General features: G+C 44.3%; 1 long non-coding RNA gene across 1 annotated transcript; it reads right to left on the bottom strand.

The window, feature by feature from the left end:
- Window positions 1–24,742: 24,742 nt before the first annotated feature.
- On the bottom strand, window positions 24,743–62,526 carry LOC114812064. Its single transcript, XR_003759738.1, has 2 exons — window positions 62,471–62,526; window positions 24,743–24,927 (listed from the first exon to the last, which is right to left on the bottom strand). It is a non-coding gene; the product is annotated as an uncharacterized LOC114812064 (long non-coding RNA).
- Between the last annotated feature and the right edge of the window lie 9,563 nt (window positions 62,527–72,089).

Below are 72,089 nucleotides of genomic sequence, written 5' to 3'. Positions count from 1 at the left end.
CCAAGCCCGGGCTCTTTCCACTGAGCCACATGAATGTTCAATAGTGATTGATGGATTGATTGAGTTAATGAGTAGCCAAGGGGTTAGATGACATGGAGGTGCTGAAATGGCAGTAGGAGTGAGGAGGGGAATAGAGAGGGGAAATGAGATTAATCAAAGAAGACTTCCTGGAGGAGGTTTTATTTCAGAAGAGATTGGAAGAATGGGGAAAGCAGTAGTTTGCCTAATATGAAGGGGGGAGGGAGTTCCGGACAGAAGGAAAAGAGTGAGCAAGAGATGAGGGACAAGAATCAGATACAGTTAGAACGAAGGACTCCTCCAAAAAGCCTTCCCTGCCTAAGCCCTCCTCTCCTATTCTCCCACTCCCTTCTGTGCCACTTTTACTTGCTCCTTCATTCATCCTCTCTCCCATCCCCACAGCTCATATGTATCTATCTGTATATGTCTGCAGTTTATTTATCTATTTACATATTTACATTAATGTCTGTCTCCCCTTCTAAACTGTGAGCTCACTGTGGGCAGGAATGTGTCTATTATATTGTGCTTTCCCAAGCATTCAGTACAGTGCTTTGCACACAGTAAGCGCTCAATAAATACAACTGAATGAATTACAAACTCCCCATTGTTCCAAGAAAACAGTCCTTCCCTACAAATTTCATGTCTTCTATTTTTTCCTTGTTCAGTTTACTTCCCTGAATGGTCCACTTCTGATGGTCACGGTCAAGGACCTGGCCACTGGCCTTGTGGCCACTTTGGCCTTTCATGCTGGCATCACTTTGCATTTCAAGACAATTGGTCAAAGAGGTGGGTGAAAGGTGTTATCCCTATGCAAGATGATACAAGGTGGGATTGGTGTGAATTGCTTCTCAAGACCTTTGCCACGGACAGACTTCTAGTGAAATAACGCTTGGAAGGCAGAGAGAGAGAGAATATCTGCAAAGATATTGGCTGTATTTCCCCAAAGCACTCCTGCTCCATCCATCCAACTTTGCCCAAGCAAAAGGGGAAAAAATATATATCAGAACATGAAGATAATTACTTATGACTTGTGTTTAAGACACAAAAGTGTCCATTGCCTCATTCAATTACCCATTTTATGTGCAGTTATATGCTATATTTGCAATTATTTAACTACTTGAGAAAGTGCAAATAAAAAAGGAATGATGGTTTCTTCCTTTTTTTTTTTCCTTTTTCTCAAGGCTCTGTGGTACTTTAAAAGTCCATAAAAGTCAAGGCAAACTGGTCTGGAAACTTCAGATTCTATCCCCATTTGAGATGGTAAGGAAATAAATCCCATGTTCTTCCTTTATGGATGCAGTCACTTGCTCACTTTTGCAGATAAACGGACCTGTGCATCTCCCAACCCAAGTTTGTGGCCTCATTAAATCTGATTTCATTGTTTAGCCTAATCTAGCTGATGTTTGTGGCCATTCTAATGATCTGATGATGTCTTGCTAGGCTGTGTCTAGGACTCAAGTTTTGGGAACAAAAGAATCTGCCCTAATCCTGGGATAATTAGAATGAGAGAAAAAAATCTATCTTAGCCCTGAAATACAATTTTAGAAAGTAGAAACCATCTTTTATTTGGCTGATAAATCAAGACCTCAAAGACATCTGAAATAAGATTCTGACATTCGGGTATGAAAAAAGTCAGCACGACTTTATGACTCAACATCACCTCAAGGTATTAGAATTCACCGCAACCTCTGGAAGTGAAGTCTCCCAAACATTGTGGAATCGAAGGGTAAACTAAGACGTTTGCATCTGATGCCATATTATACTGTTTCAAGTCCAATCTAGGAATGTAATGTTATTCAGGAATTTAGCCAGTTCTAGAGCCTTGAATCCCTTCGAAATTGAAATGTACCAGTTGTCATCACTTTGGAATTAACCTGATATAATCATGGCTCCTAATGTAATGGTCTGGTGCCAACTTTAAAGTCAGTTTAATCAGGGCCAGCCTGATGTCTCTAGGCTTCCCATTACATTAGCCACTTACCGCTTCCTTCAAGGTATTACTGGATTTCCATTAAATATTGTACTCCATTCTCACCACCGCCAACTTTATGCCATTCGAATAGAGTAATGGGAGCGTTTAGGTTTGGTGAGTCAAATGGGGGTTGGGCACACTGCCTGGCGTCAAGTAGTGCTCAACAAAATCATGTTCTGGTTGTTGATAATGATTAGTCAATAAAAGTCATTGTGCACCTCCTGATTGCAAGACCCTGTATTAAACACTGGAGAGAGTTCAACAGAAGCAAAAACAAATCTTCCCTGCCCTCAAGGAGCTGACAATCTAATGGTTAACCTGAATGGTGACAGTACTTTCCGACCAGAAAAGCCTGATTAGAACTGAGTTGAGAAATGAGCCCTTCACTTTTTCTCTTGAAAAAAAATCTCTGAAAAGGAAAAGTCAGAAGTATCCACTAAAGGCCTGGAACTCCCTCCCCCTCCATGATTATGAAAGTCCAACACTCTACTATCAGAGCCTTGTTAAAATCACATCTCCTCCACGAGACCTTCCCTGATTAAGGCCTCTTCTCCCCTACACCCTCTCCTTTCTGAGTTGCCTATGCACTTAGGTCTGTACCCTTTAAGTACTTGATATTCACACCACTCCCTTCCCCTCAGCATTTACGTACGTATCCAATTCATTGATATTAATGTCTGTCTCCCCTCTAGAATGTAAACTCCTTGGGGGCACGGAATGTGTCTACCAACTCCATTGTATTGCACTCTCCCAAGTGCTTAGTACAATATATGGTAAGTGTTCAATAAATGCCACTGATTGCTTGAATATTGGACCCTGGCATGGACTATGAATGGCTTTGATTTTAATGTTTCTCCCCTGTTAGATTGTAAATTCCTTGAATTTACCAAGTCTATTGTATTTGTACTTTCCCAAGAGCAGGGTTCAGAGTTCTGTACACAGTAAACACCTAATAAACAAGCTCCTTGAGGACAGGGATCATGTCCACCAACTGTATTATACTCTCCCAATCAGTACAGTGCTCTCCACACAGTATTTGCTCAATAAATAAGCCTGTTGTGGGCAAGGGTCACATCTACCCACTGCACTCTCCCAAGCATTTAGTGACCTGGGAAAGTCATTTCGTTGTGCCTCAGTTACCTCATCTGTCAAATGGGGATTGAGACTGTGCGCCCCAGTGGGTCTGGGACTATGACCAACTCAATCTGTTCATATCCGCCCCAGCATTTAGTACGGTGCCTGGCACACAGTAAGCGTTTAAATACCATCTGTTATTACTATTATTAGAGTGGTCCATATGCAGTAACTGTTTAATAAATAAGCTCATAGGGAGCAGGGATCTAGTCGACCAACTCTATTGTAATGCTCTCTCCCAGCCATTCAGTACAGGGGTCTGCTCAGGCTAAGTGCTTTGTAATACTTTTAGTTGACTGACTTGCAGTACTAAGGAAGTCATTCCACTGACTAGGAACCACAGGCCTCAGGCAGAAGTTTTAAACAGATATAACTAATTAGTTAGATTCCCACCTGAAATGAATGTCTGTAGGCAAAATCCAATCATGGAATGTTTAGCCACAACATCCCATTCAAGGCAGCATCTAAATATCAAAAGAATGTTCATGTAACAACCTAATAATAATTTATCCCCAAATCTGTTCTTCGTCATCATTTACTGTACATCTCTTGTGGATGAGGGAGCTCGGAACGTACTGGTAGTTTTTAGTATGTTTGGTGCTTATCCCTCATCATATCCCTTGTTTAAAATCTATTAGCCTAGATGATGAGCTTGGCTTATATTTTATGTACCTAGTTCTGTGTTATTTTTCTGCATTTATAACTGGCCCCTGGTGTTTAGTTCTCCCTTAATGATTTAGTTATGCAAGATGCTCCTCCAATTTATTAGAGTGGAGTTAGTGGAACAGACCATGCATATTAAATATGATGGCTTTACTACTGTTGGTAAAATCATCAAGGAAGAAAGAAGGGCCTTTACCCTGGACCAGATGCTACATTTGGAAAGACGATTGTCCCCATCCCCAGCTTGGCATCTCACATCTCCGATTCCCCTATGAAGATAAGCGGTGCAGACATTCGGACAAATTCCAGCCATGACTGATTGGCACCTTAGTCATTTGGAAAAAAATTTTCCTTGAGGTTTCCATTGGGAAACATGGATCTTTGGATCCCTGCGATACATCAATAACATCAAGGATCTTCTCCCTCACAAGAGGAAACGCCAGGCTGCTGTTCTGTTTGTATTTGGGAGTTTCTGTCCGTGTCCCTCGGAAAATCTCGAGACCAGACTTTCTGTAGCACAGAAGGGTGCTTCCAGCCCAGGTTAAGTCGTAAGTCCTTCCTGGATAGTCAATCAATGGTATTTAATAAGCCCTTACTGTGTCCAGAAAACTGTAATATATGAATGAGAGAGTACCATCTTTGGGATCTGCCAGGATGCTGGAGACGATCTGAAGAACCAAAAAATGTGATGGGAGGTCCTGCGGGGAGGAAGCTAGGTAGGTTAAAATAGAAGCAGCATGGCCTAGGGGATAGAGCACGGGCCTGGGAGTCAGAAGGACCTGAGTTCTAATCCCAGCTCTGCCACATGGCTGCTGTGTGATCTTGGACAAGTCACTTCACTTCTCTAGGCCTCAGTTATCTCATCTGCAAAAGGGGGACGAAGGTTGTGAGCCCCATGTGAGACAGGGGCTGTGACCAACGCGATTAGCTTGTATCTACCGTAGCATTTAGTACAGTGCCTGGCACATAGTAAGCACTTAACAAATACCATAACAAATACAAGAGAAGGGACCAGCTGGGATATTGGGTAGGAAAAAAGAAAGGAGTAGCTTGTCAATTAACACACATAGAGGAAGGAGACTCACAGAAAGAGAACGGGCTTGGGAGTCAGAGGTCGTGGGTTCTAATCCTGGCTCTGCCACTTGTCACCTGTGTGACTTTGGGCAAGTCACTTAACTTCTCTGGGCCTCAGTTACCTCATCTGTAATACAGGGATTAAAACTGTGAGCTCCACATGGGACAATTTGATTACCTTGTATCTACCCCAGGGCTTAGAACTGTGTTTGGCACATAGTAAGTGCTTAACAAATACTATTATTATTATAGTTTTGGGAAATGAAGGAACAATAATAATAATAATGTTTTTTTCAATCAAGTGTATATTTATGGACCAGTAATTAGATAATCCTATGGGGCACAGAGTCTAAGAAAACAGATACTTTATCTTCATTTTGGATTAGGAAGTACAATTTTTAGTGATTAAGATACCTGTTCAATGCATACTATGTGCCAAGCACTGTAATAATCTCTGGGGTAGATACAAAACAATCAGATTGGACACAGTCCCTGTCCCACATGGGACTCACAGTCTAAACAGGAGGGAGTAGGATTTAATCCCCATTTTGCAGATGAGGAAATGGAGGCATAGAGCATTTAAGTGATTTGTCCAAGGTGATGCAGCAGGCAAATGGCAGAGTGGAGCCTAGAACCTGACTCCCCTCCCTGGGCTTCTTTCTCTAATTGGTACATTGTGGCTAAAGCACTTACTACAATGCTCTGCACACAGTAAGTGCTCAGGAAACACCGTTGATTATTGGAGTCTATTCATTTTGCATCACAAGACCTGGAGGGGTTCATGTGTCATACACACACATACGCACCATCTGAGCATGCTCGAGGAAATCCTTTCGTTGAGTGGCACCTCTCCTGATGATTTCCCTTGGTCAGGTAGAATCCATCAGTCACTGGTATTTATTGAGCACAGAACACCATACTAAGTGCTTGGGAGAAATACAAAACAATAAGAATGGTAGACACATTCCCTACCCACAATGAGCTAAGCAGAGAGGCTGACAGCAATTAATGGCATTTATAGAAGAGCTTTTTTGTGCAGAGGACTGTCTTGAATGTGTAGGGGAAATGACAGGAAAAGAACAGGATCCCTTCCCTCAAGGAGCTTACAGTCAAATGGAGGAGTGGGTGATTAAATCATTTACAGTTAGGAAGAGAGGGACACAACAGATTTTAACAAGAAAATGGAAAGTTGGGTAAATGAATGAAGAAGTGCATATATAGTAGACTACTAAACTATGTCCCCTCTCAGGCTCACACCTGGAGAGTTTTCAGTACTCTATCAATCTCAACTATGGGAGGGAGAGTCAAGCAGAGTTCTATCCATTCCATTCCTAGCTTGGGCAGTGGCTAGAGAGTGGAAAGCAATCTGCCTCAAGTCCAAATTCCCCTGTGCTGGGCAGCAGTGACATGGGAGAGAGTCGAGGGCAAAGACTCAATTTTACTGCGTGGAAGGAGGCAATTTTAAACCACTTCTGTATTTTTCCCAAGAAAACTCCATGGATCCACTACCAGAACCATTGCAGATGGAGGTGGGGTGTTCTGGGATCGATGTGCCCATGGTGTCGCTATGGGTCGGAGATGACTTGACAGCATAAAGATGAGTTGATGTGAACATACTTTGATTTATTTATATTAATGTCTGCCTCCCCAGCTAGACTGTAAGCTCACTGTGTACAGGGAATGTGTCTGTTATATTGCATTCTCCCAAGCGCTCGATACAGTGCTGTGCACACAGTAATCGCTTAATAAATATGATTGACTGGCTGACTGATATGTTCAAATTTGCTGCAGGGAAATGCAAAATTGTTGAGGGGAGAGTTGGGGGAAGAAAATAGATCAAGGAAAGACTCGAACTGGGGACAAATGCTGGATTCTTTCAGCTTCCCATCTGCTCCTACAGGCTCCTGTTTCCCCATTAACCTGCTGCGTAATTGCTTTATGCTTCCCCAAGCGCTTAGTACAGTGTGCAGAGCACAGAGAAAGCACTCAAAAAATGCAACATAGTTCAATTAGTCACCGAACTAGGCCCTTCCATTTTTCTCTCTGGGAAACTTCATTCCTTTAACATTTTGCACCATTTATATTCAGCTGCAACTCAATTTTTCAATTACACCTGTGTCACCGAGATCAGTCTTGGCCTTCTGTTGTTCTCAGATCCAATAGGAGTCTGGGCAAGCCTAGAGCTTCATTTGAATTCTACTGCATTGGTTATCATTCTACGAAAGCCAAGCATTTCCCCAGTTTCCAACCCCTTTAAATTGTGTTTGATTCTTGGAAAGTGATCCCCGAGATGTTAATCATCCTGACCTCTACCTTGTTCCAGTAGGTGAGGCTATCTGATGACTACTTGAAACAAAAAGTGACATTCTGTAAAGCAGAGGTTTTCCCACTGCCCCAGGAAGACTGTGCTCTTCTAGCTAAGCCAAGGGATAGTGACACTATTTACTGAGCGTTATGAGCTAAGAGCTCATAGGGCACAAGAGGATCAAATCATAAACTATACTGTTTTATTTGGAACTCACAATATAAGATGAGGGTTGGGGAGGGAGCCTACATTAACAGCCCCATATTATAGCCAAGATAACTGAGGTCCAGAGGCTTGTCCAAGGTCACACAGCAGGTCAGTTGCTAAGAGGACATCAGAAGCCAGGTCTCCCGACTTCCAACCTCATGCTCTTTCCACCAATCCACACAGTCTAATCCCCAAGCAGTTTGGCTCAGGTAATAATTGTGGTATTTCTTAAGCACTTACTATATGCACTTAACGGTAGTGAGAAGCAGCGTGGCTCAGTGGAAAGAGCACGGGCTTTGGAGTCAGGGCTCATGAGTTCGAATCCCAGCTCTGCCACTTGTCGGCTGTGTGACTGTGGGCAAGTCACTTAACTTCTCTGTGCCTCAGTTCCCTCATCTGTAAAATGGGGATTAAGACTGTGAGCCCCACATGGGACAAGCTGATTCCCCTATGTCTACCCCAGCGCTTAGAACAGTGCTCGGCACATAGTAAGCGCTTAACAAATACCAACATTATTATTATTATTATTATTATTAAGTACTGGCTGGGACTACAGGCTAATTGGGTTAGACACAGTCCCTGTCCCTCAAGGAGCTCACAGTCCTAATCCACATTTTACAGATGAGGGAACCGAGAACCAGAGAAGTGAAGGGATTTGCCCAAGGTCACACAGCAAACAAGTGGCAGAGCCTAGAATAGAACCCATGTCCTTCTGACTCCCAGGCCCATGCTCTATCAGCTAGGTCATGCTGTTACCTAGACCTGCTTGGACCCTCTAGTAACATTAATTGTGGTATTTGTTAAGAGCCTACTATGTGCCAAGCACTGAACATATGCTGTAGGAGACTCAAGATAAGAAAGACACAGTCCCTGTCCCACATAAAAATTGTGGTATTTGTTAAGCTCTTACTATGTGCTAAAGCACTGTTCTAAGCGCTGGGGGATACAAGGTGATCAGGTTGTCCCACGTGGGGCTCACAGTTTTTTAATCCCCATTTGACAGATGAGGTAACTGAGGCACAGAGAAGTTAAGTGACCACATGAAACTCACAGTCTCCTAAGAGGGAGAACAGTTATTGCATCCCCATTGTACAGAGGAAGAAACTGAGGCACAGAGAAGTTAAGTGACTTGACCAAGCTCCAACAGCAGATAATGGTCCTCTGACTCCCAGACCCATGATCTTTCCACTAAGCCACACTGTTTCTTTGTATGGGTCAGAAATGCTGGATGAAAAGCTTCAGTCACATGGCTCCTTGGGCAGCATTTTGATATTTCCCATTTTCAGCTTGGGAAGAGCTGAGAGGTGCAGAGGGGCATGATAAGGAACAAAATAATGAGAAAATAAGAAAAAGGATTTGCCAAACTCTTTTGATCCTCAAAGTGATGTTCCCTTTTTAGCAGTAGGAAACAAAAGAGGGATAAGAGGCCCGGCTCTTCCTCCCATTCCAGACACTCCTGGTCTCCAGAATACTCCTGAGTCTTGGTGCTTTTATTATGGTATTTGTTAAGCTCTCACTGAGGATCAAACACTGTTTTAAGTGCTGGGGTAACTACAAGTTAATTAGGTCAGAGTCTCTGTCCTGCATGGAGCTCATCTTTGACTCGTCTCTCTCGTTCACCCCACACATCCTATCCGTTACCGAGACCTGCCGGTTTCACCTTTACAATATCGCCAAGATCCGCCCTTTCCTCTCCACCCAAACGGCTACCTTACTGCTACGGGCTGTCGTTATATCCCGGCTAGACTACTGTGTCAGCCTTCTCTCTGATCTCCCTTCCTCCTCTCTCGCCCCGCTCCAGTCTATTCTTCACTCCTCTGCCCGGCTCATCTTCCTGCAGAAACGATCTGGGCATGTCACTCCCCTTCTTAAACACCTCCAGTGGTTGCCTATCAACCTCCACTCCCAACAAAAACTCCTCACTCTAGGCTTCAGGGCTCTCCATCACCTTGCCCCTTCCTACCTCTCCTCCCTTCTCTCTTTCTCCCGCCCACCCCGCACGCTCCGCTCCTCTGCCGCCCACCTCCTCGGCGTCCCTCGGTCTCACCTATCCCGCCGTGGACCCCTGGGCCACGTCCTCCTGCGGTCCTGGAACGCCCTCCCTCCTCACCTCAGACAATCTAATTCTCTTCCTCTCTTCAAATACCTACTTAAAACTCACCTCCTCCAAGAGGCCTTCCCAGACTGAGCTCCCCCCCTTTTCCCTCTGCTTCCTCTACCCCCCCTTCACCTTTCCGCAGCTAAACCCTCTTCTCCCCCTTCCCTCTCCTCCTCCCCCTCTCCCATTCCACCCCCTCCCCCTCAGCACTGTACTCCTCCTCTGGACTGTATATATCTTTACCACCCTATTTATTTTGTTTATTTTGTTTAATGAGATGTACATCACCCTGATTCTATCTAGTTGCCATTGTTTTTATGAGATGTTCTTCCCCTTGACTCTATTTATCGCCATTGTTCTTGTCTGCCTGTCTCCCCCGACTAAACTGTAAGCCCGTCAAACGGCAGGGACTGTCTCTATCTGTTGCCGACTTCATTCCAAGCGCTGAGTACAGTGGTCTGCACATAGTAAGTGCTCAATAAATACTATTGAATGAATGAATGAGCTCCCAGTCTAAGTAGGAGGGAAAACAGGTATTCAAATCTCCATTTTACAGTTGAGGAAACTGAAGCACAGAGAATTTAAGTGACTTGCCCAAGGTCACACAGCAAGCACTCGGCAGAGCCGGTATCAGAACCCAGGTTGTCTGACTTCCAGGCCCAGGCTCTTTCCACTAAACCATTTCATCCTGTGTCTCCCATAGGTCCCTCCCACGCACCTACCCTACTGAATATACACTTCTATCCCTAAGCATGGCCTAGTGGAAAGGGCATGAAACTGGGAGTCAGAGGACCTGGGTTCTAATCCCAGATTTTCCAATGGGTTGCTGTGTGACCCTGGGCAAATCACTTAACTTCTCTATCTCTCTGTTGCCTCCATCCCTTCTCCCTCAGACTGTGAGCTGGATGTGGGACAAGGACTGTGCCCAACGTGATTAGTATGCATCTATCCCAGCACTTAGGACAGTCCTTGACACATAGTAAGCCCTTTATAAATATTATTATTATTAATAATAATTACCCTTATCTCTATCCTTAACTGCCTATAGCTTATCTCTCTTAGCATTGCAGCATTCCTCCTTGAGAACTGAGATTTACCTCTTCTATTGTGTTATATACTTTTAAGCACTTCATATTCATTCATTCAATCATATTTATTGAGCACTTACTGGGTGCAGAGCACTGTACTAAGCATTTGGAAAGTACCACTCAGCATCAAAGAGAGACAATTCCTGCCCACAATGGACTTACAGTCTAGAAGGGGGGAGACAGACATCAAAACAAACATGCATCAAAAGCATCAATATGAATAAATGGAATTAGAGATACATATACACATCAAAACAAGTAAACAGGCATCAATAGAAATAAATAGAATTATAGATATGTACATATATACGCAAGTGCTGTGGACCTGGGGGCGGGGGGTGTAAAGCAAAGGGAGCGAGTTGGGGTGATGGGATTGGGGGGAGCTGAGGAAAAGGGGGATTTAGTCTGGGAGGCCTCTTGGAGGAGACGAGCCTTCAGGAGGACTTTGCAAAGGGGGAAGGCTGATTGTTTGGCAGATTTGAGGAGGGAGGGCATTCCAGGCCAGAGGTAGGACCTGGGCCAGGGGTCGACAGTGGACGGCAAGAACGAGGCACAGTGAGAAGGTTAGCACCAAAAGAGCAGTGTGTGTGAGCTGGGATGTAGAAGGAGAGAAGGGAAGTGAGATTAGTACAGAGCTCTGCCCACAGTAAGTGCTCAGTGAGCAGGAGGTAGCAGAACACTGTGGGAGACCAGGAAAGGTGGGATGGATGTGGTGGGAGCCAGGGGAGCTGGCGTGGAGAAAGTGGGAACTCAGTTGTGGCAGGGGGAGACAAAGGGAGATGGCAGAGTGTAGGGGGAGGTGGCAGAGGGTTTGGAGAGAAACAAGGGGAAGGCCTGACCTTGCTTGATTCCCTGGCCCCATCCTCATGGCTACAAATGAAAGGAACCCTTAAAGGACTTAGTGAAGGGTGTGTCGTCCAACCATCAACAATAATGGTGGTATTTGTTAAGCACTCACTATGTGCCAAGCACTGTTCTAAGCGCTGGGGTAGATACAAGGTCATCAAGATGTCCCATGTGGGGCTCACAGTCATAATCCCCATTTTACAGATAAGGTAACTGAGGCACAGAGAAGTCAAGTGACTAGCCCAGAGTCACAGAGTAAAAAAATGACAGAGCTGGGATTAGAATCTAATCTAGTCCAGACTCCACCACTTGGGCACTTGGGTTGTTTATTTGCTCTCTCAGGGTCTTACTTTGTCATTTGTCCCCCAATTAGACTGTAAGCCCATCAATGGGCAGGGATTGTCTCTACCTGTTGCCAAATTGTACATTCCAAGTGCTTAGTACAGTGCTCTGCACATAGTAAGCCCTCAATAAATACTATTGAATGAATGAAGTGGCTTGCCCAAAGTCACACAGCTGACAAATGGTGGAGTCGGGATTAGAACCCACGACCTCTGACTCCCAAGCCCAGGCTCTTTCCACTAAGCCATGCTGCTTCTCTCAATCAATGGTATTTGTTGAGCACTTACTATTTGCAGAGCACTGTACTAAGCACTTGGGAGCATATAACAGAATTAGTAGGGAGAAGCAGAGTAGGAGAACACAGAGAAGCAGCATGGCGTAGTGGACAGAGCACGGACCTGGGAGTCAGAATGTCAAGGGTTCTATTCCCGCCTCTGCCACTTGTCTGCTGTGTGACCTTGGGCAAGTCATTTTACTTCTCTGTGCCTCAGTTACTTCATCTGTAAAACGGGGATTGAGACTGAGCCCCATGTGAGACAGGGACTGTGTCCAGCCCAGTTTGCTTGTAACCACCCCAGAACTTAGTACAGTGCCTGCCACATAGTAAGCACTTAGCAGATACATAATAATGATAGTAATTATTATTATCAGGCATATTCCCTCCGACCCCCCAATCTTTAAGGAAGTCACAAAATAGCAGGTTCACTGTCCACAAAGCAGTATTTCTTCTGTAGAACCATTTAAGGTAATCAGATACCACACAGAGCTCACAGTGTAAGAAGTAGCTAGAGCAGAGGCACATCCCTATGTTACAGATGAGGAAACCGAGGATTAGAGAGGGCAAATGACTTTGGTATTACTGGGAAGAGGTGAAATTGTCAAATCCAAGAGCTACTGCCCAATTTGGCAACTGTATGAAGGAGATTTGGTATTTATCAGTATAAATACTTCTATTAAGATGTGTGATCTATTGGAAATAGCACAGTTCTATACTTAACAAACCTTGTGTGTGACCTTGGGCAAATGATTAACCTCACTATGCCTCAGTTTCCTCAACTGTCAAATGGGAAGACTATCACCTGCCTCTCCCTACCTTATCAGCATGTTGTGAGAATATAATGAAATCACTGATTGGAAAATACTTCGAGATAATAAAAGCATATGTTCAAGGTAAAAGAGATTGTTTCAGAGTGAGTAATGGGATATTGAAAATGGCTTGAATGTAGAACTCAAAACCTAGAGGATGTGCTCTATAAATTAAGCGCAAATGTGGAAGGCTGAAACAAGTGATAATACACTCCAAAAGCAGACAGAAAAGGAAAACGACTGAAGTCCTAGAATAATGAGTTCAAGGATAGAAATGAAAACTCATTTTTGGAGAAACGATGGGGGTGAATGGGTCAGTGATGAAATTAAGAAAAATTGGGAAAGTCTGAATGAATGACAGGATGGATGAACTATGTTGGATGAATACTGTTATACTGAGTTCCCTGCTCTATCCATAACACCCCATTCTTATCGCTCCCTCTTAGCTGCTCCAAAGTGCTCAAAGGCTATCATGGCTGGTCACTCCAAATCGACACCACATTTGACTGCAATCAGAGATGATCAATTCTCCAAATCTAAAATATCACCCTGCCTTTTTCAAATTCTCAGGTTGTTATATTGAAATCATTAGAAATCATAATTTCATTCCAAATGATAATTCTTACCCCTTTCTATTAGGCTATAGTGGTAAATTTGTTACAATGACTTCACATGGTAGGTCATTCCAAGTGATGGAAAAGAAGTGGCTCATTTACCTGCAGTCAGCCAGGCTTCATAATAGCTTCAAGGATGGCATCCTCCTTCAAAAGCAACAGACTCTAGACTGAATTCATCATGGGTAGGGAATATGTCTGCTTATTAATAACTATAATGATGGCGTTTGTTAAGCGCTTACTATGTGCCAAGCACTGTTCTAAGCACTGAGGGAGATACAAGGTAATCAGGTTGTCCCATATGGGGCTCAGTTTTAATCCCCATTTTACAGACAAGGTAACTGTGGCACAGAGAAGTTAAGTGACTTGCCAAAAGTCACACAGCTGACAAGTGGCGGATCCAGGATTAGAACCCACAATCTCTGACTCCCAAGCCTGTGCTCTTTCCACTAAGTCGCCCTGTATTGTACTCTACCAAGTGCTTCATACAGTGCTCTGCACACCGTAAGCACTCAAATATGATTGAAAGAATGAACAGCAGAGCCTCCGTCCAGGCACGAAAACCACTGGGTTTGAGAACCAGGATGAAGGACGTGATAATAGTGGTTGGCTGCTTTCTGGAAACACTCGAAGGAATATCTATGCAGCTTCCTCCAGCCCTCATTGGTATCATGATATTTGTTAAGTGCTTACTGTGTGTTAAACACTGTTTTAAGAGCTGGGGAGGATTAAAGTTAATCAGGGAGGACACAGTCCCTGTCCTTCATGCGGTTCCCAGGTTAAGTAGGGGAGAGAAAACAGACATCGATTCATTCATCTTGCCTCCCTCCGCACCACCTCACCTCACTGTTTTCCTTCTACAGTGTAGCTCACACTCTTTGCTCCTCTAATGCCAACCTACTCACCATACGCTGATCTTGTCTATCTCACTGCTGACCACTCGCCCACATCCTACAATACCTTCCTATGTCTTATCCGACAGATGATCATTCCCCCCCGCCACCTTCAAAGACTTAAAGAAAGCACATCTTCTTCAAGAGGCCTCCCCTGATTAAGTCTTCATTTCCTCTTCTCCCACTCCCTTGTATGTCACCCTTATACTTGGATTTGCCACCTTTATTCACCACAGCACTTATGCCCATATCCATAATTTCTTAATATTATCTATATCCCACTCTAGACTGTAAGCTTGTTGTGGAAAGGGAACAAGCCTCCCAAATCTTACATTGTACTCTCCCAAGCAGTTAGTACAGGGCTCTGCACACAGTAAGTACTCAGTAAATATGATTGATTCCCCATTTTACGGATGGAGGAAACAGTCACAGAGAAGTTCATTGACTTGCTCAAGATCACTTATTCATTCAATAGTATTTATTGAGTGCTTACTGTGTGCAGAGCACTGTACTAAGCGCTTGGAACGTACAATTCGGCAACAGATAGAAACAATCCCTGCCCATTGACGAGCTTACTGTCTAACTGGGGGAGAGAGATGGACAAAAACAAGACAACTTAATTGCAATAAATAGAATCAAGGGGGTGTACACCTCATTAACAAAATAAATAGGGTAATAAAATAAATAGTGTAATAAAAATATATATACATATGAGCACAGTGCTGAGGGGAGGGGAAGGGAGAGGGGGAGGAGCAGAGGGAAATGGGGCAAAAGGGGCTTAGCTGAGGGGAGGAGAAGGGGGGTAGAAAGGCAACAGAGGGAGCAGAGGGAAAAGGGGAAGCTCAGTCTGCGAAGGCCTCTGGAAGGAGGTGAGCTCTCAGTAGGGCTTTGAAGAGCTGTGGTCTAGGAGGAGAAGGGACAAGTTGTGTGCTTTTTTTTTCCAAACATGATTCGTTAGATGTTCTTTAACTTGGTGGGATAATAAATCAGTGGTAATTACTGAGAACGTACTGTTTACAGAACACTGTACTAAGCACTTTGGAAATTTCAGCGATGATAATGATGGTATTTGTTAAGCACTACGTGGCAAACAGTGGAGTAGATACAATATTCTCAGGTTGGCCACAGTCCCTGTTTCTCGTGGGACTCACAGTCTCAATCCCCATTTTATAGATGAGGAAACTGATTCACAGAGAGGTGAAGTGACTTGCCCAAGATCACACAGCAGACAAGTGGCAGTAATAAGTGTCCACTATGCCACACAGCTTTTCAGTACAACAGAGTTGGCTGATGGGATCCCTGCCGATAAGGAGCTTACAGTCTAGAGGGTAGGCTTGGGTGAGCAATAATTCCATGTTCTCTTGACACCCTCCCCCAAGATTGTGTTAACTCAATGATCATGACTCCATTCAGATATCCTCTTACCAGACCAAAGGTTTCTAACTCAACCGATCAATTAATTGTATTTATAGAGTGCTTAATGTGCAGAGAACTGTACTAAGCCCTTGGAAGAGTACAATACAAGAGAGTTAGCAGGTAAGTCCCCTGCCCACAGTTAGTTTGCAGTTTAAATCCTTCTAGTCTCTCTCCCATGCAGAGGCTTCTCCATCCCTCTATCTTGGTTGTGCTGGCCTGCAAGTTCTACCCACCAATCTCTCTGTTCAGCAACCCCATCCAACTCCCTCCCTTACATCCCCCTCGACAGTCTCTGCAGCTGCCCCCCATCCATTCTGTCCCATCCCACCCCAAAAAACTGATTTTTCCTTTCCAGGACATAACCAAATGGCCCATGATTCTACATGTTGGATTTGACTTTGTTTTTCTGCTCCACATTCTCCCAAGAACTAAGCAAGATTTCTGAAGAATAAAATGAAATAAAGGGAATTTGCTTAGAAAACACTGTATAATCACATTTTTATCTGGTTGGTATGAAATTATCCACCTCATCTGGGCTTGGTGTTATATAAAAGTGCTGATTTATGTTTCATGAGATTTTCAAGGCAGGGGAACAAATACTTTTTTGCATAAGAATTGCAGATTTTTCATTCCAGACGGATGATTTGCAGGTGAAAATGTTGGGCTTGGGGAAAACACAAGTAGCGATGAAGGATTTGGAGAGAGAGAGACGTGCGGGGGAAGATGTTAAAGGGCTGAGGCAATGAGGGTGATGAGGAGGGGGTTGGTGGAGCAGACATGCTGCCTGGCTTTGCTCCAGAGTCTACAGAAAGGAAGATCACATCCCTCCCTTCCTTCAAAACTCCTCCAAGAGCCTTCCTCCTCCACGAATCCTCCCACATTAACACACCCAATTTAAGAAAACCAGCATGGTGTAGTACATAGAACACAGGCTTGGGAGTCCAAAGGTCATGGGTAATAATAAGGTCACGGGTTGAGAAACAGCATGACTTCATGGAAAGAGCACGGGCTTGGGAGTCCAAGGTCGTGGGGTCTAATCCCGACTCAGCCACTTGTCAGCTGTGTGACTGGGCAAGTCATTTACTTCTTAGTGCCTCAGTTACTTCATCTGTAAAATGGGGATTAAGGCTGTGAGCCCCATGTGGAACAACCTGATAACCTTGAATCTTCCCCAGCACTTAGAATAGTGCTTGGCACATAGTAAGCACTTAACAAATATCATCATTATTATTATTATTATAGAGAAGCAGCATGGCTCAGTGGAAAGAGCCTGGGCTTGGGAGTCAGAGGTCGTGAGTTTGAATCCCGGCTCTGCCACTTGTCAGCTGTTGGACTGTGGGCAAGTCACTTCACTTCTCTGTGCCTCAGTTACCTCATCTCTAAAATGAGGATGAAATGTGAGCCTCATGTGGGACAACCTGATTCCCCTGTATCTACCCCAGCGCTTAGAACAGTGCTCTGCACATAGTAAGTGCTTAACAAATACCAATATTATTATTATTATTATTATAATACTGGTTCTTCCACTTGCCTGCTGTGTAAAATGGGGATTGAGACTGTGAGCCCCACATGGGACAGGGACTGTATCCAATTTGATTTGCTTGTATGCACCCTAGCGCTTAGACCAGTGCCTGGAACATAGTAAGAGCTTAATAAATGCCATTATTGTTATCATCCCAAGTACTTAGTACAGTGATCTGCAAACAGTAAGCACTCAAATAGCATCAACTGTTGCTCTGCAAACAGAAAGTGCTCAAATATAATAGATTGAAATCTAACTGTAAACTCAAAGGTTACCATCCAGTAGATTGTAATTACCGAGGGAAGGATCACACCTACTAATTTTTTTAATAACATTGTTAAGCATTTACAATGTGTCAAGCACTGTTCTAAGGATTGAGGTAGGTACACGCTAATTAGGCCAAATACAGTCCCTGTCCACATGGAGCTCATGGTCTAATTAGAAGAACAGGTTATTGAATTCCCATTTTGCAGTTGATCTATGGTATTCTCTCAAGCACTTAGAACAGTGCTCTGCACACAGTAAGCTCTCAATAAATAGTATTTATCAACTGATTGTAATTCCATGAACTTTCCCACACAAAATGCTCTCTATAAATACCAAGAATGTGTGGTTGAGTCATTCCAAATCCAAAGAACAGGTCAGGTTCTATGCATTTGCCAGAATTTTCCAGGTAAAGATTATATCCAACCAGAGGTAGGACCCCAAAGCTGCAGTATTTTGGGTCTAAGGGGATAGAAGAAAAGCTAAAGATAAATCAATGGTATTTATTGAGCACTTACTATGTGCAGAGCACTGTACCAAACACCGGGGAGAGTACAACAGAATTAGCCGACATGTTCCCTGCTTATAACAAGCTCATAGTCTAGAGGGAGACAGACATTAATATGACTAAATAATTTATAGTATATAATCTAAAGATATGTACCTAACTGCTGTGGGGTTGGGGTAAGTATCAGATGTCTTCCACAGCAGGTTTTCGTTCACTTACACATTGTCCCAGAACCCTGGAGGGTACAGATTCAGCTATCCATATAGGAGACCCAGAGAGCATCTTGGTCAAGTAGCAAGAGCAAGACAGTGGTCTGCCAAGATCTTCCCCGGAATATGGACCCTGGAAGAGGTGCCACAAAGCTGAATATCACAGTGAGTAGTGATGAGGACAGTTCTAATTCTGCCTCTGCCACGTGTCTGCTGTGTGACCTTGGACAAGTCATTTCATTTATCTGCCTCAGTGACCTCATCTGTAAAATGAGGATCAAGACTGTGAGCCCCATATGGGGCAGGGACTGTGTCTAACCTAATTACCTTATATCTGCCCCAGTGCTTAGTACATAGTAAGTGCTTAAATACAACAATTATTATTATGTCACATTGAGACTCTCCTGCACGGTACTTTTAAGTCACGTGTTCTGTTGTGCCAGCTTCTGTGCGCTCTCTTGTAATCCTCCTTTCAGCAGATGTTTGGGTATCCTGCTGTTTTCCCTTCTCCTCAAGGCTGGTGAACCAGGACCTCGTTGTAGCTGTTGATCTCGTCCTGCCATCTGATGGAAGTAAGGTCCTTACTAAAGCATCTGACAGTATCAACAGGCCAGTGCTCGGCCCACACCTAAGCAAATTTGGCTGTCCCGAGGGGAAGACAAAGATTAGGCCAATCCACATAAGTATACTTTAATCGGGCCACATACTGGACTTCTGAGCCACCAGTGCCTGTGTGGGGAAGATTCATGATCAGTAGCAGCATCTTTGAAAGCAAAGAGTTTTATTTGGTTATAGTGTTTCCTCTCCCGGATATAAACACTTTGGGGGCAGGCAATGTGGCTTCTTCCTGAATATTTCTACAGAGCATCCTGGACAATACCTTATCCTTTTAGGAATTCCATCAGCTCTGCCGTCTAACACACTGTGTAGATCCTATCATGGGGCCATAATAAGGGTAGAGGAAAAAAGGTCACAAATTGGAGGAGAGCAAGTTCTACCGGAAAGAACGTGTGAGGAGGCTCAAGCAGTAGTCCCATCTCTACCTCTGGCCAAATGGGTGATCTTGGGCAAGTCACTCAACCTCTCTGACATTGTTTCCTCATCTATGAAATAGGGATAGCACTTGCTCTCATCACCTATTTTTAAAAGTGGGGGCCAGACGAAGGACAGGGACTCCGTCTGAACCTAATATCTGTGATTAGCACAAAATAAGAACCAAACATTTGACAAATCAGATAATCCACTTTCCCCAATCAAGGATTTTTTTTTTACTTAGCAATATCAGCACTGGGAATTAAATCGAAAAAAAAAAAACCTGAGAATTTGAGGGAGGGAGAAGGGGGGAGATTGGTGTGAAATGAGTTATTTTCCTTTTTTTTTTTTTTTTTTAAAAAGAGTTTGACTATATTTTTATTATTTCTGGTTCACGGGGCTGGACATAACATCCTTTCTTAAATAAAGAGAAAACGGGCATGAAAAATAGTGGTAATACAAATGGGGACAAATGGACAGTGGAAGAAAAATTGTTCTTACAAAAGTGTCAGCACCAACCGCGGTAGTTAGGGGAGGCAGAAGAATAGTTTCTAGAGGGAAAAAAAAAAATCACTTTGAAAATTGCACCAAAACCAGGGTTTGTCACGGGAGAAGACTAGCTTGGCTTCCAACAGAGGAAGTTTCTGTCTTGTTCTTTATTTCCTAGATCCTCTCTCCCACTACTGATGGATTTTGATTTTTCCATAGATGCTTTTATTCTACCAACCTTCTACATTTCGTCTCTGCTCCGGTTCCATGTATCTTTAATTCTTATGTTCTTTGTAGCCTGACCTAGATTGGGAATGGTATTTATTGAGTACCCATTGAGGATAATGTACTAGGCACTATTTTAATGTCAACTGTTTAGTGCTTACTATGTGCCAGACATTCCTCTTAGTGCTGGGGTAGATAGTATTTAACTAGGTTGGACACAGTCTCTGTCCCATAGGAGGCTCACAGCTTAAGCAGGAAGGAGAACACTTGGGAGACCATAACAGAAGGCAGAGCATGTGTTCCCCCCACTCGAGGAGCTTATAGTCTAATCGGGGAGACAGACAACATGACTTAGAAATAATGCAGCAGGAGAACGAATGTCACAGTTCTGTCATTCAGAAAGCAGAGGCCAGGGAACAGTACGGGAGAAAGGGGGAGGCCTATCCAAAGGGGAGGGAGAGTGGTTCTTTTCCTGATTTTTCTGCAGAGAAAAGTGCTTGCGGGGGTGGGGGTGTAGTCGGACTGGAAAAATTCAGCGACCAAGAGTTGTTGGGAGACTGATGGTGGCAGCCGCCTCGTCTGGTGTCTGGCAACCAGAGGCAAAGAAAACGAGACAGATCATTGGAGTGGGAGATATGAGCAAAGCTCAGTGTGGGAGGAGGCTGCAATGTGGCAGGAGGGGAGTTTGGAACAAGAGGAAAAAAGGCAAGTCCCAGCATAGATTCACACAGTTTGGAAGAGGAAGGTTTATTGGTGGAAGCTGGAACCATAATAACATTATTCATTGTGGTTTTCATTAGGAGCTTATAATGTCCAAACTGCAGCAAAGTTAATACAATCATTCATCCTGTCCCTCCTGGATTATTGCATCACCCTCCTCGATGACACACAGTAAGCACTCAAACACGATTAAATGACCCAGCCTCCTCTCTCCCCCCACTCAATCCATACTTCACTCTGCTGCCCGGAATCTTTTTCTACAAAAACGTTCAGGACTTGTTTCCCCACTTTTCAAAACACTCCAGTGGTTGCCCATCCACCTTCACATCAAACAAAAACTCCTCACCATTGATGTTAAAGCACTCAATCACCTCGCCCTCTCTTACTTCACCTCTATAGTCTACTACAACCCAGCCTGCATACTTCCTTCCTATAATGCTAACCCTCCTGATCCTTAATCTCTTCTATCTTTCCACCAACCCCATGCCCACATTCTACCTCTGGCCTGGACTGCCCTCCCTCTTCAAATCCAACAGATAATTAAATTTCCCCCCCTTCAAAGCTTTATTGAGGGCACATCTCCTCCAAGAGACCTTCTCTGACTAAGCCCCCAACTCTTTCCTTTTCTTCTACTCCTTTAAGCATCACACTGACTTGCTCCATTGTAAATTCCCCCCTCCCAGCCCCACACCACTTATTTACACATCTGTAATTTATTTATATTAATGTCTGTCTCCCTTCCTCAAGAAGCAGTGTGATTTAGCAGATAAAGCACAGGCTTGGGAGTCAGAAGGACCTGGGTTCTAATCCCACTCCCCTATATGTCTGCTGTGTGACCTTGGACAAGTTACAACTTCTGTGCCTCAGTTACCTCATCTGTAAAATGGGGATAGGAGTGTGAGCTCTATGTGGGACAGAGACTGTGTCCAAACTAAATAACGTCAATCTACTTCAGTGCTTAGAAAAGTGTTTGACATATAGTAAGCACTTAACAAGTACTATTATTATTAGGCTGTAAACTCTATGAGGGCAGGGAATGTGAATGTGTCTGTTTATTGTTGTCGAGTATTTTCTCAAGTGCTTAGTACAGTGTTCTACACATAATAAGCGCTCAATTAATAATAATGATAATAATGGTATCTGTTAAACACTCACCATGTGCCACGCACTGTTCTAAGCACTGGGGTAGATACAAGGTTATCAGCTTAATCCCCATTTTACAGATGAGGTGACTGAGGCACAGTGAAGTTAAGTGACTTGCCCAGGGTCACACAGCTAACAAGCAGCAGAGTTAAGATTAGAACCCATGGCCTCTGACTCCCAAGCCTATGTTCTTGCTACTAAGCCACGCTGCTTCTTTATTAAATGAATAAATTGTGCCAAGTGTTATGTTAGATACAAGCAAATCATAACAAAGTCCCTATCTCAGCCAGGACTCAAAAATCTTAGAGGAATGGAAAGGAAGTATCTTATCCTGATTTTATAACTGAGGTTCAGAGGGGCTTGGTGACTTTCCAAGGGAGTGGAAGCTGCCCCTTCTAATTCCCACCTCTATGCTCCTTTGTGAGGTGTCAACCATCAGTGGCATTTACAGAGCACTTACTCTGTGCAGGACCCAGAACAAAGAGAGGCCAGAGAGGTAGAAGAAAAACCAGAAGACGAATGTCTTGGTGGAGACATCCAATACAGTATTCTGCATTCAGAAGGTGCTGGGTTTAGTGCTCTGCACACATTAGGGACTCGATTAATACAAATGATTCACTGCTGATCATTTCAGGAGGTGGTGTGGTCCTGAAAAAGGGAAAAAAGGAAGTGGCAAACTCATTGAGTAGGCCCATGCCAGTTTGTATTGCCTTTGAACAAAATAATAAAGCATACGACAAACTGGGCTGCTGAAATCCACTTTATCATCTTGCAGCTGAAGACTTCAGCTCTTCCTCATGAAGCCGTTCTTCCTCTCTAGCTCCGGCCAGGTTACCACTGACGTGGTTCCCTCACACCGAGCCCTGCCCCTTCCAAAGGCTACGGAGGCTGGTGCTGCTGGGGCCGACCAGAGCAATTTCAGCAAGGGGTCAACTTCTTCGCAATTCCTCTCAGTCCAAGGAGATGGGGATGTCTGAGGGGAAATGACATATACCCCTAGCTGGAAGTTCCTGTCCAAAACTCAAAACTTACTGCAAAATTTGTACACCATCTGTGATGACTAGATTAGCAGCTCCTTGTGATCCCTTCTGTGTCCTCTCCTGATCATTTAGGAAAGTACCTTATACTGAATAGTTGCCCACTGAATGAATCCCTTTGACTTAGTGACCCAACTCGGCCATTCTTTCCTTTTCCCCTTCCCAGTGCCTCTTTGACAAATTGGGCTTTTGGGGTTTGGAAAGAAACATAATTGGCTCAAACAATAAGCAATCTGGGGCACATGCTGGAAACCTGCAACTCAGCTCAAACACTGGTATTTATTGAGAGCAAAGCACTGTACTAAGTGCTTAGCAGATTAATAATAATGGTACTCTCCCAAGTGGTTAGTTCAGTGTTTTGCACACAGTAAGTGCTCAATAAATATGACTGAATGAAGAAATGGAATTTGTCAAGCACTGAGGTAGATACAAGATAATCAGGTATTGAAATCCCCATTTTGCAGATGAGGAAACAGGCACAGAAAAGTTAAGTAGCTTGCCCATGGTCGCACAACAGGTAAGTGAAAGAGCCAGAATTAGAACCCATTTCCTCTGACTCCCAGGCCCATGCTCTTCCCACTAGACCACAAAATTACCTAATCACCAAGCAAAATTACCAGGGAAATTCCAGTGAAGGGAAAGCTGGCTACCCTAGTTGGACAGTAGAAATACATCAAGGTAATACTAGCGACTAAAACTTAGTTAACGACTCTGGGTAACATCGGCAAACACACGATGTCCGACATTCAGAAACTAATCCCTCATTGTTCCTATGCAAAAATTGGCTCTGACTCACAGTACCTTGGCTTATCCAGGCTGGTCAGGAGCCACATGTCTTATGTCCGAGGGCAGCTTGTATTTAGGAACTAGCACAGCAGGAGAGCCAAGGTAGCCTAGAGAAAGAGGAGCGAGGAGGTTGACTAGCTGTCACATGGCTTGCCCACAGTGTGTTGACGACTGCCTGATTTGAGGGAGGGCCAGGCAGGGAGGAGTGCAGTGATTTTGCTCTGTAGAATTTCAAAAGGGAAAAGATATTCTATCAAGCATTTATCTCTTGGGTAATCAAATATGTTTTATGGATTCTGATTTTCTCAGTCCTTGTTTCCAATTTTCTAATATGCGTGGGCCCGTATTCCCTGGTGGGTTAGTCCTTCTGACAGAGTTTTTTAGCTGCTGAATTTAATCTCATTTTGCTAGCCACAGGAAACAGACTTCTACTTTATTTTTTTCCCCCCAGAAGTCTGAAGAAATAGAATCAAACAAACAAGGGCATTGCAGGAGGCTTCCCACTACAGCCTTTGTGCAGCTCTTAATACTTGGAATAGGTCTGAAAAAGTATTTACATATTACATGTTTTATTTTGCATTGTTCCCTGTCTGTTTTGCAGACAGCAAGCTGTTCATCCCTTTCCTCCTGTGCCACAAAAGAGGTTTTGGAAGTATGCCAGTATTCTCCCCCTCCCTTGTATGGTTGTGTTTCCCGTATGGATCTGTAGCTTATTTAATTGGTAGACCTGTAAGCAAATGTTCACGTCGTTCTGCTGGGGAGAGCAACTCAAGAGGAGGCTATAGGGCTCGGCACACAGCAAGTCCTTAATAAATATGATTGAATGAATACTTTTCTCAGCCCTGAATTGCCCAGGCTCACTTACTAAAAATGATGGTATTTGTTAAGAGCTTACTATGTGTCAAGCACTAAATCCTGGGTTACACCATTTAATCAGGTTGGACAGTCTCTGTCCCACACAGGGTTCACAACCTAAAAAAAAGGGTAGAGACTGAGCACTTTGCTTGTTCCACAGCATTGAAAAAAATCAAGAATCCAGATGTTTTTGAAATCCAAATGAAGGGTGACCATTCATCCAGCTTTATACAAGACTGCCCAGCTTTGAACTGGTCCTCCCACATCCAGTTTAAATTAAGCAGCAGACTTCTTTACAGCTGGCATTTCAGCATCCGGTTGCCCCTCCACCTTGAGTCCTGTCTCCAAGTTGTGTAGTTCAGAGCCCATCCCCATGGGAACCTGGGAAAGAAAGAGGGGGTGGGTAGAGGATATGGGGGTGCTTCCAGAACGGTGCTCTAGGATCCATACGATTTCCATACGATGGCATGAATGATATCATCCATTCTTGGGTGTATCAGAGATGGCCTCAAGGACAACCCAGTGTCCCACATTCTAAGTGCCAGCAGTATTTATTGGCCAACAACCACATCTTCAGAATACCCTTCCGGTAAACTTTGGATCCCCAAAACATCAAGGAGCCCTTCCTCCTTCAACCAAGACCCCGTTGAGAAACAGCATGGACTAGTGGAAAGAGCATGGGCCTGGGAGGCAGAGGACCCGTGTTCTAATCCCAGCTCTGCTAATTGAGTGCTGTGACCTTGGGCAAGTCATTTCACTTCTCTTTGCCTAGGTTTCCTCCACCACAAAATGGGGATTAAATAAGTGTTCTACCTCCTAAGATATGAGCCCCATTCAGGACAGGAACTGTGTCCAACCTAATTAACCCATACCTACACAGTATTTAAAAAAGTGCTCGACACATAGCAATTGCTTAAATACCTTAAAAAAAGAGTTGTGTCTTGCAAGGATGCTTCGCTAGATGATGATGTTTTGCCACTCAGGAATTTATTGCCAAAGTGATTGAGCATTTTTCCACATGCCAAGATTTGGGGGGATAAAATAACTTACAAGCAGAGGTCAGGTCAAAAATGACAAGATAATATGGAGGTTTCCACCAAATGATGTAAAGTAACTTGACAGGCATATTGATCTCTGGTAGATTGATCTTGGTGGTTCAGGATCAGAACGAAACTGCAAAGCTGATCCACTTATTTACTGCCGGAAACTCAGTGCAGTATCAGAAGACATTGAATTCATGTTATGCTTTCCCCTCCACAACCAAATTACTCAATCTGGGGAGTGGGTCTCAGGGAAAACAAGCAGACAGTCTCCTCGACTAAAGAAAATGTCACCCTTCAAGATAGTTAAGTGGGATTTAATTGAAACTGAGGTTCTGCCATGAGTTAGGATATGCGTAAGACCTCTAAGAAAAACATCCCTACCCACTAGAAGCTTCTTATATCAGGATCATCATCAGGAGCATTTACTGAGCCCCTCATGCTTCAATTGTAATAATAAGAATAATAATATTTACTAAGGGTCTGTGTGCAGAGCACTGTACTGAATGGTGGGGAAAAAGTATGAAAGAGAGTTAGACAGGGTCCCTGGGACTCAAGGCCTTCAACCTAAAAGTGAAGGGGAAAAAGGAGACTAGTGAGCTTGGATGATTCTCACATCTCTCTCTCAAGTCCTCACCTCTCTCTTTACCTGCAGTCTTGCATTTTGTCCTCCCTTCAGGATAGCTCTACTTAGCAGAGTATAATGTAATGGAGTTGGTAGGCATGTTTCCTGCCCACAAGGAGCTTACAGTCTAGAGGAGGAGACAGATGTTAAAATCAGTTAGATATGTACCAATCATATCTATTGAGTAATTACTGTGTGAGGAATACTACTCTCGGCACTTGGGAGAGTACAACAGTTGATAGAATCATTCGCTGCTCACAGTGAGCTTACAGTCTAGAGGGAGAGTGTTCTGGGATGAATATTGGGTATAAACCCAAGTGATGCAGAAGGGAGAGGGTGTAAGGGAAGACGAGAGTAAAACTGGGAAAAGCCACATGGGAAAGATTTGATTTTTTAAAGTCCTGAATGTGGGAAAAGTGATCATCTATTGGATAGGAAGGGGAAGGGAGTTCCAGGTCTAACCAAGTTTCTGGACGAGGGGTCAGCAGCGAGATAGCTGAGTGACTAGGTTGGCCTTAGAGGAGCAAAGTGCACATGTTGGGTTGTATTAGATCAACACGATAAGGTAAGAGGTGGATTCTGATTAAGGGCCTTAAAGCCAATAGTAAGGATTTTCTGTTTGATGTGGAGATAGATGGTCAACCACTAGAGGTTTTTGAAAAGTGGGAAGGCAAACAACTTTTTTTTTTAAAATGATCTTGGCAGCAGAGTGAAGTATGGACTAGAGTGGGGAGAGATAGGAGGAAGAGAGGTCAAGGAGGAGGCTAAGGTAATAGTGAAGACAGAATATTGTAAGTGCTTGGATCAGTGTGGTAGTGGTTTGGATAGAGGGAAAAGGGCAGAATTCAGCAATGTTGTAAAGGTATATATGACAAAATTTGGTGGAGATTCAATCGCATCTCTTCCTTCCTTCAAGACATCTCTACTCGGATGTCCTCCTGTCACCTCAAACTCATTTTGCCCAAAACAGAGCTCCTTGTCTCTCCACCCAAATCCTTTCCTCCCCCGACTTTCCCCATCACTGTAGACAGCGGCACCATCCTTCCCGTCTCACAAGGCTATCACCTTGCCGTTATACTTGTCTTCTGCCATTCAAACCACAAATCAAATCTGTCAGTAAATCCTGTTAGTCCCACCTTCACAGCATCGCTAAAATCCACCTTTTCCTCTCCAACCAAACTGCTACCCTCTTAATATAATCACTCATCCTACCAGGCCTGGAGTACTGCATTAGGCTCCTTGCTGACCTCCCAGTCTCCTCTTTCTCCCCACTCCACTCCATACTTCACTCCACTGCCCAGATCACTTTTCTACAAAAGCATTCAAGATGTCACCCACTCCTCAAAAAACTCCAGTGGTCTCCCATCCACCTACACATTATGCAAAAACTCCTCTTCATTGGCTTTAAAGCAGTCCACCACCTTGCCCCCTTCACTTCACAAGAACTGGACAAGACTGAACAGGCTAGGGAAAGACATTCATTAGACTGTAAGCTTCTCAAAGGCAGGGGGGAGTCTCTCCTTTTGATTTTACCTCCCCAAATGTCTAGTGCTGTGCTCTGCATACGCAGATGATCAATAGTTTCTCAGAATGAATGAATACATAGGTCTTGCCCTACATCGTCTTAGAATTCCATGGGGGAACAGACACAGATTGTCAAATATTCAAGAGGTCTAAGACAAAGAGCAGAAATAACAGTGCTCTGCACATAGTAGGCGCTTAATACCGACATTAATTATGGTATTCGTTAAGCATGTACTCTGTACTAAGCACTGCACTAAACACTAGGGGAGATCAAATATAAGCATATTAGACGATGTCCCTGTCCCACATGGAACTCGTGTCTAAAAATGGGATAATATATTTACCATTTTATAGATGAGGAAAGTGAAACCCAGAGAAGTTAGTAACCTGCCCAAGGTCACACCACAGGTAAGTGGCAGGGTTGGCTTTAAAACTAGGACCCTTGACTCCCGGGCCCATGCTCTTTCCACTAGGCCACACTGTTTCTCCAGCATGAGATAAAAAGAGATAAAAGACAGTTGTCTGTCTTATACGGTAGAGTCATCTCTGACCCATAGTGATTCCATGGACACATCTCTCTCATGATGCCCCACCTCCATCTGCATTGGTTCTGGTAGTGTATCCAAAAAGTTTGTCAATCAGTAAACCGGTAACAAACGATCAGAGGAACCCAGGAGCTGATGGGATGTCATGAACAGGAAGTTGGAGGATTAATCAGGGTGGAGGAGGCTTCATTTCATCAATAACTCTGGACTCCAATAATCCCCCTTTTTCCTCCATTGTGGAAAGAACAAACCTGAAGATTTTAGGCTTTAGCATGGTTGGAGCTCGGGTTGAATAAATGGGGGTGTCAGCAGGAAACTGAAATGAAACTTTCTCAGACCTTTCAACCTTGAGCTGCTCCCTCCGTTTCTTCTCTGTCCTCCAGAGAAATAATAGGTTCTGTTTGCAGCCAAGCTGTGTACGATTGTTTCTCCAAAATTCCTTGCCCCAGGAGTGTTATCTCTGATTACTGAAAAATTGTTCCTACATCGGGTTACATCGTCAAAACAAAGGAGGCTGAATTTTCTGCAGCTACAAACATGCTGGTTGCCTGTTTAACTACAGGGCACATGGGGTGTAGCTGGGAGCTGAGAATGTAGGTCCTCGGAGAAGTGGAAAACAGCTCAACCTGGTGGGAATGCTGAGGATGGGGGAAGGCAAAACAAGACAGATATATATCTATATCAATGTCTATATGCATATAAATATATGGATATTTATATATCTATATCAGTAAAGATATATATTTACACATATATATGTACATTTTGGCTAACTGCTGCTACCAGGCCAGGAAGAGAATAGCAAAATGTTATTACAGTCATGTGTGTGGTGCCAGAAGATGATAATAATGATGATGATAATAATAATAAAAACACAATAATAATATTTTTAAGCACTTTTTAAGTGTCAAGCACTGTACTAAGCCCTGGGATAGACACAAGATAATCAGGTCAGACCCACCCTGTCCCATTTGGAACTCACAGAAGTAGGAGAGAGAACAGATATTAATCAGTGGCATTCATTGATTGCTTACTGTTTTCAGAGCACTATACTAGGTGCTTGGAAAATATAAATATGATAGAGTTGGTAAAAGCCATCCCCGTCCACAAGGAGCTTACATTATTCAGCACGATATAAAAATTCCTTTTTGACATATGAGACCACTTAGGCACAGACAGGTTCAGTGACTTTCCAAGGTCCAAAGCAGAAAAGTGGCAGAGCTGGGACTAGCACTCCTCTGACTCCCAGGACCAGATCAAGGTTATCTTATCTTATCTCTGACATGAGCCAGCAGCAGCATTGGGTGATGTCAGAGCCAATGAAGGGGTGAGGAGTTCTCTGCATCAAACAGTAACTCCTCAACATTGGCTTTAAAGCACTCAATTAACTCATCCCCTATCTTACCTCTCTCATTTTCTACTACAACCCAGCCCACACACTTAGTTTCTCATATGCCAACCTACTCATTCTACCTTGATCTTGTCTATCTCACTCCCGACCCAGACCCCTTGCCCAATTTCTGTCAGGCCTGGAATTCCCTCACTTTTTATATCCAACAGAAGATCATCCTTCACACTATAATTATAAATATATATAGTATTTGTTGAGTACTTACTATGTCCCAGGCACTGTACTAAGCACTATACTAACTTTCAAAGCCTTATTAAAAGTATATGTCCTTCAAGAGGCCTTCCCCAGCAAAGCCCACATTTCCCTTTCTCCCACTCTCTTCTGTGCTGCCAGTGCACTTGGATTTGCATGCTTTCTTCAACCCAGGTCTGCAGAACATCTGTACTTATAAATTTATGTGACCTTGGGCAAGTCATTTCACTATGCCTCAGTTATCTCACCTGTAAAATGGGGATTATTACTTTGAGCCCCAAAGGGACTATGTCCAACTTGATTGGCTTGTATCTACCCTAGCACTTAGTGCAATGCCCAGGACATAGCACTTACACACACACACACACACACACACACACACGCACCAAAAAAAAAGGAGCATTGAGCAGATAAAAGGGAGTTAAGACCTGAGAGAATGGAAAGTTGATCAGGGTAAGGGGAAGCCCTGGAGAAGATGTGATTTCATTCATTCATTAGTATTTACTGAGCACATACTATGTGCAGAGCACTGTACTAAGCACTTGAAATGTACAATTCGGCCACAGTTAGAGACAATCCCTGCCCAGTAACGGGCTCACAGTCTAAACAGGGGAGACAGCAAAGCAAAATAAAAAAAAAACAATATCATCAAGATAAATAGAATCAAGGGGATGTACACCTCATTAACAAAATAAATAGAGTAATAATATATACAAATAATATATACAAATGAGCTCAGTGCTGAGGAGAGAGGAAGGGGGAAGAGCTGGCAGGGGAAGGGAAAGGAGGGGGGAGAAGAGGGAAAGGGGGAGGGCTCAGTCTGGGAAGGCCTCTTGGAGGAGGTGAGCTCTCAGTAGGGCTTTGAGAAGGGGGAGAGAATTAGTTTAGCTTACATGAGGAGGGAGGGCATTCCAGGACAGTGGTAGGATGTGGGCCAGGGGTCAACGGCGGGATAGGCGTCAACAGGGGACAGTGAGGAGGTGAGCAGCAGAGGAGGGAAGTGTATGGGGTGGGCAGTAGAGAGAAAGGAGGCGAGGTAGGAGGGGGCAAGGTGATGGAGAGCTTTGAAGCTAAGAGTGAGGAGCTTTTGTTTCATGTAAAGGTTGATAGGCAACCACTGGATAGAAACACTGTGAAATGGCAGATTAGAGCAAAGAGGGAGTTCCGGGTAGAAGGGATATCATGGGCAAGCAGTTGGAGGTGTGAGAAAGCAGCAGTGAAGAGTCAAAAGAGGGGTGCAGGAGGAGAAGAGAGTGGGTAAGAGCTGATAGAGGACCTTGAAGCCCATGGTCAGGAGTTCATAATGCAGAGAGGAATGTGTAACCAATGGATGGTTTTAAGGAGTGGGGAGAGGTACGCAGAGTGACATTTTAGAAGACTCATCCAGGCAGCTGTGTGAAGTATGGACTGGAGTCAAGGATGCTAGTGAGGAGGTTGATGCAGTTATCTAGCTTGGATATGACAGGTGTCTAAGTGTATTGGTCATTTGGAAGGAGCTAGAGGATGTGATCATGGAAAATTTGTGGAGGAAAAAGTGACAGAACTCAGGGATAGACAGAATTGGGGGTTGAAAAAGATGGAAGAGTCGAACTCAATGCCATGGTAAGTATAGTCACACCTTGAAGGAACAATTAGATCACCCACCAGTGTGAAGGACTATATAGTCCAAGGCAGAGGAGAGGATGACAATTACACAGTCAACTCGGAAGAACCCTAATACAACTCATACAGACCCAGGGAATCCACTCCAATCCAGAACAACAACAACAACAACAACACAAAAAATAATCAAGAAAATTGAGCTAAACTCCACTTCATATAAGCTGTGATAAGATGGTTTCAAGGTGCTCTTTCAGAGAATGCTAGAACCTGGCTGGAAGGCTGGCAGCAAATTTGCCAGGAAGGGCACTTCCCTCACTCTCTCATCCCCACTTAGAAGAAACCTCCCCTCATCCCACCCCCCGCTTTGGTTAAGTGGTGGGTATCCATCTTTCATCATATATATGACCATCCCTCATTTAACCTCTTCTTTTAGTGCTCTTTAGCAACCGCACAAATGCCAAGGATGCTTTTCTTTCAATTAACACTTCAAAGTTGACCTTGGCTAAAGCACTGCCCTTCCTTTGAAGACTTATCACATCTCCAAGAGGCTTTCCAGGACTAAACCTTCCTTTCCCTTACTCCTTCTCACTTCTGCATCGTCCTTACAGTTCTAGCCTTTATTAACCTCACACTCGGCCCTACAATACAGAAATATCTGTCACATTCCAATTTTCTCTCCCCCACTAGTCTGTAAGCTTCTTGTAGGCAGGGAACATGTTTACCAACTTTGTTATATTGTACTCTCCCAAGCACTTAATACAGTGTTCTGCTCCCAGTAAATGCTCAGTAACTACAGTTGATTGACTTTTAACTAGGTTGAATAGAGGGATCAAAACCCATATCAATTCAGTATTACTCTACAACAGATCTATATAGCAGATCGGATAGCACTCATCTAGTACGTTAGCAGAATGTGGTGTTTTGCTAAACTGGTGAAAGGCAACAACATTGAAAATTAAGCACTACATTTACAGACACACAAAAAAAATCAAATTCAAAATCTTTCATTACTGATACATATTTAAATGGCAATCTGATCATGTAGCTATTATTATTGTGCTTTCTAAAAATCACTTGTTTTTAAAACATCTGATTTTATTTGGATGATGGAAAACACTCGAAGCCACTTTATTTTTGGTGGGAAATGACTACATTTAGCCCTCTTTCATTTAACACTATTTTTGGGGAGCCAATTTAAGGTGCATTGTATAGTTATCCATTTTGTTGTAAGAAGATGCTACTGATGGTGAAATTCACCAGCAGGTGTCTCTCTGAATGAAAAAGGTGATGGAAGGCCCTTATCCTCCAACAAATCATGCCCAGTCTTTCTTATATTGTCATGCTTATTAATTGGAGCACCTGGCTCTATTTTCCCATTTTTGGCTTCTTCTCTTACAGTGTTTACAAAGCTTTCACTTTAAAAATAAAGTTGCTCCTTTCCTGCCTTCAGCACACCATTCTGGTCTACCAGCAGCCATTAACTCCCAGCTTTCAGCTGAGATATAGCATTGCCTGCAGCTTCGTGAAACTGCAACCTTAAGAGGTTTCCTCCATCCTCCTTGGAAGATCGTATCGACTACCCAGCCAGGCCGTGATAGTTGTTAACAAGTCTTTCCACGTCACAGATGGGTCCTAGGCTCTTCTGAAGAGCTGCTGTGGGAGCAAGTAATTTCATTTTGTGATGCAAACTGTTGCACTTCACTGGATTAAGACCCTCATGGTATTTCCCAGAAACCGGCTTCCTCTCTAACGCAAATTTTCACCCACGTGGTGGCGGGCAACAAGGAAAGTGACCCTCGCCTTAACTTTGAACAGATCTATTGGATCCTGGGAGAGTTCAGCTTTGACCCCCTCAAACCCAAGTGGAACTAAGACCCCCTCACTAGCACTAAAAAAATAATAATAGTTACAATAAAAGGGCAGACTGAAATTCGATAGACTAACAGACCAGCGTCAGCAGCAGCATAATTTAGAAATTATTCTACCCACCCCCCAACCCCAACCTCCCAGTTTATTTTGCAGACTGGAATTGATCTGTCTAATCTCTTATCTGTAGCTATGAAATTGTATTTCCCTCTTAATAGGCCTACAAATGTTATAGATGAATAGTTCAATAGCAGGGTAAAGTTGGAAAATGGCAAGCATACTAAAAAGGGACATTAGATTTGTGCACTCATGGTCCAAGAAACCAATACTCCTTGCTGCCTAGAATTTCAATCAGGATTTTCTCCTTCTTTGGCTTTGGGAGATGAGTAGGCTCTGGATGAACCAGTCATGGTAGCCCTCAGAGTTCTAGCCAGTCATTCTAGAAACTGGAACTTAATTTATATCCAGTCTCAGGGCTGGTTGGTGTATATGTTAAACGTTGTACATTTCCATGCATCTTGCCCCACATTAGCACATAAACGTCATCCCAAGCACTTAGTATGTGTTCCACCAAGAGTGAGCGCTCAATAAACACCATTATTGATAAAGAGGGAATCTGTCCTTTGCTTCCATTGTTTCTTCCATCCACACAGTACTGAGCACTGCACTCAATAACTTCTAGATCAAACAATCTCAATATAACCATTACTACTAGAAAGGTTGAAATCCTGATGATCTTACCCAGAAAGGAGTAAGCATATGAAATTGATTCCCCCAGAAATATGGGCCAGCAGGAAACATTAGTAAGTTCAAGAGGTGAGAATAGATTTGGAGACAAGACAATCCGGAGGATTACTAGAGGGAAAGTACATTCCCAACATTCCAAGCCATGCCAAGCTTTCATCATTTCAATATTGACAGCCATCTTCTGCATATAGATCTGCTTATTCAGTTAGTTGCTCATCTATTCTACCTTTCCATCCTTTTGTTATTGCCATCTTTATCCTCCTTCCTCCTGCTTACTCTCTCTGCAAGTACTTTTTGCCTGCCTGTCTCCCCTAGTAGAATGTAAACTCCTGGAGGAATGAGGTTGTATCTTTTCTTCTGGTGCCCTCACCCAAATTAGCATAGTATTCCACACACATTAGGTGCTCAATCAATGCATTCAGCTTTCCCACAATGTCACCACTATTCTTGCAGACATTGTATTATGGAAAAACTCATGTTGTACTGGCATTTTGAATGGTCCAGAACAAGTAGGCAGAGTGAATTATCCTAACATTGTCTCAAATCATCTACCCAAAGACCCTTTTTATGAAGATGTTTCCTTAATAACCTAATGATGATCAAATAATAATAATAATAATGGTGGTAAGTTCAGTGCTTATGTGTTAGGCACTGGACTAAACGCTGGGGTAGATATTTATTCAAGTAATTCAATCTTATTTATTGAACGCTTACTGTGTGCCAAGCACTGTACTAATTGCTTGAGAGAATACAATAAAACAGACATTCCTGCCCACAACAATCTTACAGTCTAGATGGGGAGACAGACATTGATATAAATAAGTAGATATAAGGTAATTGGGTTGGAAACCCAGGGACTGTCCCACATAGGGCTCACAGTCTTAATCCCCATTTTACAGATGAGGTAACTGAGGCACAGAAAAATAGAGTCATTTGCCCAATGTCACATAGCAAACTAGTGGCAGAGCTGTAACTAGAACCCAGATCCTTCTGAGTCCTAGGCCTGTGCTCTAGCCACTATCCAAAATATGTAGTAAAATAAATACAGTCTGTAAGCACTGAGTAGAATTGACTGATGGATTGAATGTAGAGAGAAAAAGTTAGTGGTATTTGACAGTCCATCCCTAACCATGAAGTTGGGTGTCCAGGAGGGTTACCAGCATATGGCTCCTCCAAAAACTGCACTGTACTAGGCACTTGGTACCCATATGTTAGGATGAAATAGCTTAAGAATTGAATTAATGAACATATAAATACAAAAATACTTATATATACGCTTTCTTCCAAAATATACTCCTTTCCAAAAAAAAAAATCAGTCAATAATACAACCACCACCATGTCCCAAAAGCACACATTCACCAGATCATCACTGACTCCTCACTGTCATTCAACTCTCATATTTAATCTATTGCTAAGACCTGCAGGTTCTTGTATAACACTTTCCAGATCTAACCCAACCTGTAGGCAGCCACTTTGCTACAGGATCTGGTTCAAATATTAATATAAGTACTGGCTAGACTATTACATGAGTCTCCTTGCTAGTCTCCCTGCCTCTAGCCTCTCCCTTCATGTCTATACTACATAATGCTGCACATATCATTGTCCTGAAATGTCATTCAGCACCTCTCTCTCCATTCCTCAAAAGTCCCCACTGGTACCATGTCCCTCCACACTATCCAAAAATTCCTCACAATTGGCTAGAGTGTTAATTCCTTGAGGGCAGGGATCATGTCCACCAACCATATTGTACTCTCTCAAGGCCTTAATACAGTGCTCTTCACAAAGTAAGTACTCAATAAATACTGTTTCATTTGACTGATTCAAGATTCTTCACCAACTCACACCACCTTACTTATCTACTGTGCATTTGGCACACAAAGTGCTAAGTAAATCCCATCTGCTCTCTTCATCTACTATCCCCCAACTTGCTCTTTTCAACCCACCCAAGCCAGCCTTCTACCTGTACCTCACTCCCAACTTCTCTACTATGCCCCCTTACTCTAGCTACTCCTGTAGCTTGGAACACCTCCCTGATAATTTTTTTCTCTTTAAGAAACATGGTGGTTGGTGGTTTTCTTTTCCCCCCTGCTTTACAATCTTTGTTTTAGGGAAGACCTGATTAAACTCCTACATTTTCCATTAGAGTGATATCCACTGTTTTCTCCTCCTTTCTGCCCCCTATGCCTCCTGTCTCTCCCCACTCCAGTCTATACTTCACTCTGCAGCCTGAATCATTTTTCAACAAAACCTTTTTGTCCATATTTCCTCACTCCTCAAGGGCCTCCAGGCATTTCCCATCCAGCTCTGCTTGAAGCAAAAACTCCTTACTATGAATGTTAAAGCAGTCAATCCCTTTACCCCCTCCTATCTTACCTCCCTGATTTCCTACTACAACCCAGCCCTCACACTTTGCTCCTCTAATGCCAACCTACTCACTGTACCTCAGCCTCATCTATCTCACCCCCAACCTCTCACACCCTGTATCTGGCTTGGAATGTCCTCCCTCTTCATATCTGACAGACAATTATTCTCCCCACCTTCAAAAGCACCTTACATTTTAAAAGCATATCTCCTCTAAGAGGCCTTCCTTGACTAGGCCCTAATTTCCTCTTCTGAACCATTCTTCCACTTGAATTTACACCCTTTATTCACCCCTCCCTCAACCCCACAGGACTTATGTACATACCCATAAATTTATATTAATGCCTGTCTTCCTCTCTAGACTGTAAGCTCATTCTAGGCAGGGAGTGCGTCTTCCAGCTGTTATATGGTGCTCTCCCAAATGCTTAGTACAGTGCTCTGGGCAAAGTAAATGCTCAGTAAACATCACTGATTGAACCCACAGTATGTACCTGCCTCTGGGCAATCAGGCCGCTCTTCTTCAAAAGCCCATTAATTCAGATCATGTTGCTTTCTAAACAGACAGCTCTGTCTTGGTTGGTTTAACAATATCTAGCAGCGAACTATCCATCAGCTTCTAGCAGCCATGTGATCATTTTAAGGGAAGCCTTTGGGCAACAAAGCAGGTGCCAGGCTCTCATTTTCTGGCCCGATTGACAGGAAAGGGCCACCTAATAATTATTTGGTATCTGGTGAACTCTTTCTCTGTGTCAGGCACTGTACTAAGTGCTGGACCTGATATTTAGGACCATTCAAGCCCGTTGGTTGGGCCACAAGGCCATCATGACTAGGTGCAAGGGGCAGTCAGAATGGCAGGTGACTGGTTGATACAATATCCTCACCTACTGGGTCTATTTCTGGCTCATCTGAGAGGCATCCAGCTGGCACCAGCTCTTGATTCTTAAATGCTAGAGCTTTGTCCCATTTGCTGGTTAGTTACTTTGCATTATATGCTGTGACTTGGGGACCCAGGAGAGAAGTCAGTCATCTTGCAGAAGCTGCTGCTCTCCCTAGCAGAGGGAGTGTCCAGTTCACAACCTTGAGGTCTCTCAGGGGGAGAACATCTCCTCCAGGCTGCAAATACCGATGCCCAAGATAAAGGAGGAAGTTTCTCTCTCTCTCTCTCTCACACATACACACACACACTCTCTATAGCATTTGTAAGGTATTTACTATGTGTCAAGCATTGTTCTAAGTACTGATAATCATATTGGACACAGTCCATGTCCCACATGAGTCTCACAGGCTTAATCCCCATTTTACAGCTGAGGCGACTGAGGCACAGAGTAGTCGTGACTTGCCCAATGTCACCCAGCAGATAAGTGGTGGACCCAGCAATAGAATACAGATCCTTATTTATTAAATAGTGTCCGGCCATTCATTCAATAAATACCTATGGTACTTATTAAGCACTTAGTGCTCTAGATGGTAAACTCTCCGTGGGCAAAGAATATGTCTATCAACTCTGTTATACTGTATTCTCCCAAGTCTTAAATGCAGTGCTTTGCACATATTAAGGGCTCAATAAATGTGACCGATTCTTCTTTATGGCATTTGTTAAACACTCAATCTGCCAGGCACTCTACTAAAACACTCAAGTAGATAAAAGAAAATCAAATTTAACACAGTCCTGTCCCACATGGGACTCACAGTTTCAATCACCATTTTACAGGTGAAGTAACTGAGGCACAGAGAAGTGAAGTCACTTGCCCAAGGTCACCCCGCAGACAAGTGGCAGAGTTGACATTAGAACCCAATCCTTCTGATTCCCAGTCCCGTGCTCTTTACGCAAGACCATGTTGCTTCTTGTGTGCCAAACACTCTTCTCAGCACTAGGGTAGACATGATAATCATGTTGGACATAGTCCATTTCCCACATAGGGCTCACAGTCTAAATTAGAGGGAGGAGGTTTTAATCCCCATTTTACAGATGAGGAAACTGAGGCAGGGAGAAGTTAAATAAGCTTGCTGCAGGCAGGGAATGTGTCTATTATACTGTTGTATTGTACTCTCCCAAGTACTTAGTACAGTGCCCTGCATACAATAAGCACTCAATAAATACAATAGGTTGATCAATTAAATGACTTGCCCAAGGTCTCACAGCAGAGAAGTGGCAGAGCTGGGATTAGAACCTAGGTCCCCTGACTCCCAGGTCCATGGTAAATCCATTAGTCCATGCTGCCTCTCAGTGGGATTCAATGAGTTCCTGAAGTGAGAGCTTGGGAGAAGCAAGAAACTCAGTCTCCACTCTCTATCCAGGGAGGCAGATGAACAAGCTGTTTACAGATGGTTGAAGCTGGAGGAAAAACAAGGATGCAACAGGTAGTAACAAGAGTAGGGAAAGATGAATAAATAAGTAGTAACAACAATTAATACAAGGCTGACCTAAATGCAAGAGCACAGGCTTGGGACTTTAAGGATCTGGGTTCTCTCCTGGCTTGCCACTTGCCTTCTGTGTGACCTTGGGAAAGTCACTTAACTTCTCCATGCTTTATATTCCTCAACTTCAAAATGGGATTTAACACCTGTCCTCCCTGTTAAGTAGACTGAAAGATCCAAGTGGGATGGGAACTGTATCCAACCTGATTATCTTGTATTTATCCCAGAGTCTAGTACAATGCTAGTAAGCATCTAGTAAATGGTTAACAAATATCAGTTATTATAGATGCAGTGAAGGTAATATCCCAGCACCAAGACTACAGGAGCTCCTGGACTCAGGGTCGTCTCATCAATCCGGTTTTTCAAAGAGGGACAGAATCCCATCTGGAGGACTGGGAAGGTCCAGAGGCTGATCTCTCTGTGTCTGATCAAGGCCGCTCTTAACCTTCATCCTAATTGCTAAGGAGATACTGCTGGATTGATGTGGCTTGGGGTAGAGGCGTGTACCTGTGAAAAGCTTCCTGGAGGAACTGAGGTTTCAAAAGGACTTGTAGTTCACTGAGATGGGGAAGGTTGAGTTAGCAGATATGGGGTTTGGAGGAGAGTTTTAGTGAGGGGATGGGGGAAGGAAACAGCATAAGCAAGGGGACAGAGGCATGTGAATCCAAAACAAGGATGGGAAAAGAGTGCAAGGTGAAGTGTGGAGAATGAAAACAGAAGAGTAGGGAGCTGGGGGAGAGCCATGAAGACACAATTCCCAAGTTTAAGATTTAACTGATACTCTTCTTTCCCCTCTATTTCCCTAACATTCAAATCAGTCTCTGGTGCAGCAAGCCATTTTCAACCACATTCAATCTATGGTTCGAAAGGAAAAAGCCTTAATAGAGACATACATCTTCCATTTGCCCCTTCACATGCCTAGTACAGTGTTGTACACACAGAAGACAATCCATAAGGATGATGACGACAACAGTGGTAATGATGATATATGAAGCATTGGGAAGAAGGAATGGAGAGCAGCTACCCAGTTTTCCTGGCCACTGGTGCTCAACAGAAATCAGATGCCCCATTCGGCAATGTCATTATAGACTGCCCATCTGGACATCTGTCCACTCAACTATATGCCCAGCCTGTTTTGAACATTGTCCCCAGCTGACCAGTTTACCCATTGCAAGCAAAATGTTGTCCTGGGTGCCCATTCCAAGCAGAATGTCAGTTAATTTTATTTACTGAGTGCAAAACACTCTACTAAGCACTTGTGAGAGTACAACAATAGACAATCCCTGCCCAAATTGAGTTTAGAGTCTAGAGGGAGAGACAAACATTAAATATAAATAAATTACAGATGTGTGCAAAAGTGCCGAGGGGCTGGAACTGAGGAGATGAATAAAAGGAGCAAGTCAGGACGACGCAAAAGCGAGTGGGTAGGAGAAAAAAGGGGCTCAGTCTGGGAAGGTGTCTTAGAGGAGATGTGCCTTCAATAAGGCTTTGAAGAGTGGAAGAGTAATTGTCAGTTATGAGGAGGGAGGGCATTCCAGGTCAGAGACAGGATGTGGGCGAGAGGTTGGTGGCAAAATAGATGAAATTGAGGTACCTTGAGAAGGTTGGCATTAGAGGAACGAAGTGTTCTGGCTGGATTGTAGTAGGAGAGTAGCAAATGCTGTCCTGAGAACTGCATATGGTACAATGGAAGACAGAGACCTTACCCTTAAAGAGCAGACAATCTAATGAAGTTACTAGATGGGAGGGGTACAGGGAGTGCAAGTAGACAAACTGTCCCCACACAGTGAAGCAGAAAGAAAGCTCTCGCTGCAGGACTGGCCCATGAAACAGACCTTTCAGGAGACCCATCCAGCCAGAGCACCACCAACATAGCAGGAGGAGAGAGGCCCTGGTAGAAGAGTCTGAAAGCTGTGGCCCAGGGGGAGGCTGGTGAGAGATTAGTGAACTAATTCCAGACTCCAATCCAGGCCCCACCTCAGCTGCCATCTCACAGATTCCACTGGCTCTGGCAGCCAAATTCTCAGTTTCCCTCCACAGGGCCACCAGCATTGGGGGAGGTGGCTGTGGAGCCCTCAGCTGGTAAACATCTACTGTGTAGTGGGGTGCCCAGTCCAGGAGTGCTGTGTGAGCAGGGGATACTGTTGAGGGGAGGGTGCAGGTGGGGTACACAGCTCAGAGAGAATTAATCCCTATTATTACACAGTTAACTTTGTTGTAAGTCCAAATACCTGCAGAAAGTCAGTCAAAATTATTTATTGAGCACTTACTGTGTGCAGAGTACTGTACTAAGAACTTCAGCGAGTACAACAGTTACATTCCCTGCCCACAACGATGACCCCGTAACAAGGCCCGCAGCCTGACAGCAATGGAAACCAAACCCCATCCACTCCCACACTTCCCACAACCCAGCCTCCACATTAGCCCACAGGACTGCCTGCCAGCCAGTGAGGAAAATTGCCATACTTCCCCAGCTTTGTGACCTTGGGCAAATCACAGAACTGCTTTGTACCTCAGTTCCCTCCTCCATACAATGGAAAGCTATCTGTTCTTTCCCTCTAAGGCTGTGTGACCCCCTATGTGGAACAGGGAATGAGTACAGGTAATTAGCCTGTACCTCCTGCAACATTCAGCACCTCACTTGAAACCTAAAACATAAGTGTCACTGCTATCAGTGAAAATACCAAAAAAACCCAAACAAACAAAAACCCAAGAATCCTGAATACATTTCTGGGAAAAAAAAATGGGCCAAATAGGGCTTTGAAGAAGTGAGTGCCTTACACTTGGTTAAAAAAAAAAAACAAAACAAAACAGTTTTTTTTTTAAATGTCTCCTTAATGTGGTACTGTAAAAATGGAAGCAAACATCTCTAGAATCAAAAGCAGGTTGTAATACAGCTCTAAGTTTCACTGCTTCAGATCTAGTTCCTTGTTTAGTTCCAGTGGAGGAGGGTAGACACAACCCACCTATATCCCATGATCCCTGTTGCCCTGCCATCATGAATATATGTCCTCGCATAATACACATTTTCCCTCAAAGCAGCCTGGTGTTTCTTTATGATTAAGATAAAATGGAATTTATGGGTTAGGCTGAGCATTTCCAACAACTCAAACAAAAGGTACAAGACATCCCTGCCAGAGACATTAAATTATACATTATAGCTCTACCTGGAGTCAATCAAATCCTTCCTCTTCTTTTTAAAAAATGGATTCAATCACATCTGCAAGGAGCTGGACTCAGTGTTCATTAAAGGAGGGAAAAGAGGGCACTGAGGATGATGAGAAAATGGGGAAGTTAGCTCAGATGGGGGTGGGGGTGGAAGGGGGACAGCATACCGCTTGGTTTGTGAGCCCGTAGTTGGGTATGGATTGTCTGTATTTGTTGCTGCACTGTACTTTCCAAGTTCTTAGTACAGAGATCTGCACACAGTAAGGGCTCAATAAATACAATTGAATGAATGATGATGAGGGCATCACCTTTCAAGACTGATGGATATGGCTCAGACCTGAGAAATAGAGGCTATCTCTGTGCCTCAGTTATTCTTGCAATTGAGAACCTAGGTGAAGGAACTGATGAGAGTAGGAAGAAGAGGAAAAAGGAGCAGGAGTGGGAGGAGGAAATGTTATGCGAGGAACTGTATTGATGAGGAGGTTTCTCTGCTTGGATTTTGTCCTCAGGGAGGGTTGTTCTGTTAGCTAAAACGGGCCAGCACGAAAACAACACTTTCTAAAAATTAACTTGAATTCAAGTGTCTTACCTCAACATTTTCTGGATTTTTTTTTTCCAATCAAGGGGAGAGTCCAATTTTCCATGATATTGCAGAACTAACTGGAATCCCATTTATTTTAGTCCTGGGAGGACTGAAGGTAGAATCCTCAGCCTGCCAGCTGATTGTCTCAGGAGTCTGTGTGATTGACAGCTGCTGTCTAGAAGATTCAGGGGTATTTGTGTCCCTCTCCTTCCCTTCCTGCAGGGCTGGACTCTGGGAGCTCTAAGATTCTCTAGGGTGGTAAGCAAGGGGTAGAGAATGGAGTCAGACGATTGTGACCATGGTCTGGAAAAATCTTCTCAGAGTAAGCAATCTTTGCAAATGGCCCCACATATTCTCAAGTCAAAAGTGGAAAGAAACCCTTTGCAGTACAATTTCCTTTGCCCATTCAGATTCATGCTTGGGACAGGTGGTAAACTCCAGTCAGGTGAAGTTCCAAATCCAAAAGTGAGGATGTCAGAGGAAGCATTTAAAGCTTCCTTACATCCCTGTTGCTGCACTGCAGCTGAAAACTGGGCACTGGGGGATTACAGGCAGGACCAGCCTGGAAGCTCTGGGAGGATCAAGAGACAAGGAAGCAAAAGCAAAAAAAAAAACAAAAAAACCAGTGCTGGGCTTTGAAATTTAAATTGTGTTGAGCATTGTTTGCACAGTGTGACTGTGTTTGTACATTCTGCACTAACTTCTCAGTCATTCATGTGGGACAGGGCCTGTGTCTTAACTATCTCAGATGTGCATCTATCTGACATTGCTTAGTATCCCGCTTTATACCTAATAAGTGCTTAACAAGCACCATCATTTTTTTAAATATAGCATTGAAGTACTTACTATATGCCAGACACTGTACTAAGTGCTAGGGTAGATAGAAGCTAATCAGGATGAACACAGTTTATGTCCTATGTAGAGCCACAGTCTTAATCTCCATTTTACAGATGATGTAAAAGTGAGGCATAGAGAAGTTAAGTGACTTGTCCAAGGTCAACATTTTAATCATATTATGAATCTCAAGGAAATTTACCTTCAGTATTTTCTTCAACTATGAAGGAAAGGTACATAGAGATACATCAGGTGAGCCCTTATATGGAGGGAACAGCTCTGCCAACAGTACTGCATTGTTTCTTCCCGAGCACCTAGCACAATGCTCGGAACACAGTAAGAGCTCAATAAATACCAGTGATTGACATGAAGGCCCTATTCCCGTGTCCTTGGAAAACATCAACCAACCCACAATGTGAACACTTTCTAGAATTCTCTGCAGAAATCACTCCATAGGAACTCCATTGACTCAGTATTGGGGCCCGGAGAAAAAAGTAGTTTCCCCCAGTCTCCACAGCCAGAACAATTGTGTCTGCAGAAGGGATTACTCAGTTTCCTAGATGAGATATTTATCTCATTGGCAGAATAAATTATATGTTCTGTCTTTGCACAGTATTTTTTCTTGATAGGGAGATGAATTTATTATGCTGGCTTTGCAAAATACAATTACAAATGTGTTCGGAAGCTGTGGGAGAGAGTTGATTTGTCTACAGTGATTTTTTAAAGTAGATTTCCCTATGCATCTGCTCTTTTTGAGGATCGTTGCCTCTTAGAAGCTTTAGGAGGCCACTGGTTTAGCTTGTGCGGCAGCAGGGGACATGGCCCAGGCTGCACTGAATTTAGGAAGTGTATCAATACTGCTATAATCTCAGACCACAGTCTCCTCTCAGGGTTTTCCCTTCATGTGCTTATTTCCACTGGGCAGATCATTCACTGGGACGCTGATCAGGTCCCTGTTTCTATAAATCGGTTTCTTCTTGCCTCAGCTGGGTTGGGTCATTAGTGGCAGCACTCAAGAATACCAGGCATCCTTCCCTTTGCCAGTGTATGGACAACTGACTATATGCACATTGGATATGTAACATAATAATGGTATTTGTTAAGCACTTACTTTATGCAAGGCACTATACCAAGCACTGGGGTAGATACAAGCAAATTCATTCATTCAATAGTATTTACTGAGCACTTACTATGTGGAGAGCACTGTACTAAGCACTTGGAATGTACAAATCGGTAACAGAGACAGTCCCTGCCCTTTGACGGGCTTACAGTCTAATCGGGGGAGACAGACAAGAACAATAGCAATAAATAGAATCAAGGGGACGAACATCTCATTAAAACAATAGCAAATAAATAGAATCAAGGTGATGTACATCTCACTGACAAAATAGGGTAATTAAATTTTATACAGTTGAGCGGATGAGTACAGTGCTGAGGGTAGGGGAAGGGAGAGGGGGAGGAGCAGAGGGAAAGGGGGGAAAAGAGGGCTTAGCTGAGGAGAAGTGAAGGGGAGGGTAGAGGGGGAGCAGAAGGAGCAGAGGGAAAAGAGGAGTTCAGTCTGGGAAGGCCTCTTGGAGGAGGTGAGCTTTAAGTAGGGTTTTGAAGAGGGGAAGAGAATGAGTTTGGCGGAGGTGAGGAGGGAGGGCGTTCCAGGGCCACGGGAGGATGTAGCCCAGGGGTCAACAGTGGGATAAGCGAGAACGGGGGACATTGAGGAGATGGGCGGCAGAGGAGCGGAGCGTGCGGGGTGGGCAGTGGAAAGAGAGAAGGGAGGAGAGGTAGGAGGGGGCAAGGTGATGGAGAGCCTTGAAGCCTAGAGTGAGAAGTTTTTGTTTCGTGCGGAGGTTGATAGGCAAACACTGGAGGTTTTTATGAAGGGGAGTGACACGCCCAGAGCGTTTCTGCAGGAAGATGAGCCGGGCAGCAGAGTGAAGAATAGACTGGAGCAGGGAGAGAAAGGAGGAAGGGAGATCAGAGAGCAGGCTGACGCAGTAATCTAGCCGGGATATTACGAGAGCCTGTACCAGTAAGATAGCCGTTTGGGTGGAGAGGAAAGGGCGGATCTTGGCGATATTATAAAGGTGAGACCGGCAAGTTTTGGTGACAGATCGGATGTGTGGGGTGAATGAGAGAGCCGAGTCAAAGATGACACCGAGGTTGCGGGCCAGAGAGATAGGAAGGTTGGTCGCACCATCCACAGTGATAGGGAAGTCAGGAAGAGGACAGGGCTTAGGAGGGAAGATGAGGAGCTCAGTTTTGGTGGTGTTGAGTTTTAGGTGGTGGGCAGACATCCAGGTAGAGAGGTCCTGGAGGCAGGAGGAGATACGAGCCTGAAGGGACGGCGAGAGGACAGCAAATCAGGTTGGCTACAGTCCCTGACTCACATGGTGCTCACAGTATTAATCCCCACTTTACAGATGAGGTAACTGAGGCCCAGAGAAGTGAAGTGACTTGCTCAAGGTCAAATAGCAGACAGGTAGTGGAGGCAGGAATAGAACCCTGACCTTCTGACTCCCAGGCCCATGCTCCTACACCATGCTGCTTCTCTGGTTCAGTAATAACAACAACAGCAACATTTAATAAGGGTTTACTTTGTGGCAGTTCTGTACAGTTTGGTATAGTCCCTGCCCCACTTAGGGTTCACAGTCTAAGTGGGAGGGAGAACGAGTATTGAATCCCCATTCTACAGATGAGGAAACAGGCACTGAGAATTTAAATGATTTGTCCAAGTTCATATATCAGACAAGTGGCAGAGCCAGAATTAGAAGCCAGGCCTTGAGACTCAAGCCCATGCTCTTTCCACTAGGCCAGGCTGCTTCCCTTCTTGGTAGCAGTTTGTGGAACTTAGAGGGTTCCACCAGTGGGAGAGGCCTTAACCGCTCTCTCCCTTCTTCATCTCCCCATCCTGTTCCTCCCCACTTAACCCCACAACACTTCAGTACTTCCTGGTCACATAAGCTCTTTAAGAACCAACCCCCTGCCTGACACACACACACCATTTCTGTACATATTTAAAAACTCTGTTGCTTCCCCACTACATGTTCTTTATCTTAACATCCGTCTCCCCTATTAGAAGGCAGAGATCATGTTTACTGATGATTGTACTCAGCCAAGCCCACAGTATAATTTTCTGCCCAGAAAAAGTGCTCAATAAATACCATTGTTGTATTCATCCATTCATTCCCCTCTCAGATTTCTGTGAATGCAGGTGACCCTTTTGAGCAACGGAAGTGACTCAAGAACCAAGCCATAAAACCTGCCTATGGGCACAGACACGTGAGATTTCAACCTTCAGCCTGGAGAAAGTGCCAGGAGTACTGATAACAACAAAATGAAGTCCAACACAGCTGCAGTTGACTTTGGACGGCCTCACTGACACTATCTTTTTATTTTTAAATGGCATCTGTTAAGCGCTTACTATGTGTCAAACACTTCAAGCACTGGGGAAGGTACAAGTTAATTAGGTCCCATACGGGGCGCACAGTCTATGCAGGAGATTATGCCCTTCTCTCCCGCACAATTCCTCTCCTCAAAAGGGAGCCCAATGTCATCTTCCTGTGCTCTTCAGCCACAAACTTAAAACTGCTTTGCAGACCAAAAGTGCGGGGTGTAAGTTCAGCCATTCTGACGACTGCCTTCCCATCCATGACGAGAGCACAGTGCTGTGATTTTGGTTTTAATGAGGCTGTGGAGTCCTACTCTCCCCTTGGCTGGACATACATCACTCACCCCACAGCAGAATCATTCAAGGGCAAAGCATGAATTGGCTGAGAACGATGGGTACCCCTCATATACAGATCGATGGCTTCTGCGTCTTTTAATGCGCAAGCAAGGGGAAACCTCCCGTTTAATGTCATTTGCCGCAGCCTTGCAGATAAATCAAGATGCTTGTCAGCCCACTGAATTTACCAGCCTACTCTGCTCCTGAGAAGGGACAGTTGTGGGGAACCGGTTGTCGGCAAATCTTCCCAGATGTTTTAAGCAAGTCTTTGGCTTTTCAGAGTGATGAGCTGGAGGACTTTGTTTACTAAAGGGGTGTGAAAGTCTATGATAATTGAGTGTTTATAGATTTGATTTATATAGTTCTGTCTATTCTGTTATTTAGGCCCTACTGTGCTCATTCTACTTCTTACTTTATCTTTGCTCCTCTTGTTTTCACTATCTGTAAGTAATTTTCTCTCTCTCCATGGTTACACTTAGTATGTACCCAGGTGTTTTCCTTAGCAGTGGAGTAATCCTACATCACTCAGGACTGTCTTTTGTCTCCATCGCAGTGGACTTCTAGAATGAGTCGTCTACACTCGCTGCCTTGAATTCCTCAACTCCAACTCTCTCCTGGACCCCCTCCAATCTGGCTTCCGTCCCCTCCACTCTACCGAGACTGCTCTCTAAGGTCACCAGTGACCTCCTTCTTGCCAAATCCAATAGCTCCTACTCTATCCTAATCCTCCTCGACCTCTCAGCTGCCTTTGACACTGTCAACCATCCCCTTCTCCTCCACACCTTATCTCACCTAGGCTTCACAGACTCCGTCCTCTCCCGGTTCTCCTGTTATATTTCTGGCCGTTCATTCTCGGTCTCCTTCACGGGCTCCTCCTCCCCCTCCCATCCACTAACTGTAGGGGTTCTTCAAGGGTCAGTTCTTGGCCCTCTTCTGTTCTCCATCTATATTCACTCACTTGATGAACTCATTTGCTCCCACGGCTTCAACTATCATCTCTACGCAGATGACACACAAATCTACATCTCCTCCCCTGTTCTCTCCCCCTCCCTCCAGGCTCGTATCTCCTCCTGCCTCCAGGACATCTCCACCTGGGTGTCTGCCCGCCACCTAAAACTCAACATGTCCAAAACTGAGCTCCTTATCTTCCCTCCCAAACTCTGTCCTCTTCCTGACTTCCCTGTCACTGCGGACAATACGACCATCCTTCCCATCTCTCAAGCCCGCAACCTCGGTGTCATCCTTGACTCAGGTCTCTCTTTCACCCAACACATCCAATCCATCACTAACACCTGCCGGTCTCACCTTTACAATATTGCCAAGATCCGCCCTTTCCTCTCCATCTAAGCGTCTATCGTACTGGTACAAGCTCTGATAATATCCTTGCTGCATAATTGTTTCAGCCTTCTCTCTGATCTCCCTTCCTCCTCTCTCTCCCCACTCCAGTCTATTCTTCATTCCGCTGCCCGGATCATCTTCTGCAGAAACGCTCTGGGCATGTCACTCCCCTCCTTAAAAACCTCCAGTGGTTGCCTATCGACCTTCGCATGAAACAAAAACTTCTCACTCTGGGCTTCAAGGGTCTCCATCACCTTGCCCCCTCCTACCTCGCCTCCCTTCTCTCTTTCTTCTGCCCACTCTGTGCGCTCCGCTCCTCTGCTGCTCACCTCCTCACCGTCCCCCATTCACGCCTATCCCGCCGTCAACCTCTGGCCCACGTCCTACCACTGTCCTGGAATGCCCTCCCTCCTCACCTCCACCAAACTCTCTTCCCCTCTTCAAAAGCCCTACTGAGAGCTCACCTCCTCCAAGAGGCCTTCCCAGACTGAGCTACCCCTTTTCCCTCTGCTCCCTCTCTGCTCCCTCCCCCTTCCCCCCCTCCCCTCAGCTAAGCCCCCTTTCCCTCTGCTCCTCCCCCTCTCCCTTCCCCTCCCCTCAACACTGTGCGCATTTGCATATATTTTTATTACCCTATTTATTTTGTTAATGAGGTGTACATCCCCTTGATTCTCTTTATCGTGATTATGTTGTCTTGTTTTTGTCCGTCTCCCCCAATTAGACTGTGAGCCCATCACTGGGCAGGGATTGTCTCTATCTGTTGCCGAATTGTACATTCCAAGCACTTAGTACAGTGCTCTGCACATAGTAAACGCTCAATAAATACTATTGAATGAATGAACTTCCTTTCGGGCTCCGAGGACTGAGACAGGCTAGCTATGGCTGCTTAAACAGCTACGAAATAGGGGCAGGTCTCCCTCACTTCTGGGAGACTTCAACATAAGAAGTCACACATTCCCTCTCCTCCAGGAGCTCAGAGTATAATCGAGAAGAGACAGGCACAAGTGGTTTTAAATAGTGGGAGTAGGTGGAAGATAAAGGGTAAAACAAAAAGTAGGTCAAATAAATCAGGATGATGTAGCTGAATGAACAATTGAGCATAAAAATAAAAGTACAAATACACATCTCGTTGTGGGCGAGGAACACATCTACCAACTCTTAAATTGCATTCTCCTAAATGCTTAGTAGAGTGCTCTGCACACAGTAAGTGCTCATTAAATATGATCTGTTTGTAAGTTCTGTGGAGAGGAATGACTTATATGAAGAGGGTGGCTGTGGGGTTGTCAATAATAATCAGGGAAGCCTTCCTAGAGGAGGTGGTAGGATTTCAGGAGGGCTTGAAATAATATTGCTATGAGTGGTGTTTGATAATAATAATAGTGGTATTTGCTAAGTGCTTAATATGTGCCACCCATTTATTAAGTGCTGCAGATAGATGCGAAACATTTAGGTCACATGATCTTTATCCTCCATGGGGCACACAGTCTGAAATGGAGGGAGAGAAGGGATTCATTCAGTCTCATTTACTGAGCAGTTACTGTGTGCAGAGCACTGTACTAAGTGATTGAGAGTACACAGCTTACAGTACAGTGAGGCTCTTATCCACATTTTACAGATGAGAAAACTGAAGCAAAGAGAAGTTGAATGACTTGCCCAAAGCCTCAGCAGGAAGCTTTTACTACGTGCCAAACATGGTCTTTAGAGCTGAGGTAGAAGTAGGTAGGACACCATTCCTGTCCCATTTGGGGCCCATCATTTAAGTAAGATGAGGAGAGTAGGTCTGACAGATCTGTGGGGTGGGGAGGAGTTCCGTCCTAGGGGACAATGAGAACAAGGGGATAGAGGCAGGAGAATCAAGAGTGAGCACAATAAGGAGATGAATTATCATTTTTTTTTTTAATGGGAGGAACTTGAGAGGAGGGAACAGAATAAGCTGAGGGGGTACCTGATGACAAGAACCAGCATAGAAAGCGGCATGGTGTAGTGGATAGAGCACGGGCCTGGGAGGCAGAAGGTCATTCATTCAATAGTATTTATTGAGCCCTTACTATGTGCTCAGCACTGTACTAAGCGCTTGGAATGTACAATTCAGCAACAGATAGAGGCAATCCCTGCCCAGTGATGGGCTCACAGTCTAATCGTCATGAGTTCTAATCCCAGCTCTGCCACTTGTCTGCTGTGTGACCTTGGGCAAGTCACTTTACTTCTCTGGGCCTCAGTTACCCCGTCTGTAAAATGGGGATTAAGACTGTGAGCCTCAAGAGGGACAGGGATTGTGACCAACCCGATTTGCTTGTATCCACCCCAGTGCTTAGTACAGTGTTTGGAATAGAGTAAGCACTTAAATGCCACAATTATCATCATCATCATTATTATGTATGATGGCAAAAGCTGGTTTAGAGTCTTGAAGCTCCCAGAGGGAAAGGGGTCATTTCTGTCCTCCTGCTGTGCCTCCAAAAGAAAGCTGAAACTCCTCCCCACTGCTCCCTGGATCTGATATTCTCATCACCCTATTTATTTTGTTAATGAGATGTACATCACCTTGATTCCATTTATTTGCTATTGTTTTAATGAGATGTTCACCCCCTTGATTCTATTTATTGCCATTGTTCTTCTCTGTCTTCCCCGAATAGACTGTAAGCCCGTCAAAGGGCAGGGACTGTATCTGTTACCGATTTGTCCATTCCAAGCACTTAGTACAGTGCTTTGCACATAGTAAGCGCTCAATAAATACTATTGAATGAATGAATGAATGATCGCCTTGGAGAGGCACCAGATGACTACGTGCAGTAGAATGACACATGTACAGTAGTGTTCCTCAAAGGTTATTTAAACTAAAGTCAGCTCCACTGTCATGGTGCCCCCTCAGCACTTGTAAAAAAGACAAAGAATTGCATTTGGGACCCACCAGGGCCTAATGGAAAGAGCACGAGATTGGAAGAAAGAAGAACTGAGTTCAAGTCCCAGCTCCTTATGATCCTGGGCATATCCCTCAACTTCTGGGTCTCTGCTTATCTGTCAAGTGGGAAATAAAATACCTGCTCTCACTTCTTCTTATATTGCCAGCTTCATGTGGAAGAGGAAACGTTTAAAACATACCATAACTCCCTGGGGATGAGATGATGATAGCAGCTTCAATAAAGATGATGAATGCACCATCTGGACCAGAGCAGGAGAATAAACTTCCCTGAAGATTCTCTGGATCAGTCTGAGCTATAACTGAGCCGTACCTAATCCAAGCCTTGACAGACCCTCCACGCAGCCCCCGTGGCAGGTACCTGGGGCACCCACTGGCTGGTCAGTCAGTTTGGCAAGCAGCGGGTGGCAAGATGGTCCAGCTCAGGGGGTCTGCAGTGTATTCAGAACAGTATGGCCTTGGCTCTATTTGTGACCTTGTCCCAGCCCGTTCGGATGGAACCTAGGAGTCCAGAGAACTGAATTCCGGAGGCCTAGGGACATTGGACCATAGCTGACAACGCTTCTCGGTCTGAGAGTCTGACACTCATGACTGAATGAAAAAGCACTATTGTACGGAGAGGCAGCGTGGCTCAGTGGAAAGGGCACGGGCTTTGGAGTCAGAGGTCATGGGTTCGAATCCTGGCTCGGCCACTTGTCAGCTGTGTGACTGTGGGCAAGTCACTTAATTTCTCTGGGCCTCAGTTACCTCATCTGTAAAATGGGAATTAAGACTGTGAGCCCCACGTGGGACAACCTGATTCCCCTGTGTCTACCCCAGCGCTTAGAACAGTGTTCGGCACATAGTAAGCGCTTAACAAATACCAACATTATTATTATTATTTACACTCTCAAACAGTACAGTGCTCCACAACCAGTCAGTGCTCAACAAATACCACCGATTGATTGGTCCTGGGAAAAGACTAAGAATTTGTGCAGAGGTTGATAGTGATTCTGACTGGCTCAGCACCATCTTTACTCTCTCATCCCAACCAGTGTTCTCCACTGGGTGCAACGAGCAAATAGGCAGGCAGGGTTCTAACATGTTGCAAAGTGCGTACAAGTGTGACATAGATGGTCCATACGTGGCCAAAGTAACAGCAATAGTGTTACTATGTGCCGAGTATTGTACTAAATGCTGGGGTAGATATAAGATCATCCGTTTGGACACAGTCCCTGACCCACTTGGTGCTCACACTTTAATCAATCACTTACTGCGTTTAAGAGTCCTGCATTAAGTCCTCGGGAGAGTTCAATAGAACAGGAGGTAGACATGTCCCTGCCTGTCAGGAACTTAAAAGTGTACAGTACAAGTAGGAGGGAGTAGGACAATCTCCATTTTAGAGATGAGGAAACTGAGAAGTTAAGTGACTTGCCTAAAGTCACACAGTGAATAAATGGCAGAGTTAGGATTAGAACCCAGGTCCTCTGACTCCCAGAGCCATTCTCTTTCCACTAAGCTATGCTGCTTCCCACTAGAACAAAGTGTCATTGCTGCACTGTAGCTCTGTGCCTCAGCACGTCCACAAGCCTCACCATTGGTTGCACAGCTACTCCAGACAGAACTTGGTATTAATAGAAACGGCATTTCCTGGGTGTTCACTTGGGACATTGGACTGTACTAGGCCCTTGGGAAGTACAGAAGTGCCCACGTTCCCTCTCCACAAGGAGCTTAGTCTAGAGCTCATGTCTCAAATCCCAGAGCAGCATTTTTTCCTCGGAGCCCCAAAGCACTCATTCATTTAGTTATATTTGTTGGGAGCTTCCTGTGTGTAGAGCACTGTTTAGCGCTTGGGAGAGTACAGTATAAATAATCAACAGACATATTCCCTGCTCTCAATGAGCTTACAGTCTAGACATGGGAGAGACAGACATTAATATGAAGAAATTGCAGATCTGCACATAAGTGCTGTGGGACTGAGGGGAGGGAGTAGATGAACAAAAGGGAACTAGTCAGTGAGATGTAGAAAGGAATAAGAGAAGAGGAAAGGGGGGGTTAGTCAGAGACTGAGGACAGCATGACTTAAGCAACCATAGCCTTCTCCGAAACTATATTACCCTGACTTCCCAGCAAGCCCTAAGCCCTTCGCCAGTTTGGACTGTACCTGTGATTGCATCCATGAGGGAGATAGATGGCGCATGGGTACTGTTAGCAAATTGTTAAACAAACCCAAGGGGTAAAAATGCAATTAGAGCAAGCACATAACCACGTTATGCTGTTTTTAATTCAATCGGAAGGATTTCATCTTTGTGTCGGTTCTCCCTATCATACATTTTCCCAGAAGACTCTCCACATGTGAAAAAAAAAAAATCACTTCACTGTAGAGAAAGCAATTGGAGCACCATGTTTAAAAGATGCGATAGGGCAGGCTCCCAGCCTTTCAAGGAATAAGTGAAATTCTACCCAGAGATGTGTCCCTTGAGGGATTCCCAAAGTAATGTACATCCACGAGAGTGAATGAAATCAGAGCCCACAACAATGGCCATTCAGCACAGAACCTCGGAATCCTCTATTCCCCAAGGGCTCCTGATAGAGCCTACTTCTATCAGAGTCTGAAATAAGTACCAAATCCAACTCCTTTTTAGTGGGTGATTACTTAGAGGAATAAGGAGGGAGAAAAAAGGAGAGATTCTGGAGTTAGTGCAGAACATAACTCTGCACAGTGAACATGGTGTAATTGAAAATGCACACGGGCCTCTCTCAAAGGTACAGAGACTAAGGCAAAGTTCAGTTCACATTCAGTAGATGAAAGTCTATTAGGCTTTATTACAGGCATTTAGGAAGGAGAACCATATTGTATGGAAGGTTAACATCCACCTTCTTTTGTTCAGCATCAGCACGGCAAGGAAAATAATCAAGACAGGAAATTCCCACCAAAGCAACAGAGGGTGAGGGTCCTCTTTTACTCTTCGATTTTTTTTATGGTATTTGTAAAATGCTTACTATATGCCAGGAACTGTTCTAAGCACTGGGGTAGATATGAGCACATCAGGTTGGACACAGACCATTTCCCACATTGTAAATCTCCATTTTACAGATAAGGTAACAGACACAGAGAAGTTAAGTGAATTGCCCCACAGCAAGCAAGTGGCAAAGTCAGGACTAGAACCCAGTTCCTTCTGACTCCCAGGCCCTTGCTCTATCAACTTCACTCCACTGCTTCTCATCTGAAGAGGAAACCAAAGGAGAGGAGGGGGAATGGGGAGCAGGTGAGCCCAAGGGTGGGAGGTGCGGTTCAGAGAGGTGGGATGAATGAGACTGGGATCTCCCCCTGTTGGTCCAAGTTCCAGTCCAGTTTGCAGTAACTGAGTTGTTCGGGTAGCCCGCTGACATCCATTCTCCTCACACAGCTCACTAGGCAAGCTGAGTTGTGCTGAGCATGACCCCAGTGCTGGTGAACAGACTGCATTCCAGCACTCAGAAGAAGGATAGGGACAATTGGGGATCACTGTGTAATGCTGAACAGTCTTGGCAAAGAGCCCATGTTCTAATGCAAAAATTATAAACTGTTCATCATTTCTATGTTTGTCATGTGACCTCATCATGGGCCTATCTTATATTCAACTTTCTAGGTATAATCCCAAAGACTTAACCCAACTTTACAGGCCCATGATAAATGTTAGCATTGATGAAGTTAGTGAGCAAAATTTAGAATTTGGGGCAGGGCTTGATTGGCTGCCTCAGCTGATGATTTAATGATGGGTGGTTGGATGTGCTAATGTTTAGAACATTTACCTGTTTTATTTTTGTTGATTCACCTCAGTGCCTCCAATTAGTTCTTAATGTCACTCTGGCCCTGATGTGAGTCCTGTCTACACATTGATTCATTGACAATCTCACTGACAACAAGTGACCCTGGATCAGGGTTATCCAGCAACAATTTTTTTTTTTGAAATGCAAAGATTCCTGTCCTCTGTCCATGAACCATAGAGAGATGAGAGAGGTAGAAAAAAAGTCAGACTCAGAATGAGAAATCAAGCAGAGTATCCTTCTACAATCAACAATCCTTCTCATTAATGAGATACTAGGGCCATCTAAAGTAAAAAAGACCAAAAAAAAACCAATCACCAAATGTACACCCTTATCCTCCATTAAATTTGTTAAACACCCCCTTCAGTAATTTACCCAAGCTCCCTTAATCAGGGTCCCCCTGGCCTGCTGTGATCCTGTATCAATATGATCAATTCCCTCTAGACTATAAACCTCTTGTGGGCAGAGAGTGTGTCTTCCACCTCTATTGCCCCTTCCTAAGCACTCAGTACTGTGCTCTGCACAGAGTAAGTGCTCAATAATACCCCTGGTTGATTAGCTCAACCCAACACCACTCCCAGAACTTTATTGCTAATCTAAGTACTAGGCAACCAATGAGCATTTTTATTTTCTATATTTTTCTCCAGTTATTTGTTCAGCTGCTTAGTTCTTATGTGTTCATATGGTTTCCGGCTTCATCTTCATTCTCCCTCCTGCTCTCACTATTTTTAAATAAATAATGTTTGTCTATCTCCACTTTCAGACTATCAACTTCTTTAGGGCAGGGAATATGTGGTGTTGCCTGTTCACCAACACTTGGTACGTTGCCTTGCACTCAATAAATACCAATAAGACACCATGGCATAATTGTAAGATCTATTCTCTAAAATGCCTTTGGCTTGCAGGGAACTGTATAATGGCTGTTTCTCCTTCTAAACATTGAGATTTAATTTGAGCTACGAACCCAAAATAGAAACTCTCCCTGCCTCACCATACTAAATCTGGAACTTACAGGATGCAAAACAAGTATTTGGAAGTTCAGCTTAGGGGAACATCTAGCTCCAGCATTTTCCCCAAACCACTTCCCTTTGCAAACAGCATGGCTCCAATTAAAATGGGAAAAAGGAGCAGGTTTCCGGAGTATGCCTTCTACCTCATCTGCTGGTTTGCTTTTCGATTCACCGAGTCACAGCGGGACATCGCGAGAGTCATGTGCTTAACGAAGTGAAATGGTTGGCTCTATTACCCTTTTCAGAGGAGTCTGTCTGCATCTGTTACCTCTCGTATTAATCAGAATGGTTGTTGGGGATTCTGCTCCAACCGTACAGGTGGACGAGTCAAGATTGCCCCAGCCTTCCCCTCACTGATATTTGAAGGATAGCGAGAGAAGAGGATGGCGGAACCTACAGACTTCACACCTTTGGCACCTCCAACCCTCTTTCAGAGCCACAGAGGAGATGACTATGTATCCTTAGGACAGGAAGGACATGGTGGGCACAGAGGAGCAGAAAAGTAGGGCACCCTTCCAGAAGGTGTTAATATTTAATCACAACGAAGACCAAATCTAAGCATTTCCCTAATTACTGCAGGTTAATTAATTCTCCTCACTGTTCCACAATAAATCAAACCCCATTCCCTTCATGGAGGCAGGCCATAGGAAGCTGAGCAGACGGAAAACCAGCCTGGTCTTCAAGGAGGGAGATAAGGCAGGATCCTTTGAGCTTTTTAGGATCCTGGTCTTCCCCATTAGAGCATAAGCAGAGCACATCTCATTCCTAAGTACGTTTCCAAGTGCTTCGTCCAGTGTTCTGCCTAAGCACCCAGGAGAGTGTTCTCCACCTAGTACCAAATATAATGCTCTAGACCCAGTAAACTTTTAGTATAGCACTCTATACCCAGTAGGGCATTCAATAAATACTACTGATCAACTGATAAAGCATAAAGGCCAATGAAAAGTATTTATTTTGCTTCTACTGGGTGCATAACACTATACTAAGGACTTGGAAGAGTATGATAGAATTAGCAGACGTGAACCCCGCATTTTGAAAGATCACAGTCTAGGAGGGGAAATATAGATAAATAGCTGTGGAGGGTTTAAGCGCTCAGCGTAGTCAGAATAATTTGTAAGCTCAGAGAGTCCAAATCTGCAGATGCTCCTCATAGAACTAGGGTAAGGGGTCGGTACTCCAAAACAGGGGACCCAACAGCAGTGGAAATGTATCTCTAAGAGGAAATGGGAAGAAGGGAGACAGGGCATTATGATACCATTGATCTGAGACACCAGAGCATGACTCCCATGGTGGAGGGGCACCGACTGGAGGCTCCAGGAGAGCTCACAACCCATGCCAGAGAGGCAGGGCCTCCTGGGTGGTACAATCAATGGTACTTCTTGAGTGCAGACCACTGTACTAAGGACTTGGAAGAATACAACAACAGACATTCTCTGACCACAGCGAACTTGCAATCTAGACCGGGAGACTGACATTAATATAAAGAAATAAATTATGGATTTGTTGTGGGGCTTGGAGGGGGATGAATAAAGGAAGCAAGTCACAGTGATGTAGAAGGGAGTGGAAGAAAGGAAAAGAGGGCTTAGTCAGGGTAGACTTCTTGGAGGAGATGTGCCTTCAATAAGACTTTGAAGGTGGGGAGAGTAATCGTCTGTCAGATATGAAGAGGGAGGGCGTTCCTGGCCAGAAGCTGGATGTGCATCTCAGGTCGAGAGTAAGATAGATGAAATCGAGGTATAGTGAGAAGGATAGCATTAGGGAAGTGAAGTGTGTGTTCTGGTTTGCAGTGGGAGACTAGTAAAGTGAGGGAGGAGGGGGTAAGGTGATTGAGTGCTTTGAAGCCAATGGTGAGGAGTTTCTGTTTAATGCAGAGGAGGATGAGCAACAACTGCAGGTTCTTGAGGAGTGGGGAAACATGGACAATGTTTTTATTGAAAAACGATTTGGGCGGCAGAGGGAGTTATGGACTAGAGTGGAGAGATATAGGAGGCAGGGAGGTCAGTAAGGAGGCTGATACAGTAGTCAAAACATGATGGAGAGGATAGGGCAGGTTTTAGCAATGTTGTGAAGGTTGAACCAACAGGATTTAGTGATAGATTGAACACATGGGTGGAATGAGAGAGAGAGAGGAGTCAAGGATTATGCTAAGGTTACAGGCTTGAGAGACAGAAAGGATGGTGGTACTGTCTACAGTGATGGGAAGGTCGGAGAACAGTATTTGGGTGGAAAAATAAGGAGATCTATTTTGGACATGTTAAATCTTTCCCTCTTGCTCTCTCCGGAGCCGCCCAAACCCTGAGAGGTCAGCAACTCAGAAGGATGCACAGGCCCGGGGCTGACATGCTATCATGGATTCTGAGATGTTCCAGGAGACTCTCCCATCCAGAGAGGTCTCTCTTCCCAGCCGGCATTTCGCTGCTGTATGGCATAGTACCTAGAGCACAGGCCTGGGAGTCAAAAGGTCATGGGTTCTGATTCCAGCTCCACCATTTGCTGTGTGACCTTGGATAAGTCACTTGACTTCTCTGTTCCTCAGTTTCCTCATCTTTAAAATGCAGATTGAGACTGAGAGCCCCATGTGAAACAAAGACTATGTCCAGCCTGCCTCTGAGGTGACAAAGGTGACAGCTGAAGGAAGGCCCCAGGCTAAGCATTCAAACCAGACAATAGACTACCCCCAAATGGCTTGGGGTTTGGAGCCATTTTGCCTCCATCTTCTTCTTCAAACCCTGCTTAAATCTTCAAGCCCTATTTACTTGTATCTACCCTAGCACTTAGAACAGTGTCTGGCACATTGTATGTACTTAACAAATACCATTATTATTATTATTATTACTGCAGACCCATCCTCCACTGAAGAGGAGGATGCTATCTTACTGTTACATGCTCTCATAATATCCCGGCTGGATTATTGTGTCAGCCTTCTCTCTGATCTCCCTTCCTCTTCTCTCTCCCTGCTCCAGTCTATTCTTCACACCGCTGCCCAACTCATCTTCCTGCAGAAACGCTCTGGGCATGTCACTCCCCTTCTTAAAAACCTCCAGTGGTTGCCTATCAACCTCCGCACGAAACAAAAAACTCCTCACTCTAGGCTTCGAGGCTCTCCATCACCTTGCCCCCTCCTACCTCTCCTCCCTTCTCTCTTTCTACTGCCCACCCCGCAAGCTCCACTCCTCTGCCGCCCACCTCACCATCCCCCGTTCTCACCTATCCCGCCGTCGACCCCTAGCCCACGGCCTCCCGCAGTCCTGGAACGCCCTCCCTCCTCATCTCCGCCAAACTGATTCTCTTCCCCTCTTCAAAACCCTACTTAGAGCTCACCTCCTCCAAGAGGCCTTCCCAGACTGAGCTCCCCCTTTTCCCTCTGCTCCCCCTCTACCACCCCTTCACCTCCCCTCAGCTAAGCCCTCTTTCCCCCGCTTTCCCTCTGCTCCTCCCCATCTCCCTTCCCTCAGCACTGTACTCATCTGCTCAACTGTATATATTTTCATTACCCTATTTATTTTGTTAATGAGATGTACATGACCTTGATTCTATTATTTTGATAATGAGATGTACATCACCTTGATTCTATTTATTTGCTATTGTTTTAATGAGATGTACATCACCTTGATTCTATTTATTTGCTATTGTTTTAATGAGATGTTCATCCCCTCGATTCTATATATTGCTATTGTTCTTGTCTGTCTCCCCTGATTAGACTGTAAGCCCATCAAAGGGCAGGGAGTGTCTGTTACCTATTTGTACATTCCAAGCGCTTAGTACAGTGCTCTGCACATAGTAAGCACTCCATAAATACTATTGAATGAATGAATGAATCAAGCCAGTTTGAGAGCTAAAGGTTTGGCATCTTGGAGCCAAGAGCTGTGGGCTGGGGACCAGTGTTGGCTTTGCTCCCAAGGATTATTCTTTGCAAGCTAAATAATGCCATCTCTTGAGAGCTTACTATGTGCACAGAACTGTACTAATAATAATAATAATAATAATAATGGTACTTGCTAAGCATGTACTATGTGCCAAGCACTGTTTTAAGCACTGAGATATTTACAAGTTAATTTGTCCCTCATAGGGCTCTCACACTTAATCCCCATTTTAGAGAAGAGGTAACTGAGGCCCAGAGAAGTTAAGTGACTTGCCCAAGGTCACTCAGCAGACATGTGGCAGAGCCAAATATTAGAACCCAGGTCCTTCTAACTTTTGGGCCCCTGCTCTATCCACTAGGCAGTGCCGCTTCTCACGATTTCTGACTTCGAGGAGCTTATAAAATTAATTCCTCTTCGGTGTCTCTGTCCTCCCTGAACTCGACTGCAAACCCCATGTGGGAAAGGGTCATGTGTCACCTGGTTAGCATCAGGTTGTTGCACGGTGTGTCTTTTTAAAACCGAGTCCTTGGTTGTCCGTCTTGTCAGGTCACGTCTCTGTGAAATAAGGATGAAATAGCTACACTCTCTCCCTCTTAGACTGCTGCTGCCCTTAGAACAGGGTTGTGTCCAGTTACCTCATATCTACCCCAACACTGAAAGCCTTTATTAGGGCAAAGTATTCTCACCCAAAGCTGCCTGAGAAAAACAGTGGGGTGACATCATGACTCTACGACAGTGTGGTATCCCCAGATGAAGGTGCCTCTCACCGAATGGGGTTAGCTGGCTCCCCAGGGGCTTCTTTTGATGGTTCAGCACCCTGAATCCTTTCCAACTTGGGCCCATGAGTCAGAGAAGGGAGGCTGCCTTTACCGCGGTAGTAATACATCACGTGTTGCTTGTGGAGGAGTTAAGTTTGAGTCGTTCCTGTGTGCAAAGTACTGTCTAAAGTGCTTCGCAGTATACAGTATAATGGAGTTCATTGACATTCCCTGCCAACAAGGGCCTTATGGTCTGAAAGGGGAGAAAGATATTAAAATATATTACAAAATGTAATTGTTACATTAAATATTCTGAAAGCATTTTCATCACTATTATCACAATTCAGACCAGTTGGGAGGGTGTTTCACCTGCAATTTACAGATTGGAAAATTGAGGCCTAAGGTCACACAGAAGACAAGGAAAGAGCTGAGATTGGAACCCAGGTCTTTTGACCACCAACTCTGGGTCCTTTCCAATAGTCCATGCTGCCTCTGAGGTGACAAAGGTGACAGCTGAAGGGACTCCCCAGGCTAAGCATTTAAACCAGCCAATACAGTCAAGTGTCATGGTGTTAGGGCCGTTTTACCTCCATCTTCTTCAGACTACCTTAAATCTTCTGAAGCCCCAAACTCCTACCCAGCCTAGATGCCACTGACCTCCCCGCCCACCCCCCCAGCACAAAACACCTGGCTAAAATCCTCAAACTTGGCCATTTCAGAACTCCCCATCCCTTCAATATATTTTTGACTCTAGAACCAAACACCACGGAAGTGAGAGCTCAGCCAAGTTGAGTTCTCTACAGTCCATTATCATTCATTCAGTCGTATTTATTGAACGCTTACTGTGTGTAGAGTACTGTATTAAATGTTTGGGAGAGTATGATATAAAAATAAACAGACAGTCCCTGCCCACAACAACCAGACTGAATTTCTTACACTATCTCAGGGCAAGGTTTCAAACTCCAAGACTGCAACTGCCCTGCACATGGCATTAGAAGAAAGCTTGTCTTCAGGCCTAGGTGTTGGGGAAATCAAAAGAGATACTCATACTACTACTAATAATAATGATGGTATTTGTTAAGCACTTACTATGTGCCAAGCACTGTTCTAAACACTGGGGTAGATACGAGGTAGTCAGGTTGTCCCACGTGGGGCTCTGTCTTAATCCCCATTTTACAGATGAGTTAACTGAGGCACAGAGAAGTGAAGTGACTTGCCCAAAGTCACACAGCTGACAAGTGGCAGAGCCGGGATTAGAACCCACGATCTCTGACTCCCAAGCCCCTGATCTTTCCATTAAGCCACACTGCTTCTACTAACAAACTACAACTAACAAACATTCCTTAATTCCTTATGATATCGCCACCAATAACTCAGTTTACTGCCCAGGGAGAAAAAATTACTTAATCTAAACTGAAACCACAGTTTACACATCACTAGATTCACAAGCTTCAGAACAAGGAAATCACTAAAAAATGCACAAGCAAATTACCTGAGGTGCATGCACAAAGTTATGAACAGGTATAGTCTATAGATACACAAATTACCATAAGTAGTATAAAAGCAAACTTCCATAACAACAAACACAAAGCTTTAACCAGGGGTACTCACAAATCAACCCAAGAGGCCAGCTCTTTCTGAAGGCAAAAAAAAAAAAAAAATGAGTCAGCAAACTGGAAATAAGGTAGAAAACACCCCCTCTCTTTCCTCTATTTAAAGGCTCCACCTCTTTTGTTGATTGGGCCTTACTTTCACCTTGGGAGAAATGTAGTTCCTAGGTAACTGATCCTACAAGGATGTTTCCTATTTCCTCTTCAATCGATCAGTCAATCAAAAGTATTTAACAAGCATTCACCCTACGGAGAGAACAGTACTTCGCACTTGGGAGGGTAAAGTAGAATTAATAGATACAATCGCTGCCTTCAAGCAACTCTTAGTCTAGAGGAGGAGAGAATCACTAAAATGGAATAGAATACCAAGATATATAATGAATTCCACCCAAATAGTATGAGTACCCAAGTACTTAGATGACCCAGAAGTGCTGAAGTAGCAGAGGGTGAGGAAATCTGGTGGTGAGAGATTAATCAAGGAAGGCCTCCTTCATTCATTCAGTAGTATTTATTGAGCGCTTACTATGTGCAGAGTACTGTACTAAGCGCTTGGAATGTACAAATCAGTAACAGATAGAGACGGCCCCTGCCCTTTGACGGGTTTACAGTCTAATCGTGGGAGACAGACAGACAAGAACAATGGCAATAAATAGAATCAAGGGGAAGAACATCTCATTAAAACAATAGCAAATAAATAGAATCAAGGTGATGTACATCTCATTAACAAAATAAATAGGGTAATGAAGATATATACAGTATAGCCTCCTGAAAGTCCTTTGTGAGATACAAATTTAGGGTTGCCATTCATCCCATTTAATACCAGACAATCCAGTCAATCAATCATACTTATTGAGTACTTACTGATGGTATTGATGCCTAAATACTTGTGTTGTTTTGCTATCTGTCTCCCCCTTTTAGACTGAGCCCATTGTTGGGCAGGGAGTTTCTCGATCTGTTGCCGAATTATACATTCCAAGCACTTAGTACAGTGTTCTGCACACAGTAAGTACTCAATAAATACGATTGAATGAATGAATGACTAATCACTTGGGAGAGTACAACACAACAAAATAACAGACACATTCCCTGCCCACGATGAGTTTACAATCCAATTTCCAGTCAGCCTGTCTCCTGGAACAGATAAACCCCTGGATGCCATTATATACAATACTTTAATTCTAAATATCCAGCTTCCCTGCTGTGAAACGGGTGACTCAGGGGCAATGGCTATGTTTCCAGGGAGCTGGATGGGGATTACAACTGCCCTGATTAATGTAACGCCCTGTAGAAGTGCTTTGGGTTTGAGTGTAATAGAACAGAATTCTATGAAGGGTAATATGGTCTAGTGGAATGCCCTCCCTCCTCCAATCCAACAGACAGCCGCCACTCTCCCCTGTTTCAAAGACTTATGGAAGGCACATCTCCTCCAAGACGCCTTCCCAGACTAAGCTCCACTTTTCCTCATCTCCCACTCCCTTCTGTGTCTTCCTGACTTGCCCCCTTTGCCCTTCCCTCCTCCCAGCCCCAAAGCACTTATGTACATATCTGTAATTTTATTTATCCTTTTGCTCTTCCCCCCTCCCAGCCCCAAAACATTTATGTTCATATCTCTAATTGCATTTATCCTTTTGCTCTTCCCCCCTTCCAGCCCCAGAGCACTAATGTACATGTCTGTAACTTTATTTATTAATATTGTTGTCTGTCTCCCCAGCTGTAGACTGTGAGCTCATTGCGGCCAGAAAATGTCACTATTCACTGTTATATTGTACTTTCCCAAGTGCTTAATACAGTAAGCACTCAGTAAGTATGATTGAATGAATTAATGTTGTAACATCCATTGGGGTGAGGGCATCTGGGCAAACCATACGAGCAAATGTCGAGCCTGACATCTTGCACATATTCCTTCCCATTCTCGTGAAGCTATTCACACCTTTTCCATGACCTCACCTTAATCCTTCACCCTTTCCAGAAGGCCATTTCTGAAGAGTTGTATTTTTCTTGATGGGCCAGTGTGTTTCTTTGGGGGTTTTGCTTTCAAAAATTTAATGGAGTTCAGGGGAAGTAATCATCAATGATGCCTCTCACTTGTAGGACCACTTCTTAAATTATCAGTTTTATGGTATTAGTTAAGCACTTACTGTGTGTTAAGCATTGTTCTAAGCACTGGGCTAGATACAAGTTAAGCAGTTTGGACGCATCCCTGTACCACATGGAGCTCACAGATTAAATAGGAGGGAGAACAGGTATTTAATCCCCATTTTAGAAGTGAGGAAACTGAGGCACAGAGAAGTTAAGTGACATGCCCAAGGTCACACAGCAATCAAGTGGCAGAGTCAAGATTAGAATCCATGTCTTCTGACTCCAAGGCCCATGTTCTTTCCACTAGGCCATACTGCCTAGTAGAAAAAGGATGTTTTCACTAGAGAGAGTTTTCTACTTAATGTTTCTTATAATAATGTTGGTATTTGTTAAGCGCTTACTATGTGCAGAGCACAATTCTAAGCGCTTGGGGTAGATACAGGGTCAACAGGTATGAGGCTCACAGGCTTAATCCCCATTTTACAGATGAGGTAACTGAGGCACAGAGAAGTCAGAGTTCATGGGTTCGAATCCTGACTCTGCCATTTGTCAGCTGTGTGACTGTGGGCAAGTCACTTAACTTCTCTGTGCCTCAGTTACATCATGTGTAAATTGGGGATTAAGACTATGAGCCTCATGTGGGACAACCTGATGACCCTGTATCTACCCCAGCGCTTAGAACAGTGCTCTGCACATAGTGAGCGCTTAACAAACACCAACATTATTATTATTATTAAGTGACTTGCCCACAGTCACACAGTTGACAAGTGGCAGAGGCGGCATTCGAACCCATGACCGCTGACTCCCAAGCCCAGGCTCTTTCCACTGAGCCACGCTGCTTCTCTTAACAAATGCTCTTCACTCATTTTTCATTCATTTATTCAATAGTATTTATTGAGCGCTTACTATGTGCAGAGCACTGTACTAAGGGCTTGGAATGTACTATTCGGCAACAGATAGAGACAATCCCTGCCCATTGATGGGTTTACAATCTAATCGGGGGGATTATCCTGTCTGTCATGGTGGCAGACAAACTTCCCACAGAACTTCAAGAGAGACCTCAACACTATTCGGAAAACCAAATGGCCTAGTGTCAGTGCAAAGAGCCTGGAGTCACAAGGACCTGGCTTCTAATCTCTACTCCGCCACTGTCCTGCTGTGTGAACTTGAGTAAGTCCCTGAGCCTCATTGGGCCTTAGTTTCCTCAGCTGTGAAATGGAGCTAATAAAAGCTGCCTCTCCCCACCTCACAGGAATACTGTGAGAATAAACTGAGGTAATTGATGTGAAAACACTTTGGAAAAATAAAAGTGCTTTATAAATACGAGGTACTATTACCTCAGAAAGAAACTGCAGAGAGATATATTTTCTCTTTGTATCATCAGCAAAAAATATATGCTATTGATTTTTCTGTCAGTGGGGATGCTGGTTGTTTTAGGAAAGGTAATTGACAATTCAGACTATTGTAACCAGCCCTGAGAGTTTCTTTTGGGAAGACCATCAGCCCAGAAGTCTTGTAATCCTGGTTCAGGCCCGTAACCCATTCACCTCTGTCAAGACTAAGGATCATTTTGAGGTCAAATGAGAGCGGACCTCCTGGATATTTGTTTACCCAACTCCCTTGACTTTTCCTCTCTAAAAAGTAAACCCATTAATCTAATTCCTCTTGAGTTTTTTTTAACATTTTTGATGTTTCCCTATTAGATTCCTAACTTTCCCTTCTACAAGTGCAGGCAGCACTGAGTGAAAAAGGGCCCCCACATGAGTTTTTATTTTGGTATTTTTTAAATGGCATTTGTAAAGCACTTCCTTTGGGTCAGGCACTGTACTAAGTCCTGAGGAAGATACAAACTTATCAGGTTGGGCACAGTTCCTATCCTACATAATAATAATAATCTTGGTATTTGTTGAGCGCTTACTATGAGCAAAGCACTGTTCTAAGCTCTGGGGGATACAAGGTGATCAGGTTGTCCCACATGGGGCTCACAGGATAATCCCCATTTTACAGATGAGGTTACTGAAGCACAGAGAAGTGAAGCGACTTGCCCAAAGTCACACAGCTGACAAGTGGCAGAACCAGCCTTAAAACCCAAGTCCTTCTTACTCCCAGACCCTAGGCCAAGCTGCTTCTCCTTAACCTATTCTGTATCTTTCATTCACGAATTTCTCTAAACTTTCTAGAATGTAATGCTATATTCTGTCTATGCAACTTCCTAGGTCAGAAATTCCTCTGTGCTTATCCCCCATGATTTCAAAAATCTGTTTTTATCACTAAAGCCCTGCCAAGTACATGAGCCAAGAAACTGGGTAATTTGGGAGGGATTTTCAGTGCAAATCATTCCATACAGCCTTGGGACACTCCCGAAATCCATCCAATAAGTTTGACTTGCTTTTTCCCAGAGAACTGTTTCTCCATTAGGGAATACTGTATTTCCAACACATCGACTTTGCTCCCAGCCTGGCCAATGTGACATCTTGTATGACATCATTATGACATGCCCACTGAAGCCCCCCATCATGAGCATTTCTCTAGGGGAAACACTGGCATTATCCCTTGACTTGTCTCTCTCATTCAACGCACACATATTCAATCCATCACTAAATCCTGTTGATTTCCTCCCTTAAAATCCTCCCTTTCTTCTCCATCCAAACTTCTATCGTGTTAATCCAGGCATTTATCCTGTCCCACCTCGATGACTGAATCAGCCTCCTTACTGACCTCCCTGCTTCCTGTCTCTCCCAACTCCAGTCCAGACTTCACTCTCCTGCCCAGAAGTCCAGGTTTCCCCACTCCTCAAGAACCTCCAGTGGTTGCCCCTCCACCTCCACATCAAACAGAAACTCCTTACCATCAGGTTTAAAGCAGTCAATCACTTTGCCCCCTCCTACCTCACCTGGCTACTCTCCTGCTACAACCCAGCCTGCACACTTAGCTCCTCTAATGCCAACTTTCTCACTGTACCTTGATCTCATCTATCTTGCAACCAACCTCTCGCCCACATCCTGCCCCTGGCCTGAATGCCCTCACTCTTCATATCCGACAGACAATTACTCTCCCCATCTTCAAAGCCTCATCAAAGACACATCTCCTCCAAGAGGCCTCCCTTGACTAAGCCCTCATTTTCTCTTCTCCCACTCCCTTCTGAGTTACCCTGATTTGCTTCCCTACTCCCTCAGCCCACAGCACTTATGTACATAGCTTTAATTTATTTCTTTATATTACTGTCTGCCTCCTCCTCTAGATTGTAAACTCATGGTGGGAAGGGAATGTGTCTACCAATAATATAACAATTTACTGCTTAATATACAAAAATTATTACTTTAGAGAAGCAGCATGGCTCAGTGGAAAGAGCCCGGGCTTGGGAGTCAGAGGCCATGGGTTCGATGGGTTCAAGTGGCCTCTGCCACTTGTCAGCTGTGTGACTGTGGGAAGTCACTTAACTTCTCTGTGCCTCAGCTACCTCATCTGTAAAATGGAGATTAAGACTGTGAGCCTCACGTGGGACAACCTCTTTCCTCAACCTCAGTGGCTCTTTCCACTGAGCCACGATACACACATGGGTTGATAACTCGAGGTGTTAGAAAGTAAAATAAAAAATTGTGGTATTTGTTAAGCGCTTCCTATGTGCAAAGTACTGTTCTAAGTGCTGGGGGATACAAGGTGATCAGGTTGTCCCACATGGGGCTCACAGTTTTAATCCCCATTTGACAGATGAGGTAACTGAGGCACAGAGAAGTTAAGTGACTTGCCCAAGGTCACACAACTGACCAGCGGCAGAGCCGGGATTAGAACCCGTGACCTCTGATGCCCAAGCCCGCGCTGTTTCCACTGAGCCACGCTGCTTTTCTAAGTAATTAAAGTAAAGTAATTAAAGCATCAATCAATGGATCATATTTATTCAGCATTTACTTTGTGCAGAACAATGTACCCAAGTGTTTGTGAAAGTACAAAGCAGCAGAGTTGATAGACACAATCCCCTCCCATTAAGGAGCTCATAAAGGAAGACGGACATTAAAATAGATTCGGGACAGGGGATATAGTAGAGTTTGAGAATATTTGTGAAAGTACAGAGGGGCTGGAATGAGTAACAAAGTGCTTAAGGTTACACAATCAAGTTCATTCAATCATATGAGTTCAGAGACAACCCAGAGGGGAGGACAGATAGGGGAAATTAAAAACTTAGTCCGGGAAGGCCTCTTGGAGGAGATGTGATGGGCGGGGCGGGGGGGGTGCTGGGGAGGCTTTGAAGTGGGGAGAATGGTGGACAGAAGTGGGAGAGAGTGTCAGGACAGAAAGAAGATATAGGCAAGGAGTTGACGATGACACAAATGAGTTCAAGGTACGGAGAGTAGGTTGGAATTAGAGGAGGGAGGAAGGAGAGGTGAGACACAGATGATTAGTGCCTAAAAGCCAATGGTGAGGGGGTTCTCTTTAATATGCATGTGAGTGGGCAACCTATTGAGGATTTTTGGGTGAAGAGATATGTATGTAGTGAACAGTTTTTCAGAAAACTGATTAGGATATCAGAGTGAAGAGGGGACTGGAGAGGGGAAAAATAGGATGCAAGGAGGTCAGCGAGGAGACAGATGCAGTAATTAAGATAAGAAATGACTTTTTAGATCAGCATGCCAATAGTTAGGATGGAGAGGAAAAGACTGATTTTAGAGATATTCTGAAGGTAGAACAGATAGGATTTGGTAACAGATTGAGCTTCCTCTCCCTTCTGCGTCACCTCAACTAGCTCCCTTTGCCCTTCCCCTCCTCTTCCCAACCCATAGCACTTATGTATATATGTATATATATTTATAATTCTATTTATTTATATTGATGCCTGTTTACTTGTTTTGATGTCTCTCTCCCCCCTTCTAGACTGTAAGCCCGTAATGGGAAGGGATTGACCCTCTTTATTGCTGATTTGTACTTTCCAAGAGCTTAGTATGGTGTTCTGCACACAGTAAGTGCTCAGTAAATATGATTGAGTCAATGAATGAATAAATGAATGAGAAAGATGAGTCGAGGATGATGTCAAGGCTAAGGGCTTGTGAGACAGGGAGGATAGTGCCGTCTAAGAATGTAGGAAAGTCAAGAAGATATAGAGAAGCGGATATAGAGAAGTAGTGTGGCTTGGTGGCAAGAACATGGTCTTGGGAGCCAGAGGTTGTGGGTTCTAATCCTGGCTCCACCACCTGTCGGCTGGGTGACTTTGGGCAAGTCACTTAACTTCTCTGGGCCTCAGTTACCTCATCTGTAAAATGGGGATTAAGACTGTGAGCCCCATGTGGGACAACTTGCTTACCCTGTATCTACCCGAGCGCTTAGAATAGTGCTTGGCACATAGTAAGTGCTTAACAAATACCACAATTATTATTATTATTATTATGTCAAGGGAAGCAATCTGCCCTAATGGAAAGAGCACAGGTCTGGGAAGCAGAGGATCTGGGTTCTAAACCTAGCCCTGCCACCTGCCTGCTATGTGACCTTGGGCAAGTCATTTAACTTCTCTGTGCCTCGGTTTCCTCAACTACAAAATGAGGAGTCAGTACTTGTTTTCCCTCTCCCTTAGACTGTGAGCTCTATGTGGCACAGGGACTATGTCCGACCAAATTGATTCGTATCTATCCCAGAGTTTAGGATGGTGTTTGATACATAGTAAGTGCTTGACAAATACTCTGAAAAGAGGTGAGGGAGGACATGTTTTGGGTGGGCAAATGAGGAGTTTTATTTTGGACAAGTTTAGTTAGACATATGGTTGATGTTGGTATTTGTTAAGCGCTTACTACGTGCAGGCACTGTTCTCAGCGCTGGGGTAGATACAGGGTGATCAGGTTGTCCCACATGGGGCTCACAGGATAATCCCCATTTTACAGATGAGGTTACTGAAGCACAGAGAAGTGAAGTGACTTGCCCACAGTCACACAGCTGGCAAGTGGCAGAGCTGGGATTCGAACCCATGACCTCTGACTCCCAAGCCCGGCCTCTTTCCACTGAGCCATGCCCTTCCTCCTCTCTCTCTCCGCTCCAGTCTATTCTTCATTCCGCTGCCCGGCTCATCTTTCCGCAGAAACGCTCTGGGCATGTCACTCCCCTTCTTAAAAACCTCCAGTGGTTGCCTATCAACCTCTGCACGAAACAAAAACTTCTCACTCTAGGCTTCAAGGCTGTCCATCACCTTGCCCCCTCCTACCTCTCCTCCCTTCTCTCTTTCCACTGCCCACCCCGCACGCTCCGCTCCTCTGCCGCCCACCTCCACACCGTCCCCCATTCTCGCCTATCCCGCCGCCGACCCTTGGGCCACGTCCTCCCGCTGTCCCGGAACGCCCTCCCTCCTCACCTCCGCCAAACTCATTCTCTTCCCCTCTTCAAAACCCTACTTAGAGCTCACCTCCTCCAAGAGGCCTTCCCCGACTGAGCTTCCCTTTTCCCTTTACTCCCTCTGCTTCCCCTCTACCCCCCCTTCACTTCCCCTCAGCTAAGCCCTCTTGTCCCCCTTTTCCCTCTGCTCTTCTCCCTCTCCCTCTCCCTCCCTTCAGCACTGTGCTCGTTCGCTCAATTGTATATATTTTCATTACCCTATTTATTTTGTCAGTGAGATGTACATCACCTTGATTCTATTTATTGCTATTGTTTTAATGAGATGTTCATCCCCTTGATTCCATTTATTGCTATTGTTTTTGTCTGTCCGTCTCCCCCGATTAGACTGTAAGCCCGTCAATGAGCAGGGACTGTCTCTATCTGTTGCCGATTTGCACATTCCAAGCGCTTAGCACTGTGCTCTGCACATAGTAAGCGCTCAATAAATACTATTAAATGAATGAATGAATATGGATGTCACATCCAAGTAGAGATGTTCTGGAAGCAAGAAGAAATGCAAGCCTGCAGAGAAGAAGAGAAGTCAGGGCTGGAGAGGTAGACTTGGGAATCATCCAAGTAGAGTTGGTAGATGAAGACTTGGGAGTGAACGAGTTCTCCAGGAGAAAAGGGGAGGGATGATTTTAAGAGGTCTTTGGATTTCAGGAGGGTTAAAGTCTGTCTGATTGGAAGGAGGGCTTTCTAAGCATGAGGAAGAGTATGAGCAAGGGGTCACAGGCAAGACACTAGGTGCTCAATAGCTTCCACTGAGCCTGTTGGGGGCAGGGATTGTCTCTGTTGCTGAATTATACTTCCCAAGCGCTTCGTATAGTGCTCTGCACACAGTAAGTACTCAATAAATAAGATTGAATGAATGATTGATTGAGTGATTGAAAAATATCCACCTGATGATGATGGTGATGACTACGATGACGTTTTAGGCACTTATTCAGTTCTCTCCCCTTATCTTATCTTCACTCCTTTCTAGTCAATTTAAACACTGTGCTTAATTCTCATCCCTCCCACCATTGACCTCTTGCTCACACTCCAGTCAGGCAATCCCTCCCCCATCTCATTCTGCTCTTATCTGGAACTTCAAAGCCTCCCTGACATCACATCTCTACCGGAGGCATTCTGTTAATCTCTCATATTCCCACTTTATTTCACCTCCTCCTGCCACTCCAGCACTTCTG

This window comes from Ornithorhynchus anatinus, chromosome 5 (genome assembly GCF_004115215.2).
Source record: "Ornithorhynchus anatinus isolate Pmale09 chromosome 5, mOrnAna1.pri.v4, whole genome shotgun sequence".
NCBI lineage: Eukaryota > Metazoa > Chordata > Mammalia > Monotremata > Ornithorhynchidae > Ornithorhynchus > Ornithorhynchus anatinus.
This window is presented reverse-complemented; position numbering and strand designations above follow the sequence as displayed.